At 50.2% G+C, this 66977-nt stretch overlaps 12 protein-coding genes across 17 annotated transcripts; 7 read left to right on the forward strand and 5 right to left on the reverse strand.

The window, feature by feature from the left end:
• Nucleotides 1-17907: 17907 nt before the first annotated feature.
• On the reverse strand, nucleotides 17908-18273 carry LOC135457747 (claw keratin-like). Its single transcript, XM_064732477.1, has one exon. It carries the CDS (start codon nucleotides 18271-18273, stop codon nucleotides 17908-17910), a length of 366 nt encoding a protein of 121 aa, XP_064588547.1.
• A 2088-nt stretch (nucleotides 18274-20361) lies between these two features.
• LOC135457616 (claw keratin-like) lies at nucleotides 20362-20697 on the forward strand. The gene has a single exon (XM_064732323.1). The coding sequence runs from the start codon at nucleotides 20362-20364 to the stop codon at nucleotides 20695-20697; it is 336 nt and encodes a 111-aa protein (XP_064588393.1).
• A 1995-nt stretch (nucleotides 20698-22692) lies between these two features.
• Nucleotides 22693-23160, reverse strand: LOC135457786 (claw keratin-like). 2 transcript variants are annotated; one of them, XM_064732550.1, is made up of 2 exons: nucleotides 22872-23160; nucleotides 22693-22823 (listed from the first exon to the last, which is right to left on the reverse strand). In XM_064732550.1, the coding sequence occupies exons 1-2, from the start codon at nucleotides 23158-23160 to the stop codon at nucleotides 22693-22695; spliced, it is 420 nt and encodes a 139-aa protein (XP_064588620.1). The 2 variants fall into 2 exon arrangements, with proteins under 2 accessions (XP_064588620.1, XP_064588619.1); XM_064732549.1 differs by having other exon boundaries at nucleotides 22693-23160.
• Nucleotides 23161-25008: 1848 nt separating this feature from the next.
• LOC135457768 (claw keratin-like) lies at nucleotides 25009-25476 on the forward strand. Of its 2 annotated transcripts, XM_064732502.1 has the most exons (2): nucleotides 25009-25297; nucleotides 25346-25476. In XM_064732502.1, the coding sequence occupies exons 1-2, from the start codon at nucleotides 25009-25011 to the stop codon at nucleotides 25474-25476; spliced, it is 420 nt and encodes a 139-aa protein (XP_064588572.1). The 2 variants fall into 2 exon arrangements, with proteins under 2 accessions (XP_064588572.1, XP_064588571.1); XM_064732501.1 differs by having other exon boundaries at nucleotides 25009-25476.
• A 3287-nt stretch (nucleotides 25477-28763) lies between these two features.
• Nucleotides 28764-29231, forward strand: LOC135457753 (claw keratin-like). 2 transcript variants are annotated; one of them, XM_064732483.1, is made up of 2 exons: nucleotides 28764-29052; nucleotides 29101-29231. In XM_064732483.1, exons 1-2 carry the CDS (start codon nucleotides 28764-28766, stop codon nucleotides 29229-29231), a joined length of 420 nt encoding a protein of 139 aa, XP_064588553.1. The 2 variants fall into 2 exon arrangements, with proteins under 2 accessions (XP_064588553.1, XP_064588552.1); XM_064732482.1 differs by having other exon boundaries at nucleotides 28764-29231.
• Nucleotides 29232-32538: 3307 nt separating this feature from the next.
• On the forward strand, nucleotides 32539-33006 carry LOC135457785 (claw keratin-like). Of its 2 annotated transcripts, XM_064732548.1 has the most exons (2): nucleotides 32539-32827; nucleotides 32876-33006. In XM_064732548.1, the coding sequence occupies exons 1-2, from the start codon at nucleotides 32539-32541 to the stop codon at nucleotides 33004-33006; spliced, it is 420 nt and encodes a 139-aa protein (XP_064588618.1). The 2 variants fall into 2 exon arrangements, with proteins under 2 accessions (XP_064588618.1, XP_064588617.1); XM_064732547.1 differs by having other exon boundaries at nucleotides 32539-33006.
• Nucleotides 33007-36472: 3466 nt separating this feature from the next.
• LOC135457769 (claw keratin-like) lies at nucleotides 36473-36940 on the forward strand. Of its 2 annotated transcripts, XM_064732504.1 has the most exons (2): nucleotides 36473-36761; nucleotides 36810-36940. In XM_064732504.1, exons 1-2 carry the CDS (start codon nucleotides 36473-36475, stop codon nucleotides 36938-36940), a joined length of 420 nt encoding a protein of 139 aa, XP_064588574.1. The 2 variants fall into 2 exon arrangements, with proteins under 2 accessions (XP_064588574.1, XP_064588573.1); XM_064732503.1 differs by having other exon boundaries at nucleotides 36473-36940.
• A 1796-nt stretch (nucleotides 36941-38736) lies between these two features.
• LOC135457617 (claw keratin-like) lies at nucleotides 38737-39072 on the reverse strand. The gene has a single exon (XM_064732324.1). It carries the CDS (start codon nucleotides 39070-39072, stop codon nucleotides 38737-38739), a length of 336 nt encoding a protein of 111 aa, XP_064588394.1.
• Nucleotides 39073-41190: 2118 nt separating this feature from the next.
• On the forward strand, nucleotides 41191-41547 carry LOC135457764 (claw keratin-like). Its single transcript, XM_064732498.1, has one exon. The coding sequence runs from the start codon at nucleotides 41191-41193 to the stop codon at nucleotides 41545-41547; it is 357 nt and encodes a 118-aa protein (XP_064588568.1).
• Nucleotides 41548-42722: 1175 nt separating this feature from the next.
• LOC135457843 (feather keratin 4-like) lies at nucleotides 42723-46017 on the reverse strand. The gene is made up of 2 exons (XM_064732623.1): nucleotides 45824-46017; nucleotides 42723-43472 (listed from the first exon to the last, which is right to left on the reverse strand). The coding sequence occupies exon 2, from the start codon at nucleotides 43446-43448 to the stop codon at nucleotides 43062-43064; it is 387 nt and encodes a 128-aa protein (XP_064588693.1). The 5' UTR covers nucleotides 43449-43472; nucleotides 45824-46017; the 3' UTR covers nucleotides 42723-43061.
• An 18153-nt stretch (nucleotides 46018-64170) lies between these two features.
• On the forward strand, nucleotides 64171-64476 carry LOC135457694 (feather beta keratin-like). The gene has a single exon (XM_064732404.1). It carries the CDS (start codon nucleotides 64171-64173, stop codon nucleotides 64474-64476), a length of 306 nt encoding a protein of 101 aa, XP_064588474.1.
• Nucleotides 64477-66268: 1792 nt separating this feature from the next.
• LOC135457696 (feather keratin 1-like) lies at nucleotides 66269-66574 on the reverse strand. The gene has a single exon (XM_064732406.1). It carries the CDS (start codon nucleotides 66572-66574, stop codon nucleotides 66269-66271), a length of 306 nt encoding a protein of 101 aa, XP_064588476.1.
• Between the last annotated feature and the right edge of the window lie 403 nt (nucleotides 66575-66977).

The raw sequence follows: 66977 nt of genomic DNA on the forward strand, positions 1-66977 counted from the left end.
ATTTTCATATTTTCTGCGCTTGGCGTCGCGGCGTCTAGGTAAAACCTTTAGAATTTCTTTAATCTTAAAGCATTTCCAGGCAAATTGCCGCTGAATTCCTTGCGGCCAAACCAGGGAGATACTTGAGGAGATATTTATTAATTTGGAGAGATATTTATTTGGGGAAATATTCAGATTATTAAGGCAGTGGCCTCGTAGGTTTTCCATCGGCTTGGCGTCAGCGCCTCCGGTGCCGCTGGCGGAGGACAGAGAGAGGATTTGCTTTGGTGTCCTGAGCATTGAGGAGCCTCCACTCAGCATCTCCATGACCTTCGTGGTGGAGTCTCCCAGGGGATTCGTATCCCAGCTTCTCCAACAACAACCCAAAGACATTTTCCAACCACCTTGTGGGCGTTCCCAAATATTCCTTCCAATTTTAAGCGATTTTTTTTTTGGGATAATTTTTGTCATTCATGGAACAGCATCACCTTAATATGGCTCAGGAAGCAGAGACCTTGAGGAGTGACCGTATTATTAAATCTGGAGGTGGCAAACTATTAATATTTAAATCCAGCAACACTTTGCAAATTGAAAACGTCAACTAGGGTTTATGAAGTGCTTTGGTATTCAAAATTCGGAGGAAGCCTCAACATCCTGCTTGCTCATTATTACGCTTATTTTATATTCAAATTAATGCCAGAAATTAGGTGAAGGTCACCCAAGGAGCTCTGCCCTAAACTCCACAGTTCCTCCCTATCACAACTTCTGCACGTGGCGATTCTTTGTGGAAAAAAATACCAGCAGGGTCTTTTAGTGTTCATTTAATGCTATTTTAGTGCTAATCCTGATAATTTCTTTATTTCCAGATCAAATTGAGGCTGGAATTCTACACTTTGCTCTGCTGAACTGGGGTCAAGCCTCCGGTGAATGCCACTGCAAAAAATGCAGTTGGATTTTTGTTAAAAACATTCTTCCTGCTCCTGCAGCAGCATGGCTTTGATTCAGGAGCACTTTGGAATTGAGATTTATTTATAATTCTGCTCCTTTTTCCTGAAGTTGATGAGATTTGATGTAAAATCCCTACATTTACATTTCCTTTAGATAAAACCCCATGGTGCATCTTCCTACTGAACACAAATACTTTCAAACATGTTGGAAAGTTTTCTTTTTTTACTGAAAACTTCTCTCTCTCCAATGACCTTGAGAAATCAGAAACAGCATTTCTATAATACTAAAAAAAAATTCAGATTTGACAACGGAGGCAGTAAAATGGTATCAGGAATGTTGCTGGCCCAGAAAATGTTAAGATGAAAGAAACCTGTAATACATAGGACATACGGGAACACACTAATAATCCCAAACAATGAGGAAAATTACATTAATTGAAGATATGACGCGTACAGGCAAATTTGTTTGCCAACCAGTAGGATTCCAAAGCTTTTGAATCCACAGGGCGTCTGAGATAAGCCAGGAGGGCAAAGCTGGAGTATAAAAAGGGCTGGGAGCTCAGGGCTCCTCATCAGCTCTCCTGCCTTCTCCTCCTGGTGAACTCGGTAAGCTTTTCCTCCTTTCTTCCCCTGCACTGGGAATTTTCCTTTCAGAATTTCTGTTGGTGTTGTGGCTCCTCTGAACTGTCAGATTTTGCTGTTCCTTTTACCTGGGCTTGCTGGGTCCAGCTTTTAAAGCTGCAGGTGGAACTTTCCTGATCCTGTTGGTACCTGGGTTCCCTGATAAGGGATTTTCAGGACAGCAGAGGTAGGAAAGGGTTTCCCCACCACGACTCTTGGTGGGTTTTTTTCTTAAATCTCCTATTTTATGTAGGATTTTGGGTCTGTCTGGCCACACAGATGTTCTCATGTGTGTCCACGCTGTGTGGTTTCTTCTGTGGGCTCTCAGCATTTCCAGGTGCAAAACAAAATGGGTGGAAAGTGCTGAAATGGGTCTTAGGGCGATGGAGCCAAAAGCTGAGGGGTGTTATCACAGGAAAATTCTGTGAAGACTTTCCTGATGGCATCAGGAATGCTGAGCTCCATAAAAAGCTGATATTGTAAAAGAAAGTTAGGGTTGCTAATTGCCTCAGGAAAAACCCTGAAGCAGCAGCAAGGTTTTGATCTGTGGCTGCTGATTCCATCAGGGGTTCCACCAATGCCAGGAACACGCATTAAATACAGAAGTGTTTAATAGAAATAGTTTAATATGAATATATTGAAGCTACATGAATGTAGAATATAAAATCATTTAAAGGCAGTGTGTAGATGAGCAGATTATACAAATGGGGCATTAAAGTAGCAGCTGAGGTCATAGTTTTTCCTCTGCCCTTGTTCTCACGGGACCGGTGAGGAAGATTTCGTGCTCTGAGGTTGTACTCCTGGAGTATTTACCACTCATCCTTTCCTTCCCGTTGCAGGTTTTACCTCCATCTCCCAAAGATGACTTTCCTCCAAGGCCAGTGCGACGACGACTGCTACTCCTCCTGCAACTACGGGGGCCTCTACGGCTACCGGGGCTATGACTGCGGGAGCCCCTGCAGCTACCGCGGCTACGGGAGCCTCTACGGCTCCCGCGGCCTCTATGGCCTTGGGGACCGCTACGGCTACGGGAGCCTCTACGGCTACCGGGGCATCTTCGACTCCGGGGACTGCTACGGCTCCAGGGGGCTCTACGGGGGCTACCGGGGCCTCTATGGCTATGGGGACTGCTATGGATACCCCGGGTTCTACTCCGGCCGCTACGGGTTCCCCTTTGGCTCCCGCTACGGCCGAAGGTTCAGCTTTGGGGGTTGCTACTAAAGCTGGATGGAGCCACCTCAAAACCCAGCCCGGGTTTGGTGGGATTGATGGAGAGTCCAGCAGTGGAGACCGTGGCTGGGCAGAGTTTTGGGGACAAGAGGCATGGCCGGGGTGCTCCGAGAGCTCTGCGCTGCTGCTGAAGGGATGGAGGTGATTTGCCTTCATCCCACTGCCCCAGCTCTCCTCTCAACCCAGAACTTCTCCTCAATCCTCCAAGCAAACCGAATTCCATGTTTTTGGCTGTACAAAAAATTGCTTCGGACTGGATGATTTGGGTGTTATGTGACTTTGGGAGTGTGGTCTTTTTATTCTGTATCCTTTCAAAGTTATCTCTGTGTTTCGTTTCTATTAAAGATTTCTTTTCTGCATCAATTCAGCATTTCTGGGTTTATTTGTCATTTAAGTTTCTCAAAGAGCTTGAAGTCTTTGGCATCCAAAATCCTGAGGAAGCCTCAGCATCCTGCTTGCTCTTTATTTACTCTTATTCTAAATTTGAATTAATGACAGAAATTGGATGGAGGACATACAAACATGAAATCGTTCACAGCAAAAGGATTGGGAGATAAAATTATGAACTCAGTCGTGTGTCCAGTTCTGGGCCTCTCATGCCAAGATGGAGATTGAAGGGCAGGAGTGTGTCCAGATAAGGGAACGGAGTTGGAGCAGCTGGAAAAGGGAATAAAAGGGAATGGAGGATCCTGAGGGAGCAGGGGGCTCAGCCTGCAGAAAAGAGGAATCCAGGGGGAATTTTGGGCTCTTCCAGGGAGAATTTTGGGATCTGATCCCAGGGAAGAGGGACAAGACAAGAGGGAACCATGGTGGCTTTGCTTGTGTCGATGTTGGCCTGGAAAACTCAAACCACCCCCTTGATCTTCCACACAAAACAGAAGAAAATCCATTTGAGCTGAATAAAATCCATTTTTATGGGTGCAGTTTCAATAACATACTAAATCCAAGGACTAAAAGCCAGAAAATGGGGGAGGAAAGTCGGGGGAAAAAGGCAAATATTCCTAAAGACAAAAAAAAAAATGTCCTCATTCCTCCTGGGCAGCCCCTTCCAAGACCTGACCAGGAGGAAATTTCTCCTCATGTCCAACCTGAGCCTCTCCTGGCACAGCTCGAGACCATTTCCCCTTGTTCTGTCCCTGTTCCCTGGGATCAGATCCCAAATCACCCCTGGAAGAGCCCGAAATTCCCCCTGGATCCGCTTTTTCTCCAGGCTGAGCCTCTGTCAAGGTTCTCCAGACCCTTCTCGAGCTGTTCCAAGTCTGTTCCTTTCCTTGGACATTCTCCAGCCCCTCAATGTCCCCTTTGCCATGAGGGACCCAGAGCTGGACACAGATTCGAGTCCAGAAAATCCCTTCAGAATTCCACAACTCCCAGAATATCCACCCAAACCAAGGACACAGGCAAGAAAACAACTGGATCTCCAGAAGGTTTTTTTCAAATGCAGAAAGTATTTAATAGAACAAGAAAAAGAGCTGGCACAGATACAGAAAGATTATAGTTTTGGGATGCTGGAGGCAGCCCCGGGAGATGAGTCACTGCTCTCCAGAACATTCCTTTTTGCTGAAGTTGTGTTGTTCATCCTTCAGGTCCTCGTAAAAGCAGATCAAAGGCGAGACAGCCGTAACGCTCCCTCACCCAGGGCTGCAGAGCTGTGCTGGAAGTGCTTATTGAAAATGCAGATGACACCAAATCTAATTTCACAGAGGTCCTCCAGCCCCATTGCAGCAACTCCGAGAAGTTTCACATGAATTGCAGATCGCCCCTCCCGTTGCTGAAGGGGCCTTGGGAGGCTTTAAACGCAGAACATCAGGAGAGTTGAGAAAGGCAAGAAGAAGGAGACAGAGACAACAACAAAACCCAGAAATTCCAAGAGGTTTCAGAGCACAGCAAATCCCCCACTGGTGGTGACTTCACCGTGGTGGCTCTGCACTTGTGCAAACATCAACAGAGGGCTCATCCGTTCGTCTTCCGTGGGTCCATTCATGGGGATTTTTCCGTGGGATCAGCAGCAGGGGTAGCAGCAGGAGTAGGAGCAGCACGAGGGGTAGTAGCAGCGCGTGGTGCAGCACGAGGGGTAGCAGTAGCGCGTGGTGCAGCGCCGGGAGGTGCAGCAGCTGCCGTAGGAGCGGCGGCAGCAGCTCAGCGTGCGGGAGATGCAGGGGTTGCAGCTGTAGGTGCGGGTGCAGGTGCGGTAGCAGGGGGAGCAGCACAGGCTGTAGCAGCACGGGGAGTAGCAGCAGGACATGGTGGGGTGATGCAGGGGTGGAGGTGAACCTGGGACAGGGAGGGAGAAAAAAAGGGGGAGAAAAAGAATTTGTGAGGGCAGGGTCTTGGTGTGGGTGAGGTTGGGTGGAAATGTTGAGTGAATCCCTCAGGCTTGCATGGGATTTTCGTGTCATACATTTCCCAGAAACCCAAGATCCTAGAATTCTAGAAACCCAGAATCCCAGAACCCCAGAACCCCAGGATTCCAGAACCCCAGGACCCCAGAATTCCAGGACCCTAGGATCCCTGGATTCCAGAACCCCAGAATTCCAGAACCCCAGAAATCCATTATTCCAGAACCCCAGGATCCCAGAATTACAGAACCCCAGGACCCCAGAATTCCAGAACCCCAGGATCCCAGAATTACAGAACCCCAGAATCCCAGGATTCCAGAACCCCAGGATCCCAAATATTATTGATGTCAGAAAAGACCTCCAAGATGGAGTCCAACCCCAGCCCAGAGCACTGAGTGCCACCTCCAATCCTTCCTTGGTATAAGGACTCCAAACCTCCCTTCCAAATCCTGAAAACTCTTTCCAAGAAAACAAAATCTTCCTGAAGAAGGGATTTGTTTGTTGTCCAGGCTCCCGGGACAGGCTGGGGTAAATCCTCTCCCAGTGAGGGAGTCCCAGTGTCTGACTCGAATCCCCCCCGGCATTTTCTGCAGTTCTTGGAAACGCACAACTCAAGGAGTTCATTAAGTCTCCAGCCTCCCTGTCTGCTTTTAATCTTGGCACATAAACAATTCCTTCTCCTGGCTTTGTCAGTGCCAGTTCTAGCAAGGACACTGTGCTGGACATAAAAAGGCTTAAACCCTGCAGCTCAGAGCTGCCCCAGGGACTCCAGAGCGACAAAAACAATTCCTGGGACTTTTCCATATTCCCCATTGCAACATCCCACCACAAAGAGCCATTTCCTCTTTGCACAATCAGGCCTGAAAATTCCAGGTGTCACCACTGGAAAAAAAGAAATCCAGAACTTCTAACTCAGCTTCTCATCTTTCCAAAGACATGGGAATGTCCATGGGTCAATGCCCCTCTAGATTAAAAGCACCCAAGAGAAAACACCCACAAGCAAAGGATTTCCCCCCAAATTCAAGGATTCTCCAGGAGAACGGGATCTGGACTTACCGAGTTCAGTGGGAAGAGCAAACCAAGAGGAGCCTTGTGAGGAGCACCAGGGTTGGGAGCATTTTTATATTCCCATTGTGGAGGTCGGAGCCGTTCCCCGAGAGCTCCCCTTAGTCACGGGACAAATTTGGGAAGTACATCAGCAGCCCAATTGCTATAATTGTTTTCCTCTGCATTTAGGACAATTTTGGAATTCCTGGGGTTGAGCACTGTGATTACAGCCCGGGAGATTCTTTCATCTCCAGACTTTCTAGGACAGAGGGATTTCTGGGGACGCACCTGGAGGACACCTGGGGATGGGGCTGGAGGCTACACAGAACAGCTCCAGCCCCAATTCCTGGCCAGCTGGGAAGCCATGGATTGGTTCTTTGCCCCGTGGCCCCACCAGGGAGGTGGGCACTGCACATTTTGGGTTGACGTAAAGCTGCTGGGGAGCGGAGGAGAATCACCCCGAGCGCTCCGGGATTTCCGTCACAATTAATGACAGGGGTTCCATTGATTCTTTTAGGTCCCTCTCCTGCCTATAATTTGTTCTAGGAGAGGTGCAGGCCGAGGCACGGGATCAATTAAGGCAGCATCTGAGAAATGTGGTTAATTTTTATGTTATGAGGGTTTTGCTTGGTTATTTCTTTTTTTTTTTTTCCCAGATGAAATTATTGGAAAAATTTGCATGAGTCGGTGTCTTGTGATATCACTCACGTGTCTGATATGTGTAGGGTTTATATATGGGATCCATGGGCGTGAGCTGGCCAGAATCCCTCCCTGTCCTGGGCTGCATCCATGGGCAGGGGGGTCAGGAAGGGGCTTCTCCTCTTCTGCTCTCTCTGGTGGGATCCCATTGGGAATTCTGTGCCAGGTTCTGGTGTCCCCAAAATAAAAGGGACCTGCAATTGTTGGAGCGAGTCCAGAGAAGACCACGAATTTGATAAAGGGACTGGAGCTCCTCCCCGATGGATCCAGGTTGGGAATGTGGAGACCCCAGAGCCCCTCCAGGATCTGCAGGGGATCCAGGGAAGCTGGAGAGAGGCTTTTCCTCAGGATTTGCAGGGACAGGACACAGGGAATGGGGCAGGGGGGATTTGGGTGGGATTTTGGGGAGGAATTGTTCCCTGTGAGGGTCCCAGATAATTCCATGGATTTCCCATCCCTGGGAGTGTCCAGGGCCAGGGCTTGGAGCAACCTGAGATACTGGAAAGTGTGGTTGTTCCAACCCAACCCATTCCATGGTTCCTTATCCACAATAATGAACCAAAGATCTTCTCTTCCACCTTAAAAAAAACTTGTGAGGTCCTCCTCAGTTTTAGGAATGAAATCCAGGTCTCCAAACCTCATAAGTGTTAAAATTATCAAATTATTTTCCTGCCTCAGGTGGGCTGGACAGCACAAAGGGCTGGACGTTCCCCTTGGGAGGGATTTTTCCTGAGGCAGGAGTTGCTCCCCAACCTGCTGTGGTGGCATTTTCCAGACGGATCTCTGTCACTCTGCTCCAGGGGACGGCAGGAATTATAAATAAATATAAATAATTTAAATGAAGAAAAACCTCCCTTGTCCCCTGGGGGCTCCCTTCCCTGCTCTGCTCGAGGAATTTAAACCGGGAGGGTTGGAAGAATCCAAACATTGCCAAAGGAACTCTAATGATTGTTTTGGGAGGGCGCTGATACCAGAAATTCTGATGAGGCTCAGCACTTCCCCAATGCCTGTAATTATCCTCATTTAATATGCAAATGAGGCTTGGCTTACTGCGGGGGAAGATCATACAGGGAGGTATTTGCTGAATTTTAAAAAAAGTCTCTTGATTTGTGCTGGACAGGCTGAAAATCAGCATTAGTAACATTTGCTGCAAAATAATTTTATAATTATAACTCCTATAAATTCCCTTGTTTGTTCTGAAATCTGGATTTCATCACTAAAGCTGGAGGAGTCAAAAAGGTTTTTAAGACAAAAATACTTCTGTGGGTTATTTTGTGTTGCCAGGTTGAGCTGAGAATAGATTAATAACCGCTGATGGAGAGGAAACCAATTATTTTAATTGAAGGTGTGACATGGCAAATAAATTTAATTTTGTTGATGTTTACATTGGTCAGATAATTTCTGAGTGACCAAAACACCTTCCAAAGGGCTGAGGGACACTGAAGGGCCATGAATGCCCCTGGGAAGTTCAGCAAATTGAGGACATTTTCCAAAGTTCCTTCAATGCTCCAAATTAATGCAAAATTTGGTTGTCCAGAACCCTGAAAATGCAAAATTCCTGCACAAGCAGGAATTCCCTTTTGCACCTAAAAACACAGGGAAGAACTCAAGAAAGGCTTTGATCATTAGGTGGAAATCTAATTTATAGAACCTTTAGTTAATTAGAGAAAGATGGATTTAAATTCCTGGGGAATAATAAATGGAGGCATTTAATGAAGGGCTCTGATTCATGGGACGGGTTAAAACCTGCTCATCCCCATTCAGTGCTTTTTTTTTTAATATTCTGTACAAAATTTAAGTCTGAACTTTTTGAAAAAATGCATTCTGAAAATACAAATCAATTCAAATTGCTTTCAGACTCTGCAACTGGAAAGTTTATTTTCTACTCCACTCCTTTTAAACTTCTAAACCAAATTCATGCCTAAACCAGAGTAACTTTAAATAAGAAATGAATCCCTTCAGCTGCTGAATTTGCACCTCCTGACCAGCGGAGGGAAACGTTGGTTTGCATTTTTAGCCGGTTTAATCAGATCTGAACTTCTGCAGAAAAAGGAAAAGCTGGAATTCTGGGAACCCGGAGGTTGGAGAAGCCTCCAGGATCAAATCCAAGCTCAGTCAGAAAATTTCAGGAATTCCTCTGACACCTCCAGGGATGGCGATCCAACCCTCCCTGAGCCCCTTTCCAAAGCCTGGCCACCCTTTCCAGGGCGAATTTTCCCAAATTTTCCAATCTGGCACAACTTGAGAGGGAGCAGAGCCTGAGCTCCTATCAGGGATTTGGAGATTTGGGGATTTGGGGATTTGGAGATTTGGGGATTTGGGGATTTGGGAATTTGGGGAGGGAATTCCGCCTCCCACCTGCACTCCAGGACTGTGGGGAGATAATTCTGGCTGGAAATCCCTTCCAAAACTGGATTTTCCTGCAGGGCAGAACTTGGGCTGGAAATGTCCTGATTAATTTTTTGTAAATCTTCACTTTTTTTTCCAGCTAGAGCTTTGGAAACAGGAATGGTTTTGGCATAAGAGGGGCAGAGTTGGGACATGGAAAATGTGAATTTTGGAGCAGACAGAAATTGAGGTGCTCAGCACTCCCTCAGTCCCCTCAAATTCTACTAAGAATCTGAGAAACCGATGCCAAATTTAATTTTTTTTTCTATGAGTGCCAAATGTTTAATTAGCAAAACCAAATATAGTATTAAAAAGAACATTAAAACACAACAGAAGGCAGCGGTGTGATGCAAGATCTTTTAATGAGAGTAAGAAGTTACAGCTCGTTGTAGCACAGGAGGTTCACGCCATCATACACTGAGGAGTAGCTACACCCCAGAGCAGAGTTCTGGGGAGTAAAGCTGGTGTAGCAGAGAAGCAGAGCGGTCGGCACAGCCAGACAAGGCTCCCGCTCCTCAAGACACACAAAAACCTCATCCCAAAAGAGAAGGAACAGCAACAATAAGTGAATTAATCAGAGTAACATCATGGAAGAGATCCCAAACCCTCAGGGAACCGGAGATGAGATGGAGCAAAATTCACCCAGGGGCAAAATCCACCCAGGTGCAAAATCAATCCAGCCAGGAGCCTTCAGGGCGGGTTTTGGGGTTTTCCCTGCCCGGGCTGGGCTCAGCACTGGTAGCAGGGGTAGCAGCTGCCGTAGGAGTATCTCTGGAAGTAGCGGGAGGAGTAGGGCGAGCAGTAGCGGGAGCTGAAGCTCGGGCAGTACTCGCGGTAGCCACAGAGCCTCCCGTAGTAGCCCTGGTAGCCGCAAGGGCTGCCGCAGTCGTAGCTGCGGGTGCTGCAGACGGTGCCGTAGCTGCAGGGGGAGTAGCAGGGTTCCTCACACTGCCGCTGGTAGCAGAAAGTCATCTTGGGGCTGGAGAGGAGGGAGGCCAGGCTGCAAGGGAGGGAAAAACACGTGAGGTGAGTCCCGGCAGTGAGTAAACCCCGCGTAAGAGATGCAGGGAAAGGAGAGGCAGCAAATCACTGGCAGTGTCCTTATCCATCACTCCATCCTGAATTTAGGAGCAGTTCTGTCCCCTAATCCTCCATCCTGAGGAGGGAGGCGAGGCTGGGAGGAAAAGAGGAATGCGAGAGTTGGGGAATGGTTTGGGCTGGAAGGGACATAAAGCTCATCCTGTTCTACCCCTGAATGGGCAGCAACAGAGGCCATAACTAACCAACTAACCATTAACCATTAACCATAACCTTACCTAACCTAACCTAACCCTAACCCTAACCTTAACCCCAACCTTAACCTTAACTCTAACCTTAACCTTAACCCTAACCCAAACCTTCCTCCAGCCCATGGGGCTGCAACTGGCCTTGGACACTTCCAGGGATATGAAACCCTTGGAATATCCCAAATTTAAGGCCTCCCCACCCTCCCAGGGCTCCCATCTGGAGCAGTTTGAAAGGAGAGCTCAGAGATGGATCCAGCAGGAATTTGCTGCTTTTGGAAGCCCTGTGAGAGGATGGAAAACCCAATGGAACCTTTCCGTCCAAGGCCACCCTTGTCGGGAAGAACCTTGCCCTGATGTCCCACCTGAACCTTGCTGGCACAGCCAATTAACAATAAATCCTGAAATAACCCATAATATCCTCAAATAACGTATTTCTCATAAGGCATATCTAAATGTGGAAATTAATAATTAATTCATATTTTATATATATATAAACCCATAATATAAAAAATGGGCTATTAACTCGTATTTATATATATTTTTTTTAATATATGTTTTAATATATATATATTTTTATATATGTATATATGATTTCATGGTTGTGCAGTTTGGGGCGTTTGTTTAAAATGGGATATTAACCCATATTTATATAGATATATACGTATGTAATTCTAAATATATTTTAATATATTTCTATATATATTTAAAAGAAATACATATATATAAAATACGGGCTTATACCCCATTTTTAACAAAAACCCCAAACTGCATTGCCACGAAATCATTCCTAAACCATCATTTCAAATTTTAACTCCCATCCCTACCCCTCTACAGCCAAACCCAGCAGCATCCCAGCAGCAAATCCCCTTAAGCCCACTTACCACGCTGAGCAAGAGCTGAGGCTGAAGGCTGAAGACGTGAGTGCAGAGCCGTGGACTTGGCTCCTTTTTATACATTTATCTACGCCAGCCTGTGATGCTTCAAACTCCTTCTCATCACAGCCCAAACTCGCCCCGCACGTCACCCCGCAGCTGATGGGGTTGTTTTCCTCGTTTTGGGATCCTTACTCAGCTCCCAGGGCTGCCACAGGGATGACTTCGTGCTTCTCTTTCCTTTCATGTCCAGGCTCAATTACAAACGGGGAGTGAGGGTGGCGAAATCTGAGTTACAGCAGGAAAAGGAAGGAAGGATATTGAGAGCAGAATTAATGGATGCTCGCAATCCCAATTTGGGATGAATGGACAAATGGTAATATGTGAAACCTGCAATGACCCTGGATTCATTTAGGGAGAAGGAATTTCAATTGTTTTTCAAAATGAAAATCCCTGGAGATAATTTATTGCTTGGGTCTATTTCAAAATCACGTTTTTAGGCCAGAACATAATTTATATTTATATTTATATTTATATTTATATTTATATTTATATTTATATTTATATTTATATCTATATCTATATCTATATCTATATCTATATCTATATCTATATTTATAAAATATTTATATTTATATTTTCATCTATTTCTGTATCTATATTTATATAGATCTATATCTGTATCTACATTTATTTTTATAATGTATTCAATTTTATATTTTTATTTATATATTTATTTATTTTTCTTTTTATTTTAAAAATTATTAATAAGTAACTCAACCCAGCTTCAACAAGCTCTTAAGTTGTAGAAAGAAATGGTGATCCTTTTCCGTGTAAGAGTGGAAATACATTCGAATAAAACCAGGCATCAATGACTTAAATGAACCTCAGAGCAGGTAGAAATCCCCAATGAATCCAAATTATTTCAAGCAGAAAAAAACATATTTGTAATCTCCAGGTTTATTTTACGATATTTGAAATCTCCAGGCGTGTTTTACGAAATCCATTCAGGAACTGAATTTCCAGCCCAAGCAATGCGGATTTCACTGGCTCCAAAAAGTTCTGCTCAGTGTTTTTTTCCCTTCGATCACAAAATTATTTTTTCGGGGGTTCCTGACAAGGAGAAACATTAAAAAACCCAGAGAAAAGATAAAACACCCCGGGGATTTATCTCTGTAACCACTGCAGTTTTCCCAGGAAACCCCCCAAATTCCAAATATGGTTTAATGTAAATTTTTCTTCTTATTGGCAAGGTGTTTAATTCTCCCTAATGAAGGTGAATAATGCTGGGGTGACCTTCACCTCCAAACCCTGTTTTGCTGTTTACTCCCATCCCAAGGGAGGATAATGACAGGCAGCACGTCAGGAGTTCTGGGCCTTTCTCTAAATTTGGAATATCAAAGCCTTCATTAAGACTTATTAAATATTTTCGGGCACAAAGAGATTTATTATTTCAATATTAACAGCACCTTGCTACGCCCCGCTCTTATGTAACACCCTCTCCAAAAACGTACATTGGGGTGTTCTGTTTCCTGCCTTTATTAAAATTCTAATTTATACCTTCAGAATTGGGTCTCTGGAAGATGTTTTCCCCCTCTAAAAATACATCCTGGACATACCAATTCGATGCTTGCAGGCCAATTTTCTGGCTGAATCAATATTTCCTGGCTGAATCAATATTTCCTGACTGAATCAATAACATCCCCCGGCGCGGCGGCTCCAAATCACCGGAAATGTTGGGAGGGATCCGCAGGGATGCTCCAGTGTCATTAGGAGTGATGAAATTCATCAAAAACACAGCCTGTGCCTTCCACAATTATTCCAGGGGGGGAAAAAAGCACAACAAAGCACATTCAGTGTCCCAAAGATGCCGCGTTGGGAATTCCACGGGACTTTGCTGATCCCCAAGAGTCGCCGCTGTCCCAAAAAGAGCAAATTCAGCGTGATGATGATGATGATGATAATGATGGCCAGCCTTAATTGCACTGAGTGCCTTTGGGATGAAAGGGACGTGGCGGGCGGAGCCTCCTGGTGACGGTGCCGGACCCTGGGATATCGATGAGGAGCAGAAAAGGGGCTGGGAATTAATTAGGGCTGAGCGGGGCGGGACCTGGAGCTCCATAAAAACCCCACATCCCTGTGGAGAAACCATTCCCTGCTCCTGCCTTCTCCTCCTTGCAGCCAAGGGTAAGTGGGAACAGGTCTGGGGAATTCAGACGATGATGAAGGGACAGATTTGGGGCTGTTCCCTCTCCTTTTTATTCCCTCCTTATCTACAGATGCTGCAGCCAAGAATTGAGGTTGTGATTTAGGAGTGCAAAACAATCTTTCCTCCCTGGATTTTTAATTTCTGGCAGTTCAAAACAGCCTCAGTCCCACATGGATCCCCTATTTCTCTCACGCCTTTGTCCCAGCACAGCTCTGAGGATTTTCCAGCCCTGCTTTGGGTCACAGCCCCATTTTTCAGCGAGGCTGTGTGGGAAAGCTCAAGATGGAGGATTAGGGGCAAGAACTGGCCCAAAATTTGGAATATTCCAAGGATTCCACATGCCAGGAAGAGTCCAAGGCCAGCTTGGAGTACCATGAACTGGAGGAAGGTGTGGATTAGGGTTAAGGTTGGGGTTAAGGTTAAGGTTAAGGTTAGGGTTAGGGTTAGGGTTATGGTTATGGTTATGGTTAAGGTTAGGGTTATGGACCTCTGTTGCTGCCCATTCAGGGGTAGAACAGGATGAGCTTTATGTCCCTTCCAACCCAAACCATTCCCCAACTCTCCCATTCCTCTTTTCCTCCCTTCCAGCCTCACCTCCCTCCTCAGGATGGAGGATTAGGGGCAAGAACTGGCCCTAAATTCAGGATGGAGTGATGGATGAGGGCACTGTGCCATGATTTGCTGCCTCTCCTTTCCCTGCATCTCTTACTCGGGGTTTACTCACTGTCGGGACTCACCTCACGTGTTTTTCCCTCCCTTGCAGCCTGGCCTCCCTCCTCTCCAGCCCCAAGATGACTTTCTGCTACCAGCGGCAGTGTGAGGAACCCTGCTACTCCCCCTGCAGCTACGGCACCGTCTGCAGCACCCGCAGCTACGACTGCGGCAGCCCTTGCGGCTACCAGGGCTACTACGGGAGGCTCTGTGGCTACCGCGAGTACTGCCCGAGCTTCAGCTCCCGCTACTGCTCGCCCTACTCCTCCCGCTACTTCCAGAGATACTCCTACGGCAGCTGCTACCCCTGCTACCAGTGCTGAGCCCAGCCCGGGCAGGGAAAACCCCAAAACCCGCCCTGAAGGCTCCTGGCTGGATTGATTTTGCTCCTGGGTGGATTTTGCTCCTGGGTGGATTTTGCTCCGTCTCATCTCCGGTTCCCTGAGGGTTTGGGATCTCTTCCATGATGTTACTCTGATTAATTTGCTGTTTTTTGCTGTTCCTTCTCTTTTGGGATGAGGTTTTTGTGTGTCTTGAGGAGCTGGCTGTGCTGACAGCTCTGCTCCTCTCCTACACCAGCTTTACTCCCCAAAGTTCTGCTCTGGGGTGTAGCTACTCCTCAGTGTATGATGACGTGATCCTCCTGTGCTACAACGAGCTGTAACTTCTTACTCTCATTAAAAGATCTTGCATCACACCGCTGCCTTCTGTTGTGTTTTAATGTTCTTTATAATTATATATATATTAGTAAAAAAATATATATGTATATGCTAACTATATATATATGTATACTTCCCCAATGTTCCTCCAAAACTCTTTTTTCTCCCCCTTTTTTCTCTGCTGTGTCTCTCAGCCCTCCCTGGGTTTAGTGCTGTAAAGGAAACTGGGTTTAATATTTCTTTACAAATCCCTCATTTATGGCTCTTTCCCAGCTGTGTTTAGTGTGATGCAAAACCACTCCGAAAATTAATTCCAAATCCCTAATTTCCTAGGAAATATTTGAAAATATTCCTTTAAATTTGCTTTGGGTGTGCAGGCATTGGACACAACAGCAGCTGCAAATTACTGAGGCACGGACTGGCTGCTAATTAATTAAATTTTGGGGGATAACACCTGAAATTGAGAGAAAATCACTTTTTCTGCCGTGTTTTTGTGCTGGCCCTGCCTGGGATTTTCCCATCTTTCTGGATGGAGAGACCAGATCTGTTACACAGCAGAAAAAATCAATTTTCAGAGCAGAAAATGTAATTTTCCAGAGCAGAAATTTTCATTTTCTTTTCATTCCAGCCTCTGTTGGAATGACACTGGTAGTGTGAATTTCCCAGGCTGTTCCACCCCTTTCTGGGGAGGAGGAGCCACTCAAATTATTCATTACAGAGGTGTCTCAGAGTCTGGGCACAAAAGAGCTTGGAAAACTCAATTAAACCCTCGAACCCTCATTGTGAGCGTAATTGCTGCCCTTTGAACAGACAGAGGCAATGCCAGAATCCCAGAATTTGGGTGGGAAGGGACCTCTGGAGATCTCCCCAACAAGGGAACAGAGCTGGATTTGGCTCAGTGCAAAATATGGGCATAAAACCCATGGAAAACCTTTCCTTGTAAAACTGGGGGTTGTGTTTCCAGCACATTTCAGGCTAGAAATAATAAAAAAAAATCCAAAGGCTTTTGATGAATTTTGATGAATTTATCCATTCAGACACCCAGCTCAAGTCACTGCTCAAGCTGTATCCTGGTCTCTAAATTCAGCTGCATCTGGTCATAATTTTAATATTTTCTCTAATTATCTCTAATCAATAAAGTCAGGGAGTTGTAAATTCCCAAATAAAAACTGGAAAACTTTCTGTGTCTCAGGGTGCACAAGTGAGACCACGTGAGAATAAAATAAATTAATAAATTCTGCTGTCTCAGCCCTGATTTGACTACTTTAACAAGGGTTGAAGAAAGAATTAAAATTAATGGAATTTTAACATATTTTGCTCACTCCAGAAAGTCTAAGAATAAAACTAGCAATAAATCCAGATTTGGAGGATGAAGAGACAAAGCAGTTCATTGTCATGGTTATTTGTGCAGAGCCACACTTGAATGGAAAGTTTCAAAGGAATAAAATAAATTCTGACTAAAGCCGACATTGAACTGCCTCAACTCGTACCTTTGAAGTGACTCTTTTTCAATAATGAAGCAGCAGAGAAGAGAATTGTGCTTTTTACAGATTAATAACAGCTTATAAATACATAAAACAGCGTCTGAACTGCTGCTTTGAACTGCCAAAATAAGGTGAAGACTTTGTAACTTTTTATTGAAGGACCACAAAGGAATAAATAAATTAATTGATACTTTTCCCTTCAAGTCTTGGAATAGGGGTAATGACTCATTTCCATCCTTTGTGTGCTGCAAAAGGAAAATGTGAGAGCTGACGAGGACCTCACAAACCTTGTTCATTCATGGATGATAAATGTGGGGCCTTGGGCTTCATTTGGGGAAGAATTTCATCCTGGGAAGGGTGATCAGGACTGGAAGGGGCTGCCCAGGGAGGTTTGGGGTCCCCAGCCCTGGAATTGTCCAAGGAACAAGTGGAAATGGCATTGGACCCCTGGGAGGGGTGACATGGTGGGGATTGGCCAAAGATTGGATGATGATTTGTAGGTTTTAAAAACCAGAATGATTCTGGGATTCTGTGAACATATCCCAGCTCAACACGGACCATCAGAGGAGCAAACCCAGAAAAACCAATCGAAATCCAAGTGATTGCAGCAATGCAGAATCTTTATTGTGAATGAAAAGCCCACAGGCGCTGTCAGACTGATGGGAGAGGAGGTTTAGGTGGGACATTGGCCAGGAATTCCTACCTGTGAGGGTGAAGAGGCCTTGAGATGGATTTCCCAGAGAAGTTGGGGCCACCCTATGCCTGATAGGGTCCAAGACCATGTTGGACAGGGTTTGGAGCAGCCTGGGACAGTGGAAGGTGTCCCTGCCCATGGCACGGGGTGGAATGGGAGGAGTTTCAAGGCCCCTTCCAACCCAAACCCTCCTGTGATTCCACGATAGGACTTCCCACACCATCCCTCAGTTAGAAACTCATTTACAGCCAGGATGAAGAAATCCATGACAAAAGAAATATTTTGTGCAATGCAGATTCTTTATTGTGAATGAAAAACCCACAGGTGGTGTCAGCGAGAGACAAACCAGCAACAACGCGATGGAAACACGAAAATCCCAAGGCAGCAGCAGAAGCGAGGCACAGCCCAGGGCTGCACCCCAGAGGTTGCCCCTTGCCAGGGCAGCACCGGGGCTCGGGGCTGGGCAGAGCAGGGCAGAGCCACAGCCGAGGCTGGGCACAGCTGGCTGGGGGCACACAGAGAGGGGGCAGCTTTTGGGGGCAGCGCTGGGAAGGCCAAAGGCGCCCGCCGAGGCTCTGCAGGGTCACACGGCAGGGACAGGGACCCTGCAGCTCCCGGGGCTGCCGGGCCGGCCCTGAGCAGGGGCTGCAGCTTCAGCCCGGCTCAGGGGGCACAAGGCAGCAGGGGCTGCTGGAGGAGCCCGCGGGCAGGGGCAGCGCTGAGCTCCGCCGGGGTTTGGGCTTTAGCAGGGCCCGCAGGAGCCCCCGAAGGAGCGGGAACCGCGGCCACAGCTGCCATAACCGCCAGAGCTGCCATAACCCCCAAAACCTCCAAAGCCCCCAAAGCCCCCAAAGCCCCCGGAGCCCCCACGGCTCCCAAAGGCGCCCCCGGAGCCGGCTCCCACGTAGGGAGCTCCGGCCGAGCCCACGACGCTCTGCTGAGGGAAGGAGCTGAGGATGGGCCCGGGGAAGGTGATCACTGAGGCCGGGGGCTGGATGACCACCGTGGAGTCGGGGCACTGCCGCACGCAGGGCTCATTGCTGGTGTCAGCCAGAGGGGATGGGGTGGCCACCCCGCAGCTGGGGACGCACAGGCTGGAGCAGGACATCCTTCGGTTTGGTTGGTAGAGCTGCAAGACAAGGCACGACCACGGTTCACACCAAGGACTCGGCCCAAAGCCCTGCTGCTGCTCTGGCCCACCTGGAGCCCTTGTGACAGGGCTTGCTCTGGCTCATCCCAGGCCTTCTGATCCGAGCCCCATTCCCTCCAAATTCCTGCTCACATCTCCTGCTGCCCTCACCATCCCTGAGTCTTGCTTGCCCGTGGCAATGAAGAAAAATTCCCTCATCCCAACCACCAGGCTCCCCAAGGCTTTGAGCCTGCTGGTGGAACCTCAACCATCCCAGCTCTGTCCTGGGACAGCTGCTGGAGCTCAGGGACAGAGATTCCTTGGAAAATCCAGAGGCAGAGATTCCTTGGGAATTCTACAGCCAGAGATTCCTTGGGAATGCCACAGGCAGAGATTCCCCGGGGAATCCAGAACCGGAGATTCCTTGGGAAATCCACAGGCAGAGATTCCCCGGGGAAGGAGCAGAGGAGGAAGAGAGGACAGAGGGAAGACTCAGACTCACCACAGCGATCAATGAGCAGATTCGAGTGAGGAGAGCGGGATGGAGACCTGTGGAGCTCTCAGACCTTTTATACATCCCAGAGTGCCTGCGGCACCGTCCAGGGGGTGGGGGCAAACTCCAGTAATTAGGAATTCAAGCAGACAAGTTAAATGGCCCAGCTAATGATGGGGAATAGTTGTTTGTCATCTTCTTTTTGGAGATTTTGCTGTGCAAACATGCCTGGACGGATGGGATGAACAGCAGTGGCCCATCATTACATGACAGACACGGTGCTGCTGGAACTCGACTGATAGCCCCAATAAACCCAGGTTTGTCCCTAATCCCTAACTTTGCTTACAAAGAATCCTTTGGACATTGCAATGCCCAGCCTGGCCGTGACTCTAAGCCAGCCAAGCCCAGCTGGGCCTGTCCTGGTACACGGCCAGGGCCGATCTGGCTCTGGGGGGCTCAACAAATACCCCAGATCTGTGTCAGATCTTGGGGCCACCAGAACAATGCAAACCCCCCAGGAGGGTTCAACTAGGACCCAGTTTGCAGACATGTGGCCGGACGAACCACAGAGAACTTTCAGGTGACCCATGCTGTCCCCTCTGTTACAGCTGATGAGGGCTTTGCCCCAGCACTCTCCCCTTCCCAGGTAGTTTGGGGTTCCACCAGTGGGATACACCCCCTATGTGAGGCCATCAAGGGAAAAGGGGAAATAGAAAACACAATGCTCTCCAGAAGCCGGAAAAGCTTACTCTAACACGAACACTTGCCTAACCCAACCCTAACCCTAACCCTAACCCTAACCCTAACCCTAACCCTAACCCTAACCCTAACCCTAACCCTAACCTTGACCCAAACCTTAATTCTAACAATTCACAGGCGTGTCAGGGGACCCAAAAACCTGGCCATGAACATTTTTGCTGGCACTGGCAGTGGGTGGGATTTGGGAGACACCCCGAGAGTGGCTTCTGCTTTGCCCAAGCTGCCGAGAGTGGTTTCTGCTTTGCCCAAGCTGCCGCTGCCTCTGTTTACGAGCCAGTAAAAGGGCAATAATGACAGGGGTGATGGCTGGGGCAGCGCTTCCAAGCTGCTGCAAGATGCCAGGAATTGTTCTCTGTAAGCAAAGCGAGGGATTAGGGACAAAGCTGGGTTTATTGGGGATGTGAGCTGAGTGAACTCCAGTAGCACCGTGTCTGTCATGTAATGATGGGTCATGGCTGTCCTGGCAAGCGCCTCTCTCCTGTCCACTCCTTTCCACACCAATGTCCACAATGCGGGGGGGATGACAGAATTTTTCAGCGTCCCTTCACTTTATGGAGCGTCTCTGCGAGAATTCGTAATTACTGGAGGGGGGGGGTCTGTCCGCACCCCCAGACGATGCCCGGGGCTCTCTGGGGTGTATAAAAGGGCCGAGCTCCTTGCACAGCTCCATCCGCACTTCTCCACTTGACTCTCCTCATCACCCAGGTAAGAGCAGCTCTCCGAAGCCTCTTGGGGATCACTCTCTGTCTCCTTCCATGCAATTCCTCCCTCACACTTTTGCCTCTTTTTTCCAGAAGCCTTTCCAAGTCTCAAGGATGTCCTGCTGTGTCCCCACCTGCGGCGTGGCCACCCCGACCCCTCTGGCTGACACCAGCAACCAGGCCTGCGTGCGGCAGTGCCCCGACTCCACGGTGGTCATCCAGCCCCCGGCCTCGGTGGTCACCTTCCCCGGGCCCATCCTCAGCTCCTTCCCGCAGCAGAGCGCCGTGGGCTCGGCCGGAGCTCCCTTCATCGGAGGCGGCTTTGGTGGCTCCTCTGGACGCCGTGGGGGCTCCGGAGGCTCTGGTGGCCTTGGGGGACTTGGAGGTTATGGAGGATTCGGAGGTTTTGGGGGCAGCTGCGGCGGCTCCAGAAGCTGCGGGCCCTGCTAAGCGCCAGCGCCATCCGTGATCCAGAAGAGCTCCAGGAACGCGCACAGCCCATCCCTGCACGCCAAGGCCCGAAGCAAAGACACACCGACAGACCGACAGACAGAGAGACAGATAGACATGCCCCGGTCCCTTCCAGCCACTCTTGGAGCCCTGTAGCGATCGTTGCCCGCTCCCGGCACAGCCCCAGCTCGGCTCCTGCTCTGCCCGTGTCCCCCCATTCCCAGGACACGCAGGGAGCACTCGGCCGGGACCCCGCTCTGCTGCCGCCCCCCTACCCCGCACGACAATAAAAGCTGCCTCGCATTGCAATGTTCACCGCCTCTCTCGGCTGCTCTTTGCTCCGCACCCTCTGCCCAGCCCGGCCCAGAGGGTTCCAGGAGGGTCCCGGGAGGGTTCCGGGAGGGTTCGGGCAGCCCCGCTTGGACACAGTGGGTCAGAAGCCCCCGGCAGCTGCCCGGGCTCCTCCTGCCCGTCCTTGGCCACGCCAGCCCGGCAGCAGAGTCCCCCCGAGCCGGACCCTGCCCAGCCCCTGGAATGGGGTCTCTGCCCATCCCTACCCTGCTCCTGCCCGCTCCGGGCTACTCTCGGCAGCCCCAAAGGAGCCCCGGGCACACCGCCAGCCCCCTGCCCTTGGGACACCCCCCGAGGGATGCCTGGAGCCCCAGGGCTGTGGGGAATGGGGTGTGAGTGGAGCCCCTGAGGGATGCCTGGAATCCCAGGGCTGTGGGGACTGGGGACGAGTTGAGCCCCCTGAGGGATGCCTGGGGTCCCGTGGCTGTGGGGATTGGGCAGTGAGTGGAGCCCCTGAGGGATGCCTGGAATCCTAGGGCTGTGGGGACTGGGGACGAGTTGAGCCCCCTGAGGGATGCCTGGGGTCCCGTGGCTGTGGGGATTGGGCAGTGAGTGGAGCCCCCTTAGGGATCCCATGATTTGCAGGAAAAACACGCTCTAAAACTTTTTGAAAGTTGTAAAGCTGGTATGTTTATTACAACGCTGGACGCGTGTGGGAATCGTTTCTCTTAATAGGACATGCATACATCTGGGAACTCCAGATCCTTTTTTATTTCCCTCTCAAATACATATCGATTTTACAATAGGTTCATACATATTCATTTTGTTGATTTTCTGTGACATTAGACACTAATTTTTTCCTTGATCACTAAGAATTCCTGGGTCATTTTAACCCTGCTTTCTGTAGCAGCCGCTCTGTTTGTTTCAGAGTTCAATGCGACAGAGGATGAAATAATATTGTCTACAATGGATCTACAAGAACTTAAAGAAAATATGAAATCCCAAACCCACAGAGGTTTTGGTGTTAATTAGGGAAGAAATTATCAGGCAGATCAATAGGCAATAGAAGGGACCTCAGGGGGATGGGATTTGGAAGAGTTTCTGCAAGGCCCTCGTGGCCTTTTCCCATCCTCACTGAGGGATTTGGGGATGTCTTGAGTTTCCTGAAGCTGGGAGAGCATGGGGAGCTGGGGGGGATGAGGCCCCCAGAGCCAGCGGGGTCAGACATCCCCAGCTGGGACACACAGAGCCAGCTGTGCCCGGGCTCCAGGGCACTGCCCAGGGGCATTGCAACAGCCCAGCACACACCCAGGAATTTGGGCAGTGGGAAAAGGAAGGATGAAGGAAAACCAGGAGTCAACATTTCAATGCAAGACAGCTTTTATTGCAGGGGGAGGGCAGGAGGGGCTGGGCAGCAGAGCAGCGTCATGGCCAAGGGCTTCCCATGGCCTGGCCCTGGGCACAGCCAGGTCAGCAGCAGCAGCGCCAGGAGAGGCTCTGGGACCACCAGGGCACCAGGAGCCCATCGGGGATGCTCAGGAACAACAGGGACAAGGCAGAACTTCTTCCCAAGCTGGCACCAGGCACCCAAGGTGCAGAGCCCAGTCATGTCCAAAGGGTTTTGGTCCACAGAGAGTCGGGTCGGGATGTGCCGGGGTTTGTCCTGGAGCTCTTCTTGGTCTGAGGCCGCGCTGGGGCTGGGGCTTAGCAGGGCCCGCAGTTGCCATTGAGGTAGCGGTGGCCGCTGCTCCAGCCGCCGTAGCCGCAGTTGCCAAGGCCTCCATAGCCCCAGCCTCCGTAGCCTCCGCATCCCCAACCACCGTAGCCTCCACGGCCTCCATAGCCCCAACCCCCATAGAGACCACGGCTTCCATAGCCCCAGCCTCCATAACCTCCATAGCCCCCAAGGGCCCCGTAGCCCCCGTAGCCCCCACGGCTCCCAAAGGCGCCCCCGGAGCCGGCTCCCACGTAGGGAGCTCCGGCCGAGCCCACGGCGCTCTGCTGCGGGAAGGAGCTGAGGATGGGCCCGGGGAAGGTGATCACTGAGGCCGGGGGCTGGATGACCACCGTGGAGTCGGGGCACTGCCGCACGCAGGGCTCGTTGCAGGTGTCAGCCAGAGGGGCCGGGGTGGCCACCCCGCAGGTGGGGATGCACAGGCTGGAGCAGGACATCCTTCGGTTTGGTTGGTAGAGCTGCAAGACAAGGCATGGCCATGGCTCACACCAAGGACTCAACCCAAAGCGCCGCTGCCCATGTTCCAGGACCCACTCTGGCTCATCCCAGGAATTCTGAACTCCTCCCCATTCCATCCAAGCTCCTACTCACATCCCTTGCTGCCTTCACCATCCCTGAGTCTTGCTTGTGATTCGGAATTAAGATTTTGACATCCAAACTAGCAAAGTTTCAAGTTTCCAAATCCCTTAGTCTCCTGGTAGAGCCCACACTATCCCAACTCTGCTCTAGGAGAGCAAGAGGAACCCACAGCCAAAGGTTCCTCCAGAAAGCCCCAAAGATTCCCTGAGAAAGCCAGGGATGAAGAAGGAAAGAGGAGGGAAGGCTTGGACTTACCAAGGTGATAAGGCGAGTCAAGCGGTGGAAGGTGGATAGAGCTCTGTGGAACCCTTGGACCTTTTATACATCTCTCAAAGGGCCTGGGGGCATCACGGAAGGGAGCGGTGGCAAAAAAAACAGGTAATTAGGAATTCACGGTGACAAGCTTCATCAGAGAGATAGTGATGCAATTCAATTATACACCTCAACATCAGGGAGATTGGTGTGGAAACGTGCCCTGGACTGATGGGAGGTGATGGGAGCAACGCCTGTGGCCCATTATTAGGTGACAGACCCTGCTCTGTCCCCAATCCTTAACTTTGCTTACAAAGGATCCCGAGCATCCTTTGGGACACGACTGTGCCCAGTCTGCCACCCTGAGCCCCAGTCCCCCATGCCCCTGAGCCAGCTGTGCCCAGCTGGTCTGTCCTGGGCCATGGCCAATGACAGTCTGGCTCTGGGGGACTTGGCCAACACCCCCTGTGTCAGACTTTAGGGCCAGCTGGACAATGCAAACCCTTCAAGAGCGTCCAAGCAGTACCTAGCTTGCAGAAATGGGGCCAGAGAAGCCCGAGGGACGCTTCAGCTCCTCCCATGGTTTCCCCTCTGTCACAACTGACTGGTGCTCTGTCCCACTGATGTCCACCTTCCCTGGGGGTTTGGGCTTGCAACAATGGGATCTGACCCCTCTGTGGAGGCACCAAGGGAAATTAGGACATTGGGAACCCAGTGTCCTCCAGAACCACTTAACCCTAACCCTAACCGTAACCCTAAGCCTAATTCTAACAATTCACATACGGATCAGGGGACCCCAAACCTGGCCATGAGCACTTTTGCTGGCACTGGCTGTGGGTGGGATTTGGGAGACACCCCGAGAGTGGCTTCTGCTTTGCCCAAGCTGCCGCTGCCTCTGTTTACCAGCCCGTAAAAGGGTGATAATGACAGGGGTGATGGCTGGGGCAGCACTTCAAAGCTGCTGCAAGATGCCAGGAATTGTTCTCTGTAAGCAAAGCGAGGGATTAGGGACAAAGCTGGGTTTATTGGGGATGTGAGCTGAGTGAGCTGCAGCGGCATGGTGTCGGTCATGTAATGATGGGCCACAGCTGTCCCTCCCGTCACTTCCTTCATGTCCAGGACACGTTTTCACACCTGTGTCCCCAAGAAGGGGATGTCATGGAATTATCTTGCAACATTATCTCTCTGATCAGTCTTGTTAGCTTGAATTCCTAATTACTCAGGGTTTTTTTGTCACCGCCCCCTTTCCTGAAGCCCCAGCCACTCTGGGGTGTATAAAAGGGCTGAGCTCCTTGCACAGCTCCATCCACACTTCTCCACTTGACTCCTCTCATCACTTGGGTAAGTGCAGCTCTCCGAAGCTTCTTGGGGACCTCTCTCTGGGAAATTCCTTCCTCACACCTTTACCTCTTTCTTCCCTGGGTGTTTTCCAGAAGCCTTTCCTAGTCTCAACGATGTCCTGCTCCAGCCTGTGCGTCCCCACCTGCGGGGTGGCCACCCCGGCCCCTCTGGCTGACACCTGCAACGAGCCCTGTGTGCGGCAGTGCCCCGACTCCACGGTGGTCATCCAGCCCCCGGCCTCAGTGATCACCTTCCCCGGGCCCATCCTCAGCTCCTTCCCGCAGCAGAGCGCCGTGGGCTCGGCCGGAGCTCCCTACGTGGGAGCCGGCTCCGGGGGCGCCTTTGGGAGCCGTGGGGGCTACGGGGGCTACGGGGCCCTTGGGGGCTATGGAGGTTATGGAGGCTGGGGCTATGGAAGCCGTGGTCTCTATGGGGGTTGGGGCTATGGAGGCCGTGGAGGCTACGGCGGTTGGGGATGCGGAGGCTACGGAGGCTGGGGCTATGGAGGCCTTGGCAACTGCGGCTACGGCGGCTGGAGCAGCGGCCACCGCTACCTCAATGGCAACTGCGGGCCCTGCTAAGCCCCAGCTCCAGCGCGGCCTCAGACCAAGAAGAGCTCCAGGACAAACCCCGGCACTTCCCTGTGGACCAAAACCCTTTGGACATGGCCGGGCTCTGCACCTTGGGAGCCTGGTGCCAGCTTGGGAAGCAGCTCTGCCTTGTCCCTGTCCTTCCTGAGCATCCCCGAGCGGCTCCTGGTGCCCTGGTGGTCCCAGAGCCTCTCCTGGCGCTGCTGCTGCTGACCTGGCTGTGCCCAGGGCCAGGCCATGGGAAGCCCTTGGCCATGACCCTGCTCTGCTGCCCAGCCCCTCCTGCCCTCCCCCTGCAATAAAAGCTGTCTTGCATTGAAATGTTGACTCCTGGTTTTCCTTCATCTTGCCCTTTTCCTACTGCCCAATCTCCTGGGTGTGTGCTAGGCTGTTGCAATGCCCCTGGGCAGTGCCCTGCAGCCCGGGCACAGCTGGCTCTGTGTGTCCCAGCTGGGGATGTCCAACCCCACCCCACTGGCTCTGGGGGCCTCATCCCCCCCAGCTCCCCATGCTCTCCCAGCATCAGGAAACTCAAGACATCCCCAAATCCCTCTGTGAGGATGGGAAAGGGCTACGAGGGCCTTGCAGAAACTCTTCCAAATCCTCAGCCCAAGCAGCAAAGCTGACATCACCTCTGGGATTGGGCAGTCTTGGTTGAGATGGTCACAAGAGAAATCAATACTCCATTTTCAGAAGGCTTCAAACCATTTGTATTACACTCTGCATGCTTTTATACATTCTTACAAAACTCCTAAAATTACACTTATTGGTCACAAGAGACAAACAAAATGCTCATTGGAATTGGCAGTTGCAGGATTCTCTTATTTCTCCTTCTTTCTTTTTTGGTTTCTATGTCAAGGACCTTGGTAGGAAATTCTCTCCGGGGTGAACATGGCTCCTCTTCTCAAACTTCTCTCTGGCTCACAGAAGTCACTGTAAAACCTTTTCCACATAGGCCTCCGACTGGTCAGTCCCATGGAAAGGTGCAGGGAAATGCAGGATGAGCTCTGCACGTCCCAGGTGTCCTGGCATGTCCAGCTGGAGGTGGTGGCAGCTGTGAAGGGAGGAGAGAGACCCAAGCAGATCTTGCCCAGTCTCCTCTCCACGCCATGGAATGAGAACAGGGTTCAGTCCCGTGGAGCTCTTGGTGCAGAAGTTTTGGGTTCCCATCCCTTTGACGTCCCTTCTATTGCCTATTGATCTGTCTGAAAATTTCTTCTCTTATTAACACCAAAATATTTAATCTCGAACTCCCAGGGTTCAAGATAACATATTTTTCTTAAGTTCATATGGGTCCATTTGAGACGATATGATTTCATACTCTGTCCCTTTGAACTCTGAAACAAGCAGAGTGGCTGCTGCAGAAAGCAGGGTCAAAATGACCCAGAAATTATTCCTGATAAAGGAAAAAATTAACGTCAAATGTCACACAAAATCAGTAAAATGAATATGTATGAACCTATTGTAAAATTGCATGCATATGTGTTTGAGATGGATATTAAAAAGGATCTGGATTTCCCAGAGGTACACACGTCCTATTAAGAGAAACGATTCCCACATGGGTCCAGTGCTGTAATAAACATACCAGCTTTACAGCTTTCAAAGACTTGTACAGTTTGTTTGTTTCATCATATCACCGAGTCCCTGGGGGGCTCTACTCGCCCCCCAGTCCCCATGGCCCCGGGGCTCCCAAGGGCAGGGGGCTGGCGGTGGGCCCAGAGCAAAGAGCAGCCGAGAGAGGCGGTGACCATTGCAATGCGATGCAGCTTTTATTGGCGTGCAGGGCAGGGGGGCGGCAGCGGAGCGGCGCCCCGGCTGAGCGCTCCCCGCTTGGGCAGAGCGGGGAGCCGAGCTGGTGCCGTGCCGAGAGTGCGCAGCCATCACTGAGGGGCTGCGAGAGCAGCCGGGGGATGTCTGTCGGCCTGTCTGTCTGTCTGTCTGTTGGTGTGTCATTGCTTTAGGCCTTGGCGTGTGGAGATGGACTGTGCGTGTTCCTGGAGCTCTTCTGGATCAGGAATGGCAGCCTCTGGAGCAGCCGCAGCTGCCCCCAAAACCTCTGAATCCTCCATAACCTCGGAATCCCCCAAAGCCACCCGAGCTGTGGGTTAGGGTTAGGGTTAGGGCTAGGGTTAGGGTTAGGGTTAGGGTTAGGGTTAGGGGATTCTGGTGGACTTTGCTTTTCCCTTGGTGGCCTCACAGAGCAGGCAGATCCCACTGATTATAATCCACAGGACCAGGGAACCTGGTGATCAGTGGGACTGAGCCCTCTACTCTCATGTCACAATGGACACCATTGTAGGAGCTTAAATGTCCTTATGGACTCTCATTTCTGTTTCTGCAAGCTGGGTCCTACTTGAGCCTTCCTGGGGGATTTGCACTGTCCAGGTGGCCCCAAATTCTGACACAGAGGTTGTTGGTTGATCTCTGCAGAGCCAGACTGGCCATGGCCATATCCCAGGTCAGGCCCAGCTGAGCACGGCTACCTCAGTGGCACAGGGGGCTGCGGCACAGAGTGGCCGCCCTGGGCACAGTCGTGTCCCAAAGGATTCTCGGGATTCTTTGTAAGCAATGCGAGGGATTAGGGACAGAGCAGGGTCTGTCACCTAATAATGGGCCACAGGCGTTCCTCCCATCACCTCCCATTGGTCCACGGCACGTTTCCACACCAATCTCCCTGATGTTGAGGTGTATAATTGTATTGCATCATTATCTCTTTGATGAACTTGTCAGCATGAATTCCTAATTACCTGGTTTTTTTTGCCACCGCTCCCTTTCGTGATACCCCCAGGCCCTTTGAGAGATGTATAAAAGGTCCAGAGGTTCCACAGAGCTCTATCCACCTTCCACCGCTTGACTCGCCTTATCACCTTGGTAAGTCCAAGCCTTCCCTCCTCTTTCCTTCTTCATCCCTGGCTTTCTCAGGGAATCTTTGGGGCTTTCTGGAGGAACCTTTGGCTGTGGGTTCCTCTTGCTCTCCTAGAGCAGAGTTGGGATAGTTGGGGTTATACTAGGGGACTAAGGGCTTCGGAAACTTGAGGACTTTGCTCGTTTGGATGTCAAAGTCTTCTTAATTGCGAATCGCAAGCAAGACTCAGGGATGGTGAGGGCAGCAAGGGATGTGAGTAGGAGCTTGGATGGAATGGGACTTGGATTAGAATGCCTGGGATGAGCCAGAATGAGTCCTGGTACAGAGATGAGAGCAGCTGAGTTTTAGGTCGAGTCCTTGGTGTGAGCCATGGCCATGCCTTGTCTTGCACCTCTCCCAGCCAAACCGAAGGATGTCCTGCTCCAGCCTGTGCGTCCCCACCTGCGGGGTGGCCACCCCAGCCCCTCTGGCTGACACCTGCAACGAGCCCTGTGTGCGGCAGTGCCCCGACTCCACGGTGGTCATCCAGCCCCCGGCCTCGGTTGTCACCTTCCCCGGGCCCATCCTCAGCTCCTTCCCGCAGCAGAGCGCCGTGGGCTCGGCCGGAGCTCCCTACGTGGGAGCCGGCTCCGGGGGCGCCTTTGGGAGCCGTGGGGGCTACGGGGGCTACGGGGCCCTTGGGGGCTATGGAGGTTATGGAGGCTGGGGCTATGGAAGCCGTGGTCTCTATGGGGGTTGGGGCTATGGAGGCCGTGGAGGCTACGGCGGTTGGGGATGCGGAGGCTACGGAGGCTGGGGCTATGGAGGCCTTGGCAACTGCGGCTACGGCGGCTGGAGCAGCGGCCACCGCTACCTCAATGGCAACTGCGGGCCCTGCTAAGCCCCAGCGCGGCCTCAGACCAAGAAGAGCTCCAGGACAAACCCCGGCACTTCCCTGTGGACCAAAACCCCTCGGACATGGCCGGGCTCTGCACCTTGGCTGCCTGGTGCCAGCTTGGAAAGCAGCTATGCCTTGTTCCTGTCCTTCCTGAGCATCCCCGAGCGGCTCCTGGTGCCCTGGTGGTCCCAGAGACTCTCCTGGCGCTGCTGCTGCTGACCTGGCTGTGCCCAGGGCCAGGCCATGGGAAGCCCTTGGCCATGACCCTGCTCTGCTGCCCAGCCCCTCCTGCCCTCCCCCTGCAATAAAAGCTGTCTTGCATTGAAATGTTGACTCCTGGTTTTCCTTCATCTTGCCCTTTTCCTACTGCCCAAATTCCTGGGTGTGTGCTGGGCTGTTGCAATGCCCCTGGGCAGTGCCCTGGAGGCCGGGCACAGCTGGCTCTGTGTGTCCCAGCTGGGGATGTCCAACCCCGCTGGCTCTGGGGGCCTCATCCCCCCCAGCTCCCCATGCTCTCCCAGCTTCAGGAAACTCAGGACATCCCCAAATCCCTCAGTGAGGATGGGAAAGGGCCACGAGGGCCTTGCAGAAACTCTTCCAAATCCTCAGCCCAAGCAGCAAAGCTGACATCACCTCTGGGACTGGGCTGTCTTGGTTGAGATGGTCAAACACAAATCAATACTCCATTTTCAGAAGGCTTCAAACCATTTGTATTATACTATGCATGCTGTTGTACATTCTTACAAAACTCCTAAATATACACTTATTGGTCACAAGAGACAAACATAGCGCTCATTGCAATGGGCACTTGCAGGTTTCTCTTATCTCTCCATTCTTTTTCAGTTTCTATGTCAAGGACATTGGTAGGAGGTTCCTTCAGAGGTGAACATGGCTCTTCTTCTCAAACTTCTCTCTGGCTCACAGAAGTCACTGTAAAACCTTTTCCACACAGGACTGGGAATGGTCAGTCACATGGAAAGGTGCAGGGAAATGCAGGATTAGTTCTGCACGTCCCAGGTGTCCTGGCATGTCCAGCTGGAGGTGGTGGCAGCTGTGAAGGGAGGAGACAGACCCAAGCAGATCTTGCCCAGTCTCCTCTCCACACCATGGAATGAGAACAGGGTTCGGTTCTGTGGAGGTCTTGGAGCAGAAGCTTTGGGTTCCCATCCCCCTGAGGTCCCTTCTATTGCCTATTGATCTGCCTGATAATTTCTTCCCTAATTAACACCAAAAACTCCCTCTGTCTGAGATTTCGTACTTGTTTCAAGCTCATATTGATCTGTTTTAGACAATATTATTTCATAGTCTGTCTGCTTGAACTCTGATACAGAGATGCTGCTATGGAAAGCAGGATCACAAGGACCCAAGAATTCTTTCAGATAAAGGAAAAAATTAGCGTCTAATGTCACAGAAAATCAACAAAATGAATATGTATGAACATATTGTAAAATTGCATCGATATGTATTTGAGAGGGAAATAGAAAAGGATCTGGAGGTCCCAAAGGCACACATGTCCTATTAAGAGAAACGAGTCCCACACGCGTCCGGTGCTGTAATAAACATATCAGTTTTACAACTTTCAAACTGTTGCAGAGTTTGTTTGTTTCCACAAATCATCGGGTCCCTCAGGGAGCTCTACTTGCCCCCCAATCCCCATGGCCCGGAGACTCCAGGCATCCCTCAGGGTGTCCCAAGGGCAGGGGGCTGGCGGTGGGCCCAGAGCAAAAAACAGACAAGAGAGGCGGTGACCATGGCAATGCGAGGCAGTTTTTATTGCCGTGCGGGGCAGGGGGGCGGCAGAGGAGCGTGATCCCGGTCAAGTGCTCCCCGCGTGTCCCGGGATGGGGGGGGACACGGGCAGAGCAGGAGTCGAGCTGGTGCCATGCCGGGAGCGGGCAGCAATCGCTGCAGGGCTCCGAGAGCAGCCTGGGGATGTCTGTCTGTCTGTCGGTCTGTCTGGCGGTGTGTCCTTGCTTCGGGCCTTGGCGTGGAGGGATGAGCCACGGGCATTCCTGGAGCTCTTCTGGATCAGGGATGGCGCTGGCGCTTAGCAGGGCCCTCAGACTCTGGAGATGCTGCAGCTGCCCTCAAAACCTCCGAATCCTCCATAACCTTCAAATCCCCCAAAGCCACGGGAGCTTTGGGTGAGAGTTAGGTTTAGGGTTAGGGTTAGGGGATTCTGGTGGACATGGTGTTTTCCATGTCCCCATTTCCCTTGATGGCCCCACAGAGGAGGCAGATCCCACTGGTGAAACCCCAAACCCCCAGGGAAGGTGGAGATCAGTGGGCCAGGGCCCGCGACCCTCATGACACAATGGACACCACTGTATGACCTGAAGGGTACCTATGGCCCCTCTGGCACCGTTTCTGCAAGCTGGGTCCTGCTTGAGCCTTCCTGGAGGGTTTACATTGTCCAGGTGGCCCCAAGTTCTGACACAGAGGCTGTTGGTTGAGCCCCCCAGAGCCAGACTGGCAATGGTCATGTACCAGGTCAGGCCCAGCTGGGCATGGCTTCCTCAGTGGCAAAGGGGGCTGGGGCACAGAGTGGCTGGGCTGGGCACAGTCGTGTCCCAAAGGATGCTCGGGATTCTTTGTAAGCAAAGCGAGGGATTAGGGACAGAGCAGGGTCTGTCACCTAATAATGGGCCACAGGCGTTCCTCCCATCACCTCCCATTGGTCCACGGCACGTTTCCACACCAATCTCCCTGATGTTGAGGTGTATAATTGTATTGCATCATTATCTCTTTGATGAACTTGTCAGCATGAATTCCTAATTACCTGGATTTTTTGCCACCGCTCCCTTTCGTGATGCCCCCGGGCCCTTTGGGAGTTGTATAAAAAGGCCCAGAGGTTCCACAGAGCTCTATCCACCTTCCACCGCTTGACTCGTCTTATCACCTTGGTAAGTCCAAGCCTTCCCTCCTCTTTCCTTCTTCATCCCTGGCTTTCTCAGGGAATATTTGAGGCTTTCTGGAGGAACCTTTGGCTGTGGGTTCCTCTTGCTCTCCTCGAGCAGAGTTGGGATAGTTGGGGTTATACTAGGGGACTAAGGACTTCGGAAACTTGAGGACTTTGCTAGTTTGGATGTCAAAGTCTTCTTAATTCCCAAGGTCAAGCAAGACTGAGGGATGGTGAGGGCAGCAAGGGATGTGAGCAGGAATTCGAAGGGAATATGGTTTGGATCAGAATGCCTGGGATGAGCCAGAATGAGTCCTGGAACACAGGGGAGAGCCACTGGGCTTTGGGTTGAGTCCTTGGTGTGAGCCATGGCCATGCCTTGTCTTGCAGCTCTCCCAACCAAACCGAAGGATGTCCTGCTCCAGCCTGTGCATCCCCACCTGCGGGGTGGCCACCCCGGCCCCTCTGGCTGACACCTGCAACGAGCCCTGCGTGCGGCAGTGCCCCGACTCCACGGTGGTCATCCAGCCCCCGGCCTCAGTGATCACCTTCCCCGGGCCCATCCTCAGCTCCTTCCCTCAGCAGAGCGCCGTGGGCTCGGCCGGAGCTCCCTACGTGGGAGCCGGCTCCGGGGGCGCCTTTGGGAGCCGTGGGGGCTACGGGGGCTACGGGGCCCTTGGGGGCTATGGAGGTTATGGAGGCTGGGGCTATGGAAGCCGTGGTCTCTATGGTGGTTGGGGCTATGGAGGCCGTGGAGGCTACGGCGGTTGGGGATGCGGAGGCTACGGAGGCTGGGGCTATGGAGGCCTTGGCAACTGCGGCTACGGCGGCTGGAGCAGCGGCCACCGCTACCTCAATGGCAACTGCGGGCCCTGCTAAGCCCCAGCCCCAGCGCGGCCTCAGACCAAGAAGAGCTCCAGGACAAACCCCGGCACTTCCCTGTGGACCAAAACCCCTTGGACATGGCCGGGCTCTGCACCTTGGGTGCCTGGTGCCAGCTTGGGAAGCAGCTCTGCCTTGTCCCTGTTGTTCCTGAGCATCCCCGATGGGCTCCTGGTGCCCTGGTGTTCCCAGAGACTCTCCTGGCGCTGCTGCTGCTGACCTGGCTGTGCCCAGGGCCAGGCCATGGGAAGCCCTTGGCCATGACCCTGCTCTGCTGCCCAGCCCCTCCTGCCCTCCCCCTGCAATAAAAGCTGTCTTGCATTGCAATGTTGACTCCTGGTTTTCCTTCATCCTTCCTTTTCCTACTGCCCAAATTCCTGGGTGTGTGCTGGGCTGTTGCAATGCCCCTGGGCAGTGCCCTGCAGCCCGGGCATATCTGGCTCTGTGTGTCCCAGCTGGGGATGTCCAACCCCGCTGGCTCTGGGGGCCTCATCCCCCCCAGCTCCCCATGCTCTCCCAGCATCAGGAAACTCAGGACATCCCCAAATCCCTCACTGAGGATGAGAAAGGGCCACGAGGGCCTTACAGAAACTCTTCCAAATGCTCAGTCCAAGCAGCAAAGCTGACGTCACCTCTGGGACTGGGCTGTCTTGGTTGAGATGCTCAAACACAAATCAATACTCCATTTTCAGATGGCTTCAAACCATTAGTATTATGCTATGCATGCTGTTGTACATTCTTACAAAACTCCTAAATATACACTTATTGGTCACAAGAGACAAACATAGCGCTCATTGCAATGGGCACTTGCAGGTTTCTCTTATCTCTCCATTCTTTTTCAGTTTCTATGTCAAGGACATTGGTAGGAGGTTCCTTCAGAGGTGAACATGGCTCTTCTTCTCAAACTTCTCTCTGGCTCACAGAAGTCACTGTAAAACCTTTTCCACACAGGACTGGGAATGGTCAGTCACATGGAAAGGTGCAGGGAAATGCAGGATGAGCTCTGCACGTCCCAGGTGTCCTGGCATTTCCAGCTGGAGGTGGTGGCAGCTGTGAAGGAAGAGACAGAACCAAGCAGATCTTGCCCAGTCTCCTCTCCACGCCATGGAATGAGAACAGGGTTCCGTTCTGTGGAGCTCTTGTAGCAGAAGTTTTGGGTTCCCATCCCCCTTGACATCCCTTCTACTGCCTATTGATGTGTCTGAAAAAATGTCTTCCCTAATTAACACCAAAAACTCCCTCTGTCTGAGATTTCGTATTTGTTTTAAGCTCATATTGATCTGTTTTAGACAATATTATTTCATACTCTGTCTCCTTGAACTCTGATACAGAGATGCTGCTATGGAAAGCCGGGTCACAAGGACCCAAGAATTCTTTCAGATAAAGGAAAAAATTATCAGCAAATGTTATACAAAATCTGTAAAATGAATGTGTATGAACCTATTGTAAGATTGCTTAGATATATATTTGAGAGGGAAGTGAAAAAATATCTGGATTTCCCAAAGGCACACATGTCCTATTAAGAGAAACAATTCCCACACGCATCCAGAGCTGTAATAAACATATCAGCTTTACAACTTTCAAACTGTTGCAGAGTTTGTTTGTTTCCGCAAATTATCGGGTCCCTCAGGGAGCTCTACTCGCCCCCCAATCCCCATGGCCTGGACACTCCAGGTATCCCTCAGGGTGTTCCAAGGGCAGGGGGCTGTCGGTGGGCCCAGAGCAAAGAGCAGCCGAGAGAGGCGGTGACCATGGCAATGCGAGGCAGTTTTTGTTGCCGTGCGGGGCTGGGGGGCGGCACTGGAGCGTGACCCCGGCCAAGCACTCCCCGTGTGTCCCGGGATGGGGGGGGACACGGGCAGAGCAGGAGTCGAGCTGGTGCCATGCCGGGAGCGGGCAGCGATCGCTGCAGGGCTCTGAGAGCCGCCGGGGGATGTCTGTCTGTCTCTCTGACTGTTTGTCTGTTAGTGTGTCCTTGCTTCGGGCCTTGGCGTGCAGGGATGGGCCGCAGGCATTCCTGGAGCTCTTCTGGATCAGGGATGGCGCTGGTCCTTAGCAGGGCTTGCAGCTTCTGGAGCCGATGTAGCTGTCCCCGAATCCTCCATAACCTCTGAATCCCCCAAAGCCACTGAAGGTTTGTGTTAGGGTTAGGGTTAGGGTTAGGGTTAGGGTTAGGGTTAGGTTAGGGTTAGGGTTAGGGTTAGGTTAGGGTTAGGGTTAGGGTTAGGGTTAGTGTTAGGGTTAGGGTTAGGGTTAGGGTTAGGGTTAGGGTTAGGGTTAGGGTTAGGGTTGGCGTTTCGTTTAGGGTTAGGGTTAGGGTTGCGTTAGGCGGTTCTGGAGGGCATTGTGGTTTCCATGTCCCATTTTCTCTTGATGGCCCCACAGAGGAGGAATATCTCCCTGGTGAAACCCCAATCTCCCTGGGAATTTGGAGTTCAGTTGGACAGGGTCCACATCCCTCCTGGCACAATGGACTCCACTGGTGGAGATGAAAGGTCCCTGTTGATTATCCAGCCCTATTTCTGCAAGCTGGGTTCTGCTTGAGCCTTCCTGGAGGGACGGGTGTGAGTTTTCCAGGTAGACCCACGATCTGACACAGGGGGTGTTGGTTGAGCCTGCCAGAGCCAGACTGGCTTGGGCCATGGGCTACGTCAGGCAGAGCTGAACGCGCTTGCCTCAGTGGCACAGGGGGCTGTGGCTCAGGGTGGCCGCCCTGGGCACAGCAGTGTCCCAGAGGATGCTCGGGATTCTTTGTAAGCAAAGCGAGGGATTAGGGACAGAGCAGGGTCTGTCACCTAATAATGGGCCACAGGCGTTCCTCCCATCACCTCCCATTGGTCCACGGCACGTTTCCACACCAATCTCCCTGATGTTGAGGTGTATAATTGTATTGCATCATTATCTCTTTGATGAACTTGTCAGCATGAATTCCTAATTACCTGGATTTTTTGCCACCGCTCCCTTTCGTGATGCCCCGAGGCCCTTTGAGAGATGTATAAAAGGTCCAGAGGTTCCACAGAGCTCTATCCACCTTCCACCGCTTGACTCGTCTTATCACCTTGGTAAGTCCAAGCCTTCCCTCCTCTTTCCTTCTTCATCCCTGGCTTTCTCAGGGAATCTTTGGGGCTTTCTGGAGGAACCTTTGGCTGTGGGTTCCTCTTGCTCTCCTAGAGCAGAGTTGGGATAGTTGGGGTTCTATGAGGGGACCAAGGGAAGCTTGAGGACTTTGCTAGTTTGGATGTCAAAGTCTTCTTAATTCCCAATCACAAGCAAGACTCAGGGATGGTGAGGGCTGCCGGGGATGTGAGCAGGAATTTGAATGGAATGGGGCTTGGATCAGAATGCCTGGGATGAGCCAGAATGAGTCCTGGAACACAGGGGAGAGCCACTGGGCTTTGGGTTGAGTCCTTGGTGTGAGCCATGGCCATGCCTTGTCTTGCAGCTCTCCCAGCCAAACCGAAGGATGTCCTGCTCCAGCCTGTGCGTCCCCAGCTGTGGGGTGGCCACCCCGGCCCCTCTGGCTGACACCTGCAACGAGCCCTGTGTGCGGCAGTGCCCCGACTCCACGGTGGTCATCCAGCCCCCGGCCTCAGTGGTCACCTTCCCCGGGCCCATCCTCAGCTCCTTCCCGCAGCAGAGCGCCGTGGGCTCGGCCGGAGCTCCCTACGTGGGAGCCGGCTCCGGGGGCGCCTTTGGGAGCCGTGGGGGCTACGGGGGCTACGGGGCCCTTGGGGGCTATGGAGGTTATGGAGGCTGGGGCTATGGAAGCCGTGGTCTCTATGGGGGTTGGGGCTATGGAGGCCGTGGAGGCTACGGCGGTTGGGGATGCGGAGGCTACGGAGGCTGGGGCTATGGAGGCCTTGGCAACTGCGGCTACGGCGGCTGGAGCAGCGGCCACCGCTACCTCAATGGCAACTGCGGGCCCTGCTAAGCCCCAGCCCCAGCGCGGCCTCAGACCAAGAAGAGCTCCAGGACAAACCCCGGCAGCATCCCAACCCGACCTCTGTGGACCAAACCCTTTGGACATGGCCGGGCTCTGCACCTTGGGAGCCTGGTGCCAGCTTGGGAAGCAGCTCTGCCTTGTCCCTGTTGTTCCTGACCATCCCTGAGGGGCTCCTGGTGCCCTGGTGTTCCCAGAGCCTCTCCTGGCGCTGCTGCTGCTGACCTGGCTGTGCCCAGGGCCAGGCCATGGGAAGCCCTTGGCCATGACCCTGCTCTGCTGCCCAGCCCCTCCTGCCCTCCCCCTGCAATAAAAGCTGTCTTGCATTGAAATGTTGACTCCTGGTTTTCCTTGATCTTGCCTTTTTCCTGCTCCCCAATCTCCTGGGTGTGTGCTGGGCTGTTGCAATGCCCCTGGGCAGTGCCCTGGAGGCCGGGCATAGCTGGCTCTGTGTGTCCCAGCTGGGGACGTCCAACCCCCAGTCCCCACAGCCTTGGGGATCCAAGTATCCCTCGAGGGGTGTCCCAAGGGCAGGGGGCTGGTGGTGGGTTTAGGGTAAGGCTTAGGATATGTATTTGAGTGGGAAATAAAAAAGGGCCTGGAGATCCCAGAGGTACATGTGTCCTATTGAGAGAAACGATTCCCACATGCCTCCAGTGCTGTAATAAACACACCAGCTTTACCACTTTCAAAAAGTTGTAGAGTTTGATTATTTCTGCAAATCACCTGGTCCCTCGGGGGGCTCCACTCGTCCCCCAATTCCCACATCCCTGGGGCTCCAGGCATCCCTCAATGGGTGTCCCAAGGGCAGGGGGCTGGTGGTGGGGTTCGGGTAAACCTTAGGATATGTATTTGAGAGGGAAATAAAAAAGGATCTGGAATTCCCAGAGGCACGCATGTCCTATTGAGAGAAATGACTCCCACATGCCTCCAGCGCTACAATAAACATATAGGCATTTTTACAACTTTCAAAAAGTTGTAGAGTGTGTTTGTTTCTGCAAATCACTGGGTACCTTGCGGGGCTACACTCGCTCCCCGGTCCCCACTGTTCTGGGGCTCCAGGCATCCATCGAGGGGCTCTACTTGCTCCCCAAATCCCCACTGCCCTGGGGCTCCAGGCATCCCTCGGGGGGTGTCCCAAGGGCAGGGTGCTGGTGGTGGGCCCGGGGCTCCTTTGGGGCTGCAAAGAGGAGCCCGGAGTGGGCAGGAGCGGGGCAGGGATGGGCAGAGAGCCCATTCCAGGGGCTGGGCAGGGTCCGGCTCGGGGGGACTCTGCTGCCGGGCTGGCGTGGCCAAGGACGGGCAGGAGGAGCCCGGGCAGCTGCCGGGGGCTTCTGACCCACTGTGTCCAAGCGGGGCTGCCCGAACCCTCCCGGAACCCTCCCGGGACCCTCCCGGGATCCTCCCAGAACCCTCCCGGGACCCTCCCGGAACCCTCTGGGCCGGGCTTGTCAGCGGATGCTGAGCAAAGAGCAGCCGAGAGAGGCGGTGAACATTGCAATGCGAGGCAGCTTTTATTGTCGTGCAAGGCAGGGGGGTGGCACTGGAACGGGATCCCAGCCGAGCGCTCCCTGGGTGTCCCAGGGTGGGGACACAGGCAGAGCAGGAGCCGAGCTGGGGCCGTGCCGGGAGTGGGCAGTGATCGCTGCAGGGCTCCAAGAGCGGCCGGGGGATGTCTGTCTATCTGTCTGTCGGTCTGTTGGTGTGTCTTTGCTTCGGGCCTTGGCGTGCGGGGATGGGCTGTGCGCGTTCCTGGAGCTCTTCTGGATCACGGATGGCGCTGGCGCTTAGCAGGGCCCGCAGCCACTGGAGCCGCCGCAGCTGCCCCCAAAACCTCCGAATCCTCCATAACCTCCAAGTCCCCCAAGGCCACCGGAGCCTCCGGAGCCCCCACGGCGTCCAGAGGAGCCACCAAAGCCGCCTCCGATGAAGGGAGCTCCGGCCGAGCCCACAGCGCTCTGCTGCGGGAAGGAGCTGAGGATGGGCCCGGGGAAGGTGACCACCGAGGCCGGGGGCTGGATGACCACCGTGGAGTCGGGGCACTGCCGCACGCAGGCCTGGTTGCTGGTGTCAGCCAGAGGGGTCGGGGTGGCCACGCCGCAGGTGGGGACACAGCAGGACATCCTTGAGACTTGGGAAGGCTTCTGGAAAAAAGAGTCAAAAGTGTGAGGGAGGAATTGCATGGAAGGAGACAGAGAGTGATCCCCAAGAGGCTTCGGAGAGCTGCTCTTACCTGGGTGATGAGGAGAGTCAAGTGGAGAAGTGCGGATGGAGCTGTGCAAGGAGCTCGGCCCTTTTATACACCCCAGAGAGCCCCGGGCATCGTCTGGGGGTGCGGACAGACCCCCCCTCCAGTAATTACGAATTCTCGCAGAGACGCTCCATAAAGTGAAGGGACGCTGAAAAATTCTGTCATCCCTCCCCCCCCCCATTGTGGACATTGGTGTGGAAAGGAGTGGACAGGAGAGAGGCGCTTGCCAGGACAGCCATGACCCATCATTACATGACAGACACGGTGCTACTGGAGTTCACTCAGCTCACATCCCCAATAAACCCAGGTTTGTCCCTAATCCCTCACTTTGCTTACAAAGAATCTTTTGGGACAGGGCTTAGCCCAGCCCGGCCGTGTCTCTGTGGCAGCCGTGCCCAGCTGGGCCTGTCCTGGGCCAGTCTGGTTCTGAGTGAATTGGCCAACATCCCCTGGGCCAGTCTGGCTCTGAGGGGCTCAGCCAACACCCCCTGGGCCAGACCTCGGGTCAGCTGGGAAATAGAGAGGAGAGCTTGGCCAGGACCCAGGCTGGAGGGTCTGAGTGGTTCTGGATGTGCTCTCTGCTCTCCTGCTCCTCTCTGTAGGTCTCTCCTTACTTGTTTATCCCACTCCTGATCCCACCCGTGTCACACCCATCTGTGTCTTGATGGATCCTTGACAGAGCTTCATCTGACATGGGATGTCCCTTTCTGCTTTTTGCATCATCATCAGCTGAATTGGGGCCTCAAAAAATCCTCCAGTGGCACCAAAATTCCTTTGGGATTCTCCCTCCCAGAACCCTCCACGCTCAGCCCTGTGCCCAGCCCTGTTCCGTGTGGGGTGACCCTCCTCGGGCAGGACCTGTCTGTCTGTCTGTCCGTCTGTCTGTGGTCCCCCCAGCCAGCCCCGCTCCAGGACTCTGTTCCTGTGCCCTCCCCTGCCACGTTTGGCGTTTGGGATGCGCCCCGAGTGGGTGGGATGGCTTCTCCCTCCCGGCGTCCCTATTTAGCAGCCCGTAAAAAGGATTAAGGACAGATTAAGTGCCGGCTGTGCCATTTCAAAGCGCTCCTGAGTGATGCCCAAAACTCCCGTGCATAAGCAAAGAAGGGGATTAAGGACATGTCATGTCGGGGTTTATTGGGGCTCTGATCTCAGCTTCAACAACAAATCATCTTACACACAGTGATTGGTCATGGCCTGTCCCTTCAGGGCCTGGTGGCTCTCCAGGGCACCTTTACTGGTTCTGGCCTCAATTAATACAGATGTTATTACCTCATGTTTCAGTTTGTGTCATGAGGTTTGTCCGCTTGAATTCCTAATTACTGGGGGTTTGCCCCCACCCCCTGGACGGTGCCCCAGGCACTCTGGGGTGTATAAAAGGTCCGAGAGCTCCACAGGTCTCCATCCCACTCTCCTCACTCGAATCTGCTCATTGATCGCTGTGGTGAGTGCGAGTCTTCTCTCCATCCTCTTTTCCTCTTCTGCTCCTTCCCCAGGGAGTCTCTGCCTGTGGAGCTCCCAAGGAATCTCTGCCTGTGGTATTCCCAAGGAATCTCTGCCTGTGGATTTCCCAAGGAATCTCTGCCTGTGGATTTCCCCGGGAATCTCTGGTTCTGGATTTCCCAGGGAATCTCTGCCTGTGGATTTCCCAAGGAATCTCTGTCCCCGAACTCCAGCAGCCATCTTGGGCCAGTGCTGGGATGGTTGGGGTTCCACCAGCGGGCTCAAGGCCCCGGCGATCCTGGTGGTTGGGATGAGGGAGTTTTTCTTCATTACCATGGGCAAGCAAGACTTAGGGATGGTGAGGGCAGCAGGGGATGTGAGAAAGAATTTCTGTAGACTGGGGCTCAGATCAGAACACCTGGGATGAGCCAGAGCGAGCCCTGTCACAACAGCTCCAGGTGGGCCAGAGCAGCAGCAGGGTTTTGGACCAAGTCCTTGGTGTAAACCGTGGCCGTGCCTTGTCTTGCAGCTCTACCAACCAAACCGAAGGATGTCCTGCTCCAGCCTGTGCGTCCCCAGCTGCGGGGTGGCCACCCCGGCCCCTCTGGCTGACACCAGCAATGAGCCCTGTGTGCGGCAGTGCCCCGACTCCACGGTGGTCATCCAGCCCCCGGCCTCAGTGATCACCTTCCCCGGGCCCATCCTCAGCTCCTTCCCTCAGCAGAGCGTCGTGGGCTCGGCTGGAGCTCCCTATGTGGGAGCCGGCTCCGGGGGCGCCTTTGGGAGCCGTGGGGGCTCCGGGGGCTTTGGGGGCTTTGGAGGTTTTGGGGGTTATGGCAGCTCTGGCGGTTATGGCAGCTGTGGCCGCGGTTCCCGCTCCTTCGGGGGCTCCTGCGGGCCCTGCTAAAGCCCAAACCCCGGCGGAGCTCAGCGCTGCCCCTGCCCGCGGGCTCCTCCAGCAGCCCCTGCTGCCTTGTGCCCCCTGAGCCGGGCTGAAGCTGCAGCCCCTGCTCAGGGCCGGCCCGGCAGCCCCGGGAGCTGCAGGGTCCCTGTCCCTGCCGTGTGACCCTGCAGAGCCTCGGCGGGCGCCTTTGGCCTTCCCAGCGCTGCCCCCAAAAGCTGCCCCCTCTCTGTGTGCCCCCAGCCAGCTGTGCCCAGTCTCGGCTGCGGCTCTGCCCTGCTCTGCCCAGCCCCGAGCCCCGGTGCTGCCCTGGCAAGGGGCAACCTCTGGGGTGCAGCCCTGGGCTGTGCCTCGCTTCTGCTGCTGCCTTGGGATTTTTGTGTTTCCATCGCGTTGTTGCTGGTTTGTCTCTCGCTGACACCACCTGTGGGTTTTTCATTCACAATAAAGAATCTGCATTGCACAAAATATTTCTTTTGTCATGGATTTCTTCATCCTGGCTGTAAATGAGTTTCTAACTGAGGGATGGTGTGGGAAGTCCTATCGTGGAATCACAGGAGGGTTTGGGTTGGAAGAGACCTTAAAACTCCTCCCATTCCACCCCGTGCCATGGGCAGGGACACCTTCCACTGTCCCAGGCTGCTCCAAACCCTGTCCAACCTGGCCTTGGATGCTGCCAGGGATGGGGCAGCCCCAACTTCTCTGGGAAATCCATCCATCCTCACGGGGAGGAATTCCTGGCCAATGTCCCACTTAAACCTCCTCTCCGTCAGTCTGAACCCATTTCTCCTTGTCCTGGCACCCCATCCTTTGGGAATTTTCTCTCCCCATGTTTCTCATTGCCCCTTCAGGTCCTGATAGACCACAATTGGGTCACCCCAAAGCTTCTCCAGGCTGAACCATCCCAGCTCTCCCAGCAGAGCTGCTCCATCCCTCTGATCCCATCCTGGAGCCTCCTCTGGGCTCTCTCCTCTCCCTGAGAGTGTTTTCCGAATGCTCCTGGAGCTCTGGCAGCCTCTGGAATGTGCCCATTCCCTGTGGAACCTGGGCAGTGCCCAGCAGCCTCTGGGGGAAAAATTTCGCTGATATCCCACCCAAACCCCCTTTTTTTTTTTTTTTTTTTTTTTTTTTTTTAATGTGATAAAGGAAAACAGAAAATGCATTTCAGTCGAGAAAATTTATTTGGAAAGAGAAGTTTTCCTACAATTCTGGAACAAAACTGTACAGGACACAAAGAGCATCGTTCCGGGGGGTTCAGCGAGGCTCTGGCAAATCACCAGCATCCAAGGGATGCCTCCTGTAAAAAACGGGGAATTTCCCTTTTTTTGGCAGGGTTGCCGTGTGCAATTCCGAGCATTTCAAGTCACCTCTCTAAGCTCAGTGCCAGTGAAAAAAAAAATCCGCGATAAGCCAAAGCGCGGCGGGAGCAGACGGCTGCGCCGCAAAGCTGTGGGAGAACAGCTCTAAACTAAGGGGAAAAACCCGCTGGGATTTCACCCGGAATTTCCCTTTCCCCGGGCTCAGCACGTCCAGCGCTTCCCGGAGCGGTAGGAATTGCAGGGATGAGTCCATTGCGAGGAGTAGCTGTAGGAATATTTGGGGGCGCAGCGCGGCTCGGCGCGGGCCACCACCGGCGCTGCCACTTTGTCCCCCGCTGTCACCTCGGCGGCCACCGCGGCCTGGGGCTCGCCCAGGGCCACCTCCGAGGGTTCCGAGGCTCCCACGACGGTTTGCTGGGGGTACGTGGTGAGGATGGGCCCCGGGAAGGTGACAACCACGGGCGGCGGGTAGATGATGACCCGAGAGTCGCCGCAGGTCACCACGCAGGGCTCGTTGGTGCTGCTGGCCAGAGGTTGGGGACACTTGGGCTCGCAGGGGGTGGCACAGGCCAGCTGGGTGGAAGCCATCGCCTGGTGGTGCTGGGGGAGAGCCTGCGGGGGTAAAAAAACGCAAAGAAAGGTCCAAAAGAGAAGCAAAGGTCCAAAAGCGAAGCAAAGAACTCCCGGCAGCTCTTGGATGTTGCCATTTGGGTCTAAGAGATCGTCGGAGGAAATTGGGATAGAGACAAAATTTGAGGGTTGGTTTATTGAAATTTGGCTCTAAAAGATCGCCAGAGGAAATTGGAACAGAGACAAAATTTGAGCATTGGTTTGTTGACATTTGGATCTAAAAGATTGTCAGAGCTAATTTGGATAGAGACAAAATTTGAGGGCTGGTTTATGGACATCTGGATCTAAGAGATGGTTAGAGGAAATTGGGATAGAGTCAAAATTTGAGCGTTGGTTTATTGACATTTGGCTCTAAGTGATCATCAGAGGAAATTGGGATAGAGACAAAATTTGAGCAATGGTTTATTGACATTTGGCTCCAAGAGGTTTTTAGAGATAATCGAAATAAAGACACGAGCCAAGGGCTGGTTTATTGACATTTGGCTTTAAAAAATCGTCAGAGAAATTTGGGATAGAGACAAAATTTAAGCGCTGGTTTTTTGACATTTGTCTCTAAAAGATCGTCAGAGATAATTGAGATAGAGACAGAACTGGAGCTCTCTTTTGTTGACATTTGGCTTTAAGTGGTTTTCAGAGATAATCGAGATAAAGACACGGTCGAGAGCTGGTTTATTTGGCTCTAAGTGTCTTTTAGAGGTAATCGAGATATCTCTAAAAGGATATTGTGCTCCTAAACTCGGAAAAAGAACGAGAGTTGAGCACTCGGCTATTGACATTGTAGGAGATAATTCAGGTAAGAACAAGAGCTGATCGCTTGTTTGTTGACATTTGGCTCTAAGTGGTTTTTAGAGATAATTCAGATAAAAACAAGAATTGCTCTCTTGGCTGTTGACATTTCTTTATAAGATCTTGTTAGGGATAACTGAGATAAAAACAAGAATTGCTCTCTTGACTATTGACATTTCGTTTTGAGATCTTTTTAGGGATAACTGAGGCAAAACCAAGAATTGCTCTCTAGGCTATAATTTCCTTTTAAGATCTTGTTAGGGATAATTGAGGTAAAACCAATAATTGCTGTCTTGATTATTGAGATTTATCTTTAAGGGATCCTCGGAGTTAATTAGGATGCAGTTTTATCTCCCACTTTTAACTTTCCCGCCCCGATTTGTTCTGAATTCCTGTTAATTTCCCCCTTCTCTCCTCCTCCCCCTGGAGCAGAACTCCTCCTCTTTTCCTCCTGTGCCACCTCCCAGCCCCGGCCCTTTGGAGGAATTCCTGAGGACGCGCTCGAACTCGTTCCCACAGCGCCTCTGTTCCTCCCACACTTGGGGAAAAAAAAAAAAATCCGGATTTTCCACGTATTTCAGCGTGGAATAATCAGCTTTGCACCCTGCTTAATTTTTCTATTATTTTCCTTGCAGATTCCCGTTGTTTTTTTTTTTTTTCCCTCTGTGTTTTAGCACGAAAATATTCTGCTAAAACACAGGGGAAAAAAGCAAAAGGCTGAGAATAAGTGGGAGTGTTAAGTGCTCGTTTAATAAGCGAAACATATAATTAAAATATTTATATAATATAATATATATGTTAAATTATTTCTATGGTGATATAATCAAGCCAAATAAGAAAATTGCATTTTCACCTAGGGGAAATTAATTCAATAATGTTTATTTCTTCAGGTTTAATCCTCACATAAAAGCCTGGTGTAGCATCAGAATATTTTTTTAAACTTGTAAATTAAATTTATCCTTTTGATAATGTAAAAAAATTTCAAAAATACCCATGCAGGGCATTTTCCTCCGAATTCCCTTAAGTTAGAAAGCAGCACTGACCTACAGAAATGCTGAATTTAATCTCTGTAAAAGCGCTTTAGAATTGTAAACCACTTTTAAGAGTTAGAAATGAAAGTTATTGGCACAGTTACGTTAATAATCCATAATAATCACTTGGTGTAGCTCGCTGTGGCTCCAATTAAATTAAGGATGAGCTGATCCAAGCAGCAGCAGAGCTGCACCGAGCTCAGTTCCAAGCAGGATTTTCCACAGTTTTCCATTAATTCCACCCTGAACCCTCTCCCCGATCGTGCCACGAAACCAAACGCGAAGTTAAATCCATCCCCGAAACTTTCCCAAATATTTTTTCCACAGTTAAAAGACTGAAATCCTCCTTCTCCCATAAATCCCAAAAGCCCCGCTTTGACTTTCGCCCCCTTTGCCCAGCACGAAAAGCCCTCCTAAATCAGAACCAGAGCATTCATGCAAAGCTCAGCCCCGATTTTGGGGAGAAATCCACTCAAAAAGCAGAAGGAAAATTGAGGATTTTAGCGCCGGACTTACTCAGAGAGGCGGAGAGGAGGAGTCGGGAGAGGCAGTGAGGAGATGCCGGGGTGGAGAGGGGATTTATACCCTGCCCCGATGGCCGGGGGCGGCTGAGCCACCCTTTGCTAAAGCGCTTTAATGACTCGGGAGCCGAGCCCGGTGCAGGGATCGCTGCTGGAGCCGCAGGAATTGTTTTGCTCGCTGTTTATGATTATCTAAAGCCGCGTTGGGCAATAACCCCAAAAATGCAGGTGGCAACTGGCCAGGTCTTTTCATCTCGGAATTTCCTGCTTTTCTGCTCCCGGTTTCATTAAGAGGTGAAAATGCAGCGAGAATTAATGAGGTTTTTTAGATTATCTTGGCTAAAAGCTGGAGCGGGCAGGGAATCTTGGAGAGCCAGGGTGATTTTCATTATGGAAGCAAAACCTGACGCAGGGAATCGTGGCCGTGCCTTGTTTATCAAATCTGGGATTCTTTCCCGTAATATTGATGGGATTTACGGGTGTGCTCCTAAATCAGGGGAAGAAGCTGCTGCAAAGCTGAAGAGCAAAGCTCGGGGTTATCTTTGGAATAAAAACGAAGCCGTTCATGAATTATGCCAATTGTGAAGTTTAAAATGAGGAGCTTGATGAAACACTTTCCATAATTTATTCTTTGTGAGGTCACAGCAGCCTGGATCCTCTAGGATGTCATTACCGTGATTACCACGAAATGATTTCCCTGGATGACAAACTCGCAGAGGTTTTGAGATCCTCTTTGAAATCTCATTTTCTGATGTCTCCGGAATATTCCTGATAAGCTCCAAAGCCCTGCAGGATATCTGGAGGTGCCTCATAAAATCAGAATATTTCTTGGGATGCCACAAACCCCAGGATAGCTTTACCTCGTCTCAAGGTGGGCATTTCCAGGCGCAAAAGTTCCCCCCGGAGGGAAGAGGGATTGAAAAGGGAAAAAAATGGAAAAAAGGGGTTAAAGCACACGGAGAAAATGTGAAATTCACCCCTCGGAAAGGATTTCAGCTCTCTTCAACTGATCAGTTTGGGATTTCCCAACCCAGGAACCGAATCCGGGCTGGAAAAATCCGTCCCTGGAGCACAACGGGATCAACTCCTCCCAAAATCACCCGAAATGCAGCAATTTGGAGTGGAATTTTCTCTTTTCCACCCGCGTTTTGTGTTGTGCTCCTGTGCCTGCAGTAGGTTCGTCAGGAATTGTGGGGATGGATCCAGACTGAAGGAGGGGAGGTTTAGGGAGGATTTGGGGAAGGAATCGTTCCCTGTGAGGGTGGGGAGGCTCTGGCACAGCTTCTCCAGGGAATTTCTGGGAAAATCCATTCTCAAAACTTTCCCAAATATTTTTTTTTTCAGAATTAAGAGACTGAAATCCCTCATTCTCCCATAAATTCAAAGCCTTGGAAAAGCCCCCGCTTTGATTTTTGCACCCTTTACCCGGCACAGAAAGCAGAGCAGGAAAGCGCTCCTAAATCCCTCAGAACCGGAATATTTAAGCAGGGTTCAGCCCCGATTTTAAGGAGAAATCCACCAAAACGAAGAAAAGTGTCCGAGGCCAGGCTGGAAGGAGCCGGGACCGCAGCAGGGGTGGAACTGGGCGAGTTTTAAGTCCCCTTCCAACCCAAAACCATCCCGTGAGTAACAAAGGCAACAAAGAGCGGGCGCAGACTGCAAACCCCACAACACAGAGCCTTAATATCCATTAATCCTGAATTACTGTAGAAAATTACATCCTTGCGCAGGGCAGGGGCAGCTTTACTGCCGGTTCGTTCGGTTTTTTGTGCCCGAACCGGTTCTGCGGGGCTGCAGAGCCGCGGGGTTCGCTGCTGAGGCTGAGTCAGGAGCTCTGCCTGACGGAGGAATCATCAAAGAGAGGATTTGGGGTGGGAGCGGCGCTGCCGGAGCTTGGCAGCCCTCGCTGCCCCCGCTTCAAAGCGTCTCTGCCCGCTGACATCAGCGGCACCAAGCTCGCATCATCAGCAACAATTCCGCCCATCGGGTAATTAGCGGCAATTAACGCCTCGCTCCCCGCGCGTTCTGCTCTATCAGGAGTTCTGATTTCGCAGGGAAAGCCGGAGAAACCCCAAAATCCAGGCGGTGACCCCTGGTCCGGTCAGGGCAGGGAGTGACCTCGGTTGGTTTTGGGGGGTTGCACAAGAGGTGGCGGCTCCTGGGTGGGGAAAACTTCCCAAACCCGCCCAGGGAAAGGTTCTTGGGCTTGGTGGAACCCAGAGCATGCCCTGGGAAGGGGTTGTGGGGTTGGAGGAACCCAGAGAACACTCGGGGAATGGTTCTGGGGTTGGTGGAACCCAGAGAACACTCAGGGAATGGTTCTGGGGTTGGTGGCGCCTGGAGAACACTCAGGGAAGGGTTCCTAGGCTTGAAGCACGCTTAGGAAATGGTTCTGGGCTTGGTAGAACCCGGAGCACGCTCAGGGAAGGAGTTTTGGGGTTGGTGGAACCCAGAGAACACTCAGAGAAGGGGTTTTGGGGTTGGTGGAACTCAGAGCACATCCTGGGAAGAGTTTTGGTGTTGGTGGAACCCGGAGAAGACTCAGGGAAGGGTTCCTGGGCTTGGAGCACGCTTAGGAAGGGGTTCTGCGGTTGGTGGAGCATTGAACCTGGAGCATTACCGCGAAAGGGTTCTGGGCTTGGTGGAACCCAGAACACGCCCAGGAGAGGGTTCTGGGCTTGGTGGAACCCGGAGGACACTCAAGGAAGGGTTCCTGGGGTTGGTGGAACCCAGAGCATGCCCAGGGAAGGGTTCTGGGGTTGGTGGGACCCGGAGCATGCTTAGGGAAGGGTTCTGGGGTTGGTGGCGCCTGGAGAACATTCATGGAAGGGTTCCTAGGCTTGAAGCACGCTTAGGAAATGGTTCTGGGCTTGGTGGAACCCGGAGGACACTCAAGGAAGGGTTCCTGGGGTTGGTGGAACCCAGAGCATGCTTAGGGAAGGGTTCTGGGGTTGGTGGAACCCAGAGCATGCCCAGGGAAGGAGTTCTGGGGTTGATGGGACCCGGAGCATGCTCGGGGAAGGGTTCTGGGGTTGGTGGGACCTGGAGAACACTCAGGGAAGAGTTCTGGGGTTGGTGGGACCTGGAGAACACTCAGGGAAGAGTTCTGGGGTTGGTGGAACTCAGAGCACACCCTGGGAAGGGTTCTGAGGTTGGTGGAACCCAGAGCATGCTGTGTTTTGGTGTTTTGTTTTGATTTTTCAATTTATCCTCGGTTTTGGTATTTTTGTTTTTAATTTTTAATTAATCCTGTTTTTCAGTGTTTGGGTGGAGCCCCAGATCTGAGTTCCCTCGGTGGCTTTGCGTCTCCCTCTGCTTGTCCCGGGTGGCATTGCACAACCTGCCTCAGTTTCCCCACAAAGCCCGGGATTTTTCTGCTCGACTTTAGAATTACTCTCACTCGATTTTGGAATTATTCCCACTTGATTTTGGGATTATTATCACTCCATTTTGGAATTTTACCCACTCCATTTTGGGATTATTCCCACTTGATTTTGGATTTTTCCTTCTCCATTTATGGGATTATTCCCACTCGATTTTGGATTTTTTCCCACTCCATTTTGGGATTATTCCCACTAGATTTGGGATTTTTCCCCACCCGTCTCCCAGCAGGATGGATCCCTCCCCTCGGGAGGAAGATCCCACATTTTCAGGAGGGTTTAGGGCAGGGAATTGTTTAATGGGAGTAAACCACAGGAATGTAAACACGCGGGAGGAGGAGTCGGGTATTTTTAGCAACCTCTGGGTGTGGCAGATGCTCGGAGTCACCTTGGTCCTCCCGGGGTGGCTCCAGGGTGACAAATTCCGGCCAGCACCGGCCTCAGCTGCCACCAACCTGCCCCGGGGGCTGAATTTAATGCAATTCAATCCCTCGGGGGCTGGAGTATTAACGAAGCGTCATTAATGAAGTTTTATGCTTAATTAAGTGATGTTATCACCGGATATTGGAATATTTGAAAGCTGATAAGATGTGGTTTGATTCATCCTGGTTTTTAGTTCCGATGTTTAGTGTAGGAAAAGCAAAAATAGCCTAAAAATGAGGATTTGGGATTTGTTTATTCTAAATACCTGTAAATGTCCTTGCCAGGAGGTTCCTTGAGTCAGTCCAAGGCACTCAAAATTCCCAAATATCCCAAATATTCACGTTGGGATTAATTCCAGCCCCGAGACGTGCAGGAGCTGATTCACCAAAAATCCAAACCAGCTCCTGCCCCAAAAAATACAAAATAATGACCCCGAAAAATGCTGCTCCCAACTCCCATCCTTGTGTTGCTAAAGTGCAGCTGTTGCCCAACATCTGGATGTCCAAATCCAAATCTTGGTGTCGCAAGGCTTGTGTACAAAGGTAATTAATGTTTGTGGAGCGTTCCCAACGCCTGTCATTAGGGCAAGGATCATCCAGGAGCTGATTTGTGGAAAAAGCAGATTTGCAGATTTCCTTTGTGGATTAGACGAAATTAAGTGGATTGGTGTGGACAGAAAACCCCCGGCGGGGGGGTGGGGGAGGATTTTGGGAATGTGATTCCCCGGAAATTCCAGCTCCTTAATTCCCAGCTTGATCACTCATTACTTCTAGCTATTACCAAATATCGGCTAATTTATACATAACATTTAATATTTACATTTGTTTCTTTCACATTTTAGGCTGCACGTCCCCACGTTGCAGATTGTCCTTGGCTATAATATCTCTATTTATAAATATATTAATATTTATATTTATATTTAATAATTATACCTATATTAAATATAAAAATTATACCTATAAATTATATCTATATCTATATCTATATCTATGTCTATATCTATATCTATTTATTTCTTTCACACATTGCAGATTGTCCTTGCTCATAATATATAATATTTATATTATATTTATATCTCTCACACGTTGCAGATGGTCCTTGCCCATAATATATAATATTTATATTTATTTCTTTCACACATTGCAGATCGTCCTTGCCCACAATATATAATATTTATATTTATTTCTTTCACATTTTAAGCTGCATGTCCCCATGCTGCAGATCGTCCTTGCTCATAATATATAATATTTATATAATATTTATATTTATTTCTTTCACACATTGCAGATCATCCTTGCCCAACCTGTCCTAGCCTGGTGCCCCAGGGAGGGTGACAGCTCCTGCCTGAACACGCTTGGCCCAGGATTTTTGTCCTATTTTTGGGGATCAGCCTCACGAGTCAGCTGGAAAATTCATTCCAGGGCTTCAATTAATTAAACAACAAAAAAAAAATCTGCATTTTTTGTGCTGGGCCCATCTCCCAGAGGCAGCAGAATTTCACCCCAAAATCCAGGCTAGATGAACTCTGGGAAAAGGAAAAATCTCCTCAGTTTTGCATGGTGGTTTGGTTAATGCTGATGTGGGAGGGGTTGAGCCTCAGGAAAAGTCCCAAAGTCACTTCTGGGACCAAAAAAGGTCAAAATTAAATGTAGAGGAGAAAATTTTCCACCAGAACTGGAGTGACTGGACAGGGGGGTGGGTTCAGACTGAAAAAGGGGAAATTTGGGTGGGATTTGGGTTGGAATTGTTCCCTGTGAGGGTCCCAGGATATTCCATGGATTTTCCATCCTTGGAAGTGTCCAAGGCCAGGTTGGACCCACCTAGGATAGGGGAATTGGGGTGGGATTTTTTGGGATTTCAGGTTCCTTTCCATCCCAAACCATTCCAGAATTCCCTTGGCTGGTTTGGATGTGATTTTAGGGATCAATCCTTCCCTGGCCCAGGTGATTCCATGGATTCCCCATCCCTGGAAGTGCCCAAGGCCAGGTTGGATCCACCTGGGGTGGGGGAATGTCCCTGCCCATGGCAAGGGGTGGCACTGGATGATTTTTTTGGGGTCCCTTCCACCCAAAACCATCCTAAAAAACCAAAACCCAAAAGTGCATCTGCATGACAGCATTTAATGGGAACGAGAAGCTCAATTCACAAATGCAAAACTCACTGGAAAGGATAAAATCAAAGAATTCCAGGAGCGTCCACAACAAATCCCCACCCCCATGATTTCCATAGATTTTAGCAGAAGGATTTTGCAAAGAGATTTGCTCTTACAATTGCTGTAAATATTTTGATTTTGGCTTTTTTTTTTCCCCTTACATTAAATGAGACAAAGGCAGGAAAAGAAGCTGGGAGAGCGTTACATGGTGAGGCTAAGCAGAAATAAAGCGCAGCAAGGAACTACAAATTCCTAATTTTCAGAAATGCCAAGTAGAGCTGATTTCTTTATTTCTTTCTTTCTTTTTTTTTTTTTTTTTTTTAATTCTGGTTCAGCAAAATTTGCAAATGAAGAGGAATTTGGGAAAAATTTCATTTTGGAACCCAAGATTTTCAGTCATATTGTTTGAGTGGATTTTGTAATTTTTTATTTCGAGAGAAATTAATAATAAAACATCCGTGTTGGCATAAAAACGAATTTATTGACACACAGATTTTAGCAAACCAAAAAAAAAAAAAAAAGAAAAAAAAGAAAAAAAAAAGGATGTATGTATTTTTAAAATCTGGTTTCTTGGAAAATTGTGGACTTTGGTTTGTCCTAATTTGGAATGAGGTAAATAGAGAAATTTCAGTTTTTTCGCAGTTTGGAAATTCTAGTCCTCAGGCAGGTCTAGTGCCAGGAATCCCTGGATTTATGGACTCCATGGGAACCTCGGGAGCTCGGCACTTCTACAATCCATTATCCATAAACTTTAGTCGGGCTCTGTCTGACTGCTCGGCTGTGCTTTTTCAGTCTATCCACAGATATCCAGGCAAGGTTTAGGTTGGCCTGCAAGTTCCACAACAAAACTGCGATGAGTGAGGAGGAAAAGGATTAAAAACCCCCAAAGCGCCCCGAAAGGAGGCGTCCGCAACCGAGCCCAAAGCGCACCTACCCCCAAACCCAAGGAATCCCTGGGAGCCCAGGAAGTTCCTGATGTCCAGCAGGGCCGTGGAGCCCACCAGGGTCTGCTGGGGGAAGGTGGTCAGCGTGGGCCCGGGGTAGATGACGGAGTAGGGGGGAAAGTCGGGCTCCACGATGTCCACCACGGTGTCGGGGTACTTGATGACGCAGGTCTCGTTGCGGGTCACGGCGAAGGGCTCGGGGCACGCCAGGCCCGCGGGCAGGCAGCACTCGTGGAAGGGAGACATGGGGCAGGGCAGAGCTGGAAAGGAGCAGGGAAAGAGGGAAAAATGAGTAAAAGCATCCTTGGTGTGGTGGGAAATATCTGGGATGAATAGCGGGGTTTTACGGGTTATTGGGATTTGCAGGAAATTTGGAATTACAGAGAGCTCATGTTGGAGTTCAGTTTGGCAGGGTAGACCTGAAAATGAGCAGGAAAAGAGAGAAAAAAGAGAAAAAACATCCTCAGTGTGGTGGGAGACAGCTGGGATAAATAGCGGGGTTTTGGTAATGCGGTTATGGGGATTTATGAGAAGTTGGGAATTCAGATGGAAGTTGAATTTCACCTGGAACTGAGCGGGAAAAGAGGGAAAAATGAGGAAAAAACCGTCCTTGATGTGGTGGGAAATATTTGGGATAAATACCTGAGTTAAGTTACGCGGTTATGGGAATTTACGAGAAATTGGGAAATAGAGAGGGCTCAGGTGGGAGTTGAATTTGGCAGGAATTGAGCAGGAATTCAGGTGGGAGTTGAATTTGACCTGGAATTGAGCAGGAAAAGAGGGAAAAATGAGGAAAAACTATCCTTGGTGTGGCAGGAAAGATCTGAGATAAATAGCGGCGTTTTGGTAACGCGGTTATGGGAAATTGGGAATTCCAAAGATCTCAGGTCGGAGCTGAATTTGTCCAGTTTAGTTTTCCAACCAGGAGCTCTTTTCCTTCCTGGTTGAACTTCCTGCTTTTCAACATAATGGTATTTTTCAGACCATCACCATTTTAACCCCAAAATCTTTTATCCCATTGTTTCTCTTCCTGGGATTTTCGCTGCGTCCGTCCCACCCCTCTTGCCAGTGGAAAACCACGACTCCCAACTCAATCCCAGATTTTCAACTCAGGTTTTAATCCTCATTTAAATCCCCAGTGTGGAGGTTGAAGCTCGTGTCCTCCTCCCACCCTGTTCCAAGTGGAACAGTGAGATCCAGGATGGAGATCCACCCATTTTTTATGGGTCTCATTAGGGATCAGCTGAATATTTGAAATCCCAGAGCACTTTAAACCCAGCCTGATATCGAGGCCAGATTTTCCCTGGGCATGGTTTAATTATGGATTGAAGGCCGTGCTTGCCCTGGATTGTGCCCACACGGATTGGGCAAGGAAAACACGTAAGGAGATGGGATAATTTTCCTCATTTTCCTCATTTTCCTCATTTTAGCTCTGTGGAAATGCTGGGGGAGAAATTAAGGGCTGGCAAAGGGGGGCTTGAAGTGATTTCCTAAATAATTCCCCACTTCACCCCAGGAATCTGTGGGGGAGACAAAATCCAGGGGGGATTTCTCACGTCTCCACCTGAGCGTCCCATTTTAACCTTCCCGAGTTAAAAATTCTGAGTTTTTTTCCAATTAATTAAAATCCAATCTCCTTAGACTTGAAGGTGAGGAGAAGGCAACCACGAGGGATTTTTTTTTCAGCTGAAAAGCTGGATCTGGAATTGCTGATTTTGGCTTGGGGAAAAGAAGATTGGTCTGGGAGTTAGGATCTTCCAGTGGTTCCACACGATTTGCAAAAGCTCATCCCAAAAATCCTGAAAGGAGGTGAAAAAGGAGCCCTCAGATGTTCCTGCTACATTTGGAATTCAAAATAGAAATATATTTTAACCGAAGCCAGCAGTAAAGTGGATTTTGAGTAAGGAAAATCTGTGTTCTGCTCTCTGCAGGATTGGGAAAATATTTAGGGCGAGTTCTCCAACTTAAAAGACACCGGTGCCTCCTGGAAGACAGCTGAGGGTGAGAACATCGTAGAAATTAAATTTTAAATGATAATTTCTTTAATGACACTGACTCTTTAGAATATGAAAAGAGCACCATGGAATTACTGAGACTCTTTAGGATTCAGAGGGAGTTTTCTGTGCCCTCCCTGCTTTCCTGAGCTCTCCCCTCTGAAGTGTAAAACTTCAATTAACTCCAAACTAAAGGATAATAAAAAGGCTTTTTCTGCTAAAACACCCCCTTGTCCTTTCAGGAGCTCGCCCTGTCATTTGATATTCAGATAGCAATAACAACAGTAGCAATAATAAAATAATAATTGATTTAAAATTCAATAATTGATTCAAAATTGACTTACCAGGATCACCCAAGGAGGAGAGGAAAAGAAAAGTGATTAGGGAGGCTTCTACGTAGCAAATGCTTTTATACACGTCCCCGAAGCGCCTGGAGGATGTGACACCCTCTTTGCATGAAGTCTTAATTAGTTGCAAAACAAACTTTGCTGCCTGCATAACTTCTGCGAGTAATGAAACTGTTTTGCTCCCTGTTTGTGTTTGTTCCCTCCCGGAGCTTCCCAGAGCGTGCTACGCCCTCCGGGCAGGATTCACTTTGCCCTTTCAAGGGCCAAAAATAGGGCTCGATCTGCGGCTAATTAACCACATTTCAGTTATTTCGGGGCCTGATCAAGGGTTCTTTTATTGGCATTGGGTTTTCCCCCTCAGGTGCTGTGAAAGGGAGCTGAAGTGGCATCATTTCCTAGCAGGGAACTGAATTATTTTTATGATTTCCCAGCGTGGATTTTTTTTTTTTTATTCCCAAAATCCCTCCCAGGGGCGTCAATTGTACCCCTACATCTATGGATAAGGAGAAAAAATAAATTCGCCATACCAGAATTCTCAATAAATTCCATGAATTCTCAAGAAATCTCATGAATTCTCAATAAATCTTTAATTTCATGGTGTCAGTGACCTCATGGAGAAAGCTCAGCCTTATCTCCCATCCTCTCCTTGCAAATCCTGGGATGGGGTTTAAGTGGAACATCTGGATTTGCTCCTGGGCTTTGCAGGGTTTGACCCCAGCGCAATTAAAGGCATCCAAATCCCACCCACGGTTCTGGCTCCTGACTCAAGGTGAAATCACAGCCTCTCATGGCCTTGATTTTGTTTTTTGGGGTTTTTTTTCCTCCCTTTCCCCCCAGTTTTTGGGTTGGAAAGGATGAAGTTGTGGGAAAAGGAAAGTTGGAATCATCCAGGTTTTCTGGGGCAGAATTAAGTGGGAGGGAGAAAGTAGACAAATATTGTTCTGTCCTGATGAAAACTCAGTTTAACACAAATTAGGGATGTTAGTTTAATATTAAACCTTTAAATACTGGAAAAAAAAGATGGTGGGTAGTTTATCAACATTTTGAGTGAGCCAGACATGGATTTAAAATGTTTTTATTGAGATTTTAAAGAGGAAATCAATGACAGAAAAATCATAATAAAGACACAAATCAGGATTCCCTCAAAGAGAGATTTCTGAGGGAGCAACCGGTTGTGTAGCCAGGAATATTTTGGGATAACAGCACCCAGACAATTTCATTCATTTACTACCTAAAAACTGTCCTTAATTGAAATCCTATTGGAATACCGGGATGGGGATCATTTAAATATTCAGGGACACCCTTAAAAGCACAATTCCACCTCCCTGTTTCACCCCTGATGCCCAAATCTGCATAAATCCCTTGGGATCAGCCCGAACCCTTTTGTTCCCAAGTGCCCACAAATGCTTTTGCCTTAGGACCCCTCTCAGGCTGCAGATAATTTATGCTGGGAGGGAAAATGGAGAGTAAATAATAATTAGGAACAAAGGGAGGCAGCTCAACTTCCTGGCACCTCGCTTGGGATGTGAATCCTGGGAAAGAGGAATGAGAATTGTGGATATCCCATCCCTGGAAGTGTCCAAGGCAGGTGGGAATGTACCAAGATTTAACTCTAATTAACAACCCTAAGGTTATAAGAAAACTGTTCCACAGGATTAATTCAGCTGAAATGTCATTTATGAAGATATAAAAGGACACTAATACATATTTTTATATTTTCATTTTTTTTATATTTTAAAATGTTTAAATTTTTATATTTTTATATTCCTGTATTTCTCTATATTTACAGATTTATATTTTATGTATGTATTTATATATACATATATTTACGCATATTTTTATATATCTATATATTTCTATTTCTATATATTTATTTCTGTGTTTCTACATTTTTGCTTCTTATATTTTTACATTTTATTTCCTTTCAGAACCCACATTTCTCGCTGTTTAACCACTTAACACTCTTTTTAAAGACAATAATTAATTGCATTTATATAAAATTCACACAATGTGTGGCCAAGTGCAGATAAACCTTGAACCTGAAGGTTTATCCATCAGAGGGTGGATTTGATGAACTTGGAGCTGGCGTTCTGTGAGCACTCCCCTTTTCCCAGCCCCTTGTGCTGCAGAACATTCTGGAACTCGCGGGGATTTCTGCTCCCTCTGCATTTTTGGTCCCTCTATAAAAAATCTCCTGGGCCCTTCCCTGGCAGATGGATTTTCCGTCGCCTTTGGCAGATTTTAATTCCAGTTATTATCTGGGTGTAGGGAAGCACAGGAGGCAAATGAATCCTCCGAGGTCACCCCGGGAGCAGCCGGAGGAGCACGCAGTGAACCGGGCTGCCATTTATTTCAATTTATTTCAAATCCAGATTTGAATTCCAGCGGCTCCTGCAGGCCTTGGCTGCGGTTCCACAGATCCGTGGGAGGAAGGAGAACCCCCAAATTCCAGGATCACCTGGGAATGAAGAAGTGGGAGCTCCAAGCCCTGGAAGGGATTTAGGGAAGGGCTGGGAGCACTTTTGGACGTGTCCTGAAATGGCTTTTCCAGTTGGGGCCTGGAAATCTGCGCCAGTAAACACAGACCTGCGTTTTATTTTAATAAATTATTCAGTTTTCAAAGTGTTCTGCGTAGTCACGTTCTCCTGGTGTGATTTGTGCAGTCCTGGAGTGGTTTAAAGAAGGATCTTTAAAAATTATTTAATTCCAAGCCCTCCCAGGAGCACAGGCCGCATTCAGCCAGGCCTCGGACACTTCCAGGGATGGAGAATCCACAATTCCCTGCAAAACATCTCCACCCTCCCACAGAACATTTTTATCCCGAATTTCTCCCTCAGAATGAGAAGCAAACTTTGATTTCTTTCCATTTTCCCCTCAAAAAAAAAAAAAATGCTGAGTTTCCCGAAGCTGCGTGAGGCCTTCAAGGCCCCATCCCTAATTAAAACCCCGGCCTTTGTTTATGTCTTTCGAAACCTGAAGCTGCCACTTAAGAAATCTGCAATTAGTGGGGCCTCCAAATTGCTGCCGTGGATGGGGTAATGATCCCCAGGCAGAAAATAATTCCTTTTTAATGAAAATCCCGCCTCAAAAATCACCCCTTAGGAAAGGCCGCGCTGCCAAGGAATAATTGTATCAGCACGGGTTTATCGGCTTTTAGCAGTTAAAGAGGGGTGAAACCATGCAAATAAATAATAATAATAATAATAATAAAAACAGGAGGGTGAAGATGTTGAAATTTTTTTCAATTAATTGAAATATTAACGAAGCCTTTTGTGTGTGCGTGAGGTGTTAATTAATTCCAGATTAATTTTTCAGGACTGAGTTCTGCATTCTCTCCTTGTGGGTCACACTGGCCCTGTTTGCATTTCTGACCTTCCTGTTCCTTCTTCAGGGCTGTTTTTTATCCCAGAATTCCAGAAGATTTGGGGGTTTTTTTGGTGGGTTTTTGGGGGTTTTTTTGGTTTTTTTGGTTTTTTTCTGAGACTGCAAGGCTCAGAATTAAACTCAAAAATCTTTTTGTTTTCTCAATTCCTTCTCCTGACAAGCCCCCATTTTTATTAAATCTTAATCAAAGTTCTTTATTTGTTATTCCTTTATAAAAATTCAACTCTGAGCCCCTTCCCCTAAATCCAGAATTAACCAGGAAAGATCTCCACATTTTGATTTAACAATTATTCCCTGCTTGTGTAATTCCTGAGGAATCAGTGTTGTCGAATGTCCAGGTTTTCTCTGTAACAAATTCCAGCATTTGCCTGTTCTGGGAAATCTGACAGAAGTAAAAACCCAAAGTTTTCAGATTGAAATCAAACAAGAGAAAATATTTATATTTATTAATATGATAATTATAATAAGATATATGATTATTTATTAATTAGTGTATTTATAATAGAGTAATATTTATTATAAATATAGCGAATATTTATACTGTATTATATTCATAACATTTTATTATTAATTATAAATATACAATAGATTAAAATACAATAGATTAAATATACAATAGATTAAATTAAATATTTATATTTTATATGAATATACAAATATTTAAATGTATTTATATAAACATAAAAATATATTTAATGGTTGTATTTTTATTCTATATTTTATTATAGATTTATTTTTATACAATATATTTATACAATATATTTAATATATTATATTATTTTATATTATTTATTTATTTGATTATGTATTTTAAAAATATCTCTTTATGACCAGAGAATGTTCATTACCAACCCTGCCACGTCCTTCGGGGGTGACTTTGTGACTCTCTTTGTGCTCCTGCAATCCTGCTGCATCCCTAAAAGCTGCTAATGAGTGTTTTACATGAATAAATCATTCATGAGAGTTTGCAAAGGGCTTTGAAATCCTTAAATCCAAAACTTCCCGGGGCTGTTCCCGGGGACTGGCGTTGCCTTGGGAACTTTGCAGAGTCACCCATTTTTGCAGGAATAATTCCAGAGAAAAATGGGAAGAATTATTTAAAAAGGGAAAATAGGAATAAAAACGGGCAATTTAATGATTTTCGGGGAAAGGGGATGGAGTATGAACCGTTTTCCTACTGAAATCTCCCAATATTCAGATTATTTTGGATATACATTTTATGTCTAATAAAATATATATAATTACATATATAATTTTATATATAATGTATATATATTTTATAATATTATAACACGTATACACGTATATATAAAATATAAATATAAATATAAATATAAATATAAATATAAATATAAATATAAATATAAATATAAATATAAATATAAATATAAATATAAATGTATCCCTGAGAGGATGGAGGAAAGGCTGAGGGAATTGTTCTGCCCACACAGAAATTGGGATTTTATTCCTTTTTCTTTCATAAAGGACATTTCTGGGCACCCTCGTCGTGCTCTGCGACTCTTTGAGCATCACCCCCATTCAGGGTCCGAGAGCTGCCCCGGGGTTGACAAAAACCTCATTCCAGATCTCATTTTGGGGTCCTTTTACCAAAACCTGCATCTTTCAGCCCAGGTAACGAGGCAGGGAAAGTGCCCGGCGTCCCCGAGCTCTGCCCTTCCCTACAGCCAAATTTGTTTTTTACCTGCTCCTTGTTTGCTCCTTTAATCCAGCACAATTTTTATTTTTTTTTTCCCTCTTTAAATCCCTCTTAAATGACGAGTTGGGACAGGGAGAGCCCCGAGGCAGCGACTCTGATCCCAAAAGTGCCATCCCAGGTGCTCATTAATGGTTTGCACATCCCTGTGTCATTATCCCCAGCGTGGAATTGGCTTCAGCCACCCATGGGTTGAGCAATAAAAGCCCTCAAAGATAAACAGATCAGAGCTCAGCTGTCATTCCAGTAATCAGCTCCTAATCAGGTCAGGATTCTTGGTCTTGTAAGGTGTTTTTGAATTTTATTATTTCCTACGCTGCGTGCATTTTGAAGCCCAATAATGGAATAAATTAAATCCCAATAGTCGACAAAATTAAATCCCAATAGTGGAGTAAATGAAATCCCAATAATGGAATAAAATGAATCCCAACAATGGAATTAATGAAATCCCAAGAATGTAATAAATTAAATCCCAATAGTGGTATAAATGAAATCCCAAGAATGGAATAAATTAAATCCCAGGAATGGAATAAATTCAATTGAATAAATTCCATTATAATTAATGGAATAACCTGCATCCAGGGAGAAGCAAATAAACTCCTTTCCCTGGGTTTCACAAATCCACTCCCTGGCTTTGTGCTGTGATTTCCTGTCGGTCTCCCAGGAAATCATGGAATGTTTGGGATGGGAGGGACTGTGAAACTCATCTCATTCCCCCCCTGCCATGGACAGGAACATTCCCACCATCCCTATGTGCTCCAGACTGGCTTTGGACGCTTCCAAGGATGGAGCATCCATGGGATAACCCCTGCTGGAACCTCCCCACCCTCCCAGGGAGGATTCCTTCCCAAAATCCCATCTAAATTTCCTTTCTGTTGGTGTGAACCTTCCCAGAATCCCACCTAAATTCCCTTTCCTTCAGTCTGAACCTTCCCAAAATGCCACCTAAATTTCCTTTCTGTTGGTGTGAACCTTCCCAGAATCCCACCTAAATTCCCTTTCCTTCAGTCTGAACCTTCCCAAAATGCCACCTAAATTTCCTTTCTGTTGGTGTGAACCTTCCCAGAATCCCACTTTAATTTCTTTTCTGTGGGTCTGAACCCTTTCCCCCTTGTCCTGGTACCCCATCCCTTGGGAATTGTCTCTCCCCCAGTTCCTCGTTGCCCCTTCAAGTCCTCCAAGGCCATAATTGGGTCACCCCAAATCTTCTCCAGGCTGAACATTCCCAGTTCTCCCAGCAGAGCTGCTCCATCCCTCTGATCCCATCCTGGAGCCTCCTCTGGGCTCTCTCTGAGGTCTCACCTGAGCAGGGCCCTGCTGGACCCCCCCTTTCCCCATCCCCACCTCGTTTTGTTCCCAGTGCTGCTGCCTGAAATTGTCACAAGAATCCCAAGCAGCCTTGGATCCGCTCCAGAGGCTCCGTGGGAGGTTATTATGACACACAAAACGACTTTTCGATGAAAAAGTTAATAACCCTTGGTTCTGACGCTGTCAAATGCTGTCTGCCCGGGGAGTAACCAAATTTCGGGTGACGTTGTTGCCCAAGTGACAAAACCACCCCAATTTTGCATTGTAGCTGCAATATTTCCATGGCTGATGCACTCTGTGTGTCTCAACCATTTAATGAATATTTGGGATTGGCTTTGAAGTTCTTCCCTTTCAAGAAGCTGAAGAGCTTCGGTTGTTCTGCAGACAGACACCTCCGAGGCTTTGGGATGTGGGGTGAAGCTAAATGAGAGATGGAGGTTCTGATACTGCTGGGAGGGAGCTTCCAGTGAAACATCCTTTTCTTTTTGTTTAATTTAAAAAATACTTCCTAAAATAATTCATTTTTTAAATTAAAAAAATGCTACCTAAAGAAAATTCCCTTTAGTTGTGGAGTCACGGAATGGTTTGGGGTGGAAGGGACCTTAAAGATCACCTTGTCCCAACCCCTTCCATGGGCAGGGCCACCTCCCACAGGGTCAGGTTGCTCAATATCCCATCCAGCCTGGCCTGGAATGGATCACATCCTGGAATTGATCATTTCTTCAGCCCCAATCACCACAGGAAGCATTCCCAATTAATTTGGTCCTTCTCTGAACTGAAATCGTCGAATAATTCTAAAAATAAAGCCCCCAGTCTGGGAATTGAATAATTTTATCCCTTCATGGTCAGTTTAATTCCTGTTTTGCTGCAATCATGATGCGCTAAGCTCTGCTTTAATGAATAAAGTGAAACATTTCTCTCCTCAGAAATGTTTTGGGGCGGAAAAATTGAAGCTGGAGACTTCTTCCCCTTGGTTAGCCAAAATTACCCGCTCAAATTATCCGAGTTGAGCTGAAATGATTGTTGGCTGCACCACCTGAATGAAGCATTTGGGGTTCTGGCTTTGGGGGTGGCCATAAATCAACCAAAATTAGGTGTCCCAGCAATTGCAGGGATGCCACCAGCCCTGTGTTCCCAATTGCTCCCATTCCTGTCCTACGGCAGCGCTGTCAGGATGTCACCAGTGGCCTCCAAACTGTGGTGCCGGGACATCAAACCTGAGCTCATTCCAGCCCTAATTAGGCCAGGGAAGCAACTTGCCCAGTAGCCCACAGCCAGCACCAGCTGCTGAATGTTTTATTTCCACTGAAAAACAGAATTCAGCTCTCCGCTGGAAAAAGAGAAAGAAAAACCATTCCTGGAGACTTTGCAGAAGTTGCTCTGAGGGTCAAGGGGGAATTAATCCCCCTTAAAGTGTGAAGCTGACTTGGAAAAAAAACACATTTTAAAAAATTCCGATTTTGGTTATTAAATGCGCTTGGAGGTTCTACACAAGCTGAAGGTGGTGACACAATAAACTATAAATCATGAGGTGGTTTCTGGAACAAAATACTGAATGTTGACGGAAAAACTAAAAAAAAAATTAGTGCCAAGCCGGGTTTGTGACCTAATTGGGCTCTCACCTAAAGCAGGGCTTCCTTCTCGATGAGAGATTCAAACCAGACATGTGGCACAATCTGAAAACACACGGAAAAATAGCTGCAATTACATTTATGCAAAACATGCAAATGCTGTGTGAATCTGGAGCTATCTGGGATGAGTCTGGCATGGTTTTAATTTGGAAATGGCCACGAGACAGACGAGGCAGTGACTAAACTGCCAGACAAAGGAGGAAAAACACGTTGCTTTCCAAGGAGATGGCCACAAAGGCCTGAATTACCTGAATCAACAGTGCAGGCCAGGAGGGGCCTTTGATCTCTAATTAAGTCACACAAAACGAGGTTCCAGCATGGAATGGGGATGCCAGCAGCAAGGAAACGGGGAAGGAGCGTTGCAGCCCCAAATCAAAGGTGGCTGCTGGAGGAAGGGAGTGTTTTCCATGCAGGATGAGCTTGGGAAACACATCCCATGAGCAAAGGCTGGCCCTGGGGCTGTGTGGGACAGTATAAAACCCACTCTGAGCACAGGATCCCTCATCCACCTCTCCTGCATTCTTCTCCTTGGTGACACAGGTGAGCTGAAACGGCCTTTGCTGTCTCCTTCTCCTTCTCCTTCTCCTTCTCCTTCTCCTTCTCCTTCTCCTTCTCCTTCTCCTTCTCCTTCTCCTTCTCCTTCTCCTTCTCCTTCTCCTTCTCTTCTCCTTCCCTTTCCTTCTCCTTCTCCTTCTCCTTCTCCTTCTCCTTCTCCTTCTCCTTCTCCTTCTCCTTCTCCTTCTCCTTCTCCTTCTCCTTCTCCTTCTCCTTCTCCTTCTCCTTCTCCTTCTCCTTCTCCTTCTCCCCTTTGCCTTCATCGCCGGCCTTGCTGCTGTGCAGCTCCTGCTGAGAACTTTGCTCCCAGATCCTTCTCCCAGCCCCTGCTCACTGTGAGGAGTTGGGAGAAGCTCTTGGGCTCTTTGCAGGACGCCATGGGGATGGGGCTCCTGATCCTTTCATCCTCTCTGTTCCCCGTCCCTTCCCTCGGCCTCTGCTCCTTCTCCTGCTGAGGCCGTGCCTCACCTTCTGCCTGTGCCTTCTCCAGGTTCTCCTGCAGCCCCAGCCATGTCCTGCTACGACCTGTGCCGGCCCTGCGGCCCCACCCCGCTGGCCAACAGCTGCAACGAGCCCTGTGTGCGGCAGTGCCAGGACTCGCGGGTCATCATCGAGCCATCCCCTGTGGTGGTCACCCTGCCCGGGCCCATCCTCAGCTCCTTCCCCCAGAACACCGCCGTGGGATCCTCCACCTCCGCCGCCGTGGGCAGCATCCTCAGCGAGTCCGGGGTCCCCATCAACTCGGGGGGCTTTGGGCTCTCGGGGCTCTCCGGCCTCGGTGGCCGCTACTGCGGCCGCAGGTGCCTGCCCTGCTAGAGCCGGGCCGCACGTCCAGCGAGTGCCTCGCCAGGCCAAGTGTCCCCTGGAGCTGCTGGCCAGCCTTTCCAGAGGCCTCGGGCCCCTCCTGACAAGGAGGGAGGCAAACGTGCCCACCTGAGGCTTCTGCTTGTCCTGCTTTCTCCTGCGCCTCCCCGGGCCCTGCTCTGCTGGCCCAGGGGCTCAGCCCCAGCCCAGCCCAGCCCTGGGCTCCTGCTGCTCCCGCTGGCCCCGTGCCCGGGCCAGGCAGACGTGTGTCCCACTGCTGGCCATGCCTGCCTGCCCACCCCTGCTTTGGTTCTGTCTTCACACTCAATAAAGTTCACTCTGCATTGGAACTGGAGTCTCCTGGAGTTCCTGCCCTGCTGGGATGTGCAGCTCAAGCTGCTCCATGGGTGGGGGGTGATGGCCTGGGGGTGTTTGGGTGGTTAAAGGCCAGGGTTGGACCTTTCTCACACCTGGGCAAGGTGAGAACCTCCAAGGCAATCGCTGGAAGTGCCATAGGGCAGTGGAGGGTGTGTGGCCTTGTGTGAGTGTGCACAGGGTGACCAAGAGTGCCCTAGGGGACATCTGAGCCAGGCTGAGGTTGGGGATGTGCTGAGGTGGGTGTGTGACGAGGACATGGAGCAGGGATGGGCACACAGGGACCATGATCCCTCTCTGAGGGAGGGCAGCAATGATGGTGGCAAGGTCTGGACCTGTACCCAGGCCTAGAAGGGAGCAGTGGATCCATCTTATCCCCCACCCAAACTGTCCTGTGGTAGGGAGCAGTAATTGCTGTGGACTCATTTTGTGTGTCACCGTGTCCTGAAGGAGCAGGTGTCTGGAGCACACCTGCAGAACTCTGCTGTGTTGACTGGCCACTTGGTCTTGGAGATTTTTTTCAGCCTAGAGGACTCTGGGATTCCTCCACAAGAGTGACCCATGCTCAGTCCATTTCCACTGTGCCAACACCTGGCACAGGACTCACATTTCTCTTTGCACACCTGCCCTGGGAGCCACGTGTCACCTCAGAACCTTGGGTTGTCCCAGTGCTCCAGGGTTTGAATGCTGTGCTTGGATGCATGAAAGGAAAACAACCACTCATAGCTGGAAATGCGCAATAAAGGCTTTGGGAATGTGCCTGTAAATCCTCACAGAAGTCTCTTCTGGAAGGTCAATGTTTTCCTTCATCAACTGAAACCCAGTGTCCCACCTCCCTCCTGAGTCAAATGTCCACTGGGGCACAATAACAAGGCCGCACTCCCTCCAATCCCACCCAAGCCCCTCAGGGCATCACATCGCCCACAGAGCAGCTTTAGCTGGTGATCCCAAAATGGAAGGAATACCGTTTTGCCTCATCAGCTATAAACCAATGTCCAAAACCCCTCCTGGATCAAATGTCCCCTGGAGCATCTCCTGTGCACAGTGACAAGGCCACACTCCCTCCAATCCCACCCATACACCCCAGGGCATCACAGCGCCCACATGGAGCAGCTTTAGCTGGGGATCCCAAAATGGAAGGAACTCCAGAAGACTCCAGTTCCAATGCAGAGTGAACTTTATTGAGTGTGAAGGCAGAACCAAAGCAGGGGTGGGCAGGGCCCGGGCCAGGCTGACCCAGCAGCAGGGCCTGGCCGACTGTGGGACACACACGTCTGCCTGGCCTGGGCACAGGGGAAAGCAGGGCAAGCAGAAGCCTCAGGTGGGCACCCTCCTTGTCAGGAGGGGCCCAAGGCCTCTGGAAAGGCTGGCCAGCAGCTCCAGGGGACACTTGGCCTGGCGAGGCACTCGCTGGACGTGCGGCCCGGCTCTAGCAGGGCAGGCACCTGCGGCCGCAGTAGCGGCCACCGAGGCCGGAGAGCCCCGAGAGCTCAAAGCCCCCCGAGTTGATGGGGACCCCGGACTCGCTGAGGATGCTGCCCACGGCGGCGGAGGTGGAGGATCCCACGGCGGTGTTCTGGGGGAAGGAGCTGAGGATGGGCCCGGGCAGGGTGACCACCACGGGCGACGGCTGGATCACCACGCGCGAGTCCTGGCACTGCCGCACACAGGGCTCGTTGCAGCTGTTGGCCAGCGGGGTGGGGCCGCAGGGCCGGCACAGGTCGTAGCAGGACATGGCTGGGGCTGCAGGAGAACCTGGAGAAGGCAGGGAAAGCACCCATGGGGTGTGAGGCACTCAGGGAGATGCTGCTCGCAGGAGGAAACACAGCCTGGGCAGAAGGGACAGCCTGGAGAGGGAGCAAGGGAGGAACCCAACAGCCCTGAGCCCAGAGAGTTCCCTGCAAAGAAATCCCAACATCTCCCACCTCTCCCCAGCAAAAAACGACCACAAAAACCTGGGGAGAGCAGAATCAAGGAGAAAGACTCTCAGAGAGCACTGTGGAGAGGCAAAGATTCCATTGAGGATTGAGAAGAGAAGAGAAGAGAAGAGAAGAGAAGAGAAGAGAAGAGAAGAGAAGAGAAGAGAAGAGAAGGAGAATAGTGAGACAAAGACCCTCGCAGCTCACCTGTGTCACCGA

The sequence above is a fragment of the Zonotrichia leucophrys genome, chromosome 25, assembly GCF_028769735.1.
Source record: "Zonotrichia leucophrys gambelii isolate GWCS_2022_RI chromosome 25, RI_Zleu_2.0, whole genome shotgun sequence".
Lineage (NCBI taxonomy): Eukaryota > Metazoa > Chordata > Aves > Passeriformes > Passerellidae > Zonotrichia > Zonotrichia leucophrys.

Bases quoted from the DNA above. Each gene is read 5' to 3' on its own strand.
- LOC135457747 (XM_064732477.1), bottom strand. From the start codon at position 18,273: ATGTCCTGCTCCAGCCTGTGCGTCCCCAGCTGCGGGGTGGCCACCCCA.
- LOC135457616 (XM_064732323.1), top strand. From the start codon at position 20,362: ATGTCCTGCTGTGTCCCCACCTGCGGCGTGGCCACCCCGACCCCTCTG.
- LOC135457786 (XM_064732549.1), bottom strand. From the start codon at position 23,160: ATGTCCTGCTCCAGCCTGTGCATCCCCACCTGCGGGGTGGCCACCCCG.
- LOC135457768 (XM_064732501.1), top strand. From the start codon at position 25,009: ATGTCCTGCTCCAGCCTGTGCGTCCCCACCTGCGGGGTGGCCACCCCG.
- LOC135457753 (XM_064732482.1), top strand. From the start codon at position 28,764: ATGTCCTGCTCCAGCCTGTGCGTCCCCACCTGCGGGGTGGCCACCCCA.
- LOC135457785 (XM_064732547.1), top strand. From the start codon at position 32,539: ATGTCCTGCTCCAGCCTGTGCATCCCCACCTGCGGGGTGGCCACCCCG.
- LOC135457769 (XM_064732503.1), top strand. From the start codon at position 36,473: ATGTCCTGCTCCAGCCTGTGCGTCCCCAGCTGTGGGGTGGCCACCCCG.
- LOC135457617 (XM_064732324.1), bottom strand. From the start codon at position 39,072: ATGTCCTGCTGTGTCCCCACCTGCGGCGTGGCCACCCCGACCCCTCTG.
- LOC135457764 (XM_064732498.1), top strand. From the start codon at position 41,191: ATGTCCTGCTCCAGCCTGTGCGTCCCCAGCTGCGGGGTGGCCACCCCG.
- LOC135457843 (XM_064732623.1), bottom strand. From the start codon at position 43,448: ATGGCTTCCACCCAGCTGGCCTGTGCCACCCCCTGCGAGCCCAAGTGT.
- LOC135457694 (XM_064732404.1), top strand. From the start codon at position 64,171: ATGTCCTGCTACGACCTGTGCCGGCCCTGCGGCCCCACCCCGCTGGCC.
- LOC135457696 (XM_064732406.1), bottom strand. From the start codon at position 66,574: ATGTCCTGCTACGACCTGTGCCGGCCCTGCGGCCCCACCCCGCTGGCC.